Source organism: Adiantum capillus-veneris, chromosome 12, assembly GCF_014529385.1.
Source record: "Adiantum capillus-veneris isolate H3 chromosome 12, ASM1452938v2, whole genome shotgun sequence".
In the NCBI taxonomy this organism is placed as follows: domain Eukaryota; kingdom Viridiplantae; phylum Streptophyta; class Polypodiopsida; order Polypodiales; family Pteridaceae; genus Adiantum; species Adiantum capillus-veneris.
Window position 1 is genome coordinate 37,151,485 of NC_140942.1, and position 72,089 is coordinate 37,223,573.

General features: G+C 44.4%; 1 protein-coding gene across 2 annotated transcripts; it reads left to right on the plus strand.

Moving 5' to 3' along the window:
- Positions 1–3,302: 3,302 nt before the first annotated feature.
- Positions 3,303–57,408, plus strand: EMB3129 (GTP-binding family protein). 2 transcript variants are annotated; one of them, XM_086525050.1, is made up of 9 exons: positions 3,304–3,522; positions 3,843–3,992; positions 4,086–4,202; positions 52,690–52,833; positions 52,927–53,013; positions 53,924–54,039; positions 55,478–55,659; positions 56,517–56,574; positions 56,665–57,408. In XM_086525050.1, the coding sequence occupies exons 1-9, from the start codon at positions 3,346–3,348 to the stop codon at positions 56,801–56,803; spliced, it is 1,170 nt and encodes a 389-aa protein (XP_086381176.1). In that variant the 5' UTR covers positions 3,304–3,345; the 3' UTR covers positions 56,804–57,408. The 2 variants fall into 2 exon arrangements, with proteins under 2 accessions (XP_086381177.1, XP_086381176.1); XM_086525051.1 differs by lacking the exon at positions 52,690–52,833 and having other exon boundaries at positions 3,303–3,522.
- The last annotated feature ends 14,681 nt before the right edge of the window (positions 57,409–72,089 follow it).

Sequence of the window (72,089 nt, forward strand, 5' to 3'; positions counted from 1 at the left end):
AACCTGCTCAAATGATGCCAAAAATATACTCTAATCCAAGAGCACTATGTGGTAACCGATGAAACTATCATCAACAATCTCGCCTGAAGAGATTACCACATACATGTCAAATGACATAATCTGATGAGAAAACACTCTCATAATGTGATGCCAAAACACTATGGCAAAGCAACCACTGAGTGCCAAATGCAATTAAAACAGGATTGCAAACCATGCACACATAAACAAATAAACTCGCAAGACAAATTCGGGAGAGTTTCGACAGTATTTGGCTATCTTATCATAATAACCTTACATGCCATAAACATGTTCAAAACAATGAGCAAATCATGCGTAAAATCTGCACTCAAGCATACATGATCTACCCCAAATTCTCAACTCCATAAACCTGGAACACAATCCTATAATCTGAAACACAAAGTGCATCAATTGCACTCTACAAGTGCGGCATATACTAGCATGAACCTGGACGCAAACCAACCAGAATATGACACAAACTGATGCTCAAAATAGCTGAGAATCAGCCCACATATGCCATTGCAAGGTGAAGAATATCATTCTCCAAAAAGAGCACATCATGTGCATCCACATGGCAATATAAACGAGCATCAAGCATGCACTAAATGTGTATCAAATGAGCATCCGAATCAGCTGAAAATTCAGCTCAAAATCATGCTAATAATTCTTGCAAAACTCTCTACAAATCAGTGCAACACACTTTTGAAATCTGCTTAATCGCATAAGTCAATGCACATAACCTGTGATGAATACACTCTTGAATCTTGAGAGTCCACAAGAATATATATATCCACAAAGTTTTCTCAATGTATGCGCATAAATTTATTGAAAATATTAGCCCACACTCTCTTCATTGAAAGAAAAACATCAATGTGCAAAACAAGAGAATGACAAAGCTCAACCCGAGCTCTCCGAATGTAGCAAATCACCACAATAGGCATACATAATCTTCAACTTTTCGAACACCTTGTAACCGATCATCCCATATCTCTCAAACCATTCAGAATTTGCAGAAACTTCTTTCTGCAAAGTTGTAGATCTTGAAAAAATGGTCAGGATTAGAGAGAATGAAACTGAAATGGGCTATTTTTACAGGTTAAAATAGATCTATAAAGTCTGCAACTGTGTACCCTAGACGGAGTCTGCCAAACATACAACAAAATCAATGCTGAATTTGGAAAAACTTTCAACTGGAAAGTTGTAGACCACGATGTTTCTGGTAAGAATCGTGGAAATCAAGCTGAAATTGACCTGTTACTCAGTCAAAATTCTGCTGCAAAACAATGCTAAAAATTTCACAGCTTCACCGCAATCTCCGCCACAATGTCGCCGTGCTCTTGGCAATCGCCATGAGCTCTGATACCAGTTGAAGTGCACGAGCGGGAGTGTGTGTGAGTGTGTCCAACAATGGAGAAGAGAGAAGAAGAGGAGACCTTGTGTTTGCAGGGGCTAAAACTCACTCACAATATGTGAGCCTCCTTATTTTATTATGTACATAATGAATAAGTATAGTGGACGGGCGCCTGGCCTAATCGGCCACATGAGGCTTTACCCCAATAGAAATGAAGGTAGACACTTTGCATAGATTTTTGAACCACTTTCTGTTGTCCATTAAACTTATGAATGCCAAGGCGGGTGACAAGGGGGATGTCTCCTACCCAAAAGATCAAAGAGGAAGCTAGTCATTGGGAATACCTCTTTGCAGACCTACTCTTCAAGAATCTACCAAAAAGAGCATCAAGCAAGCTAGTCAATGACATCAAATTGGAGGATCCTAAAGCATGAATGTCTTTGCTAGGGGCATACAAACAATAGTTAAACAAGTAGGCACAATGGTGAAGAAGGCTAACAAGGATAACGACAAAAAAGCTAAAGAGGAGGTAGAACTGCTGAACAACCAAAAAAGGAATGGGACGGATTCCAAAATAGAGCACAGGGCGTGACTCAAAGTGAAAGCAACTCTTGCCGACTAGTAGTTGGAAGAGGTAAGGAAGACAAGATTACTATCAAGAGAGATCTACCTACAACATGAGGTAGCCACCAAGGGTCTTGTGGAAAGATACCAGGGTTCACGACAAACTGCTGGCCCCTTGATGGGCAAATCTGAAACTAAACAGCATCATAGGCGAGTTGATTTGAAAATGCACCAAAGCATTAGAGACACTCGACTGGGGTGAGGTGGCTAGATACTTCAAAAACTCTATAACACACTGGTCCTTATGGCTCTCAAAAGTGGGAAGTGACTTATGGAGTTCGTTCTGGAGAGAAGTTGCCAAAAAAGACATTCGAAAATGCACCAAAGCATCAAAGACACTCGAATGGGGTGAGGTGGCTAGATACTTCAAAAACTTTGTAACACACTTGTCCTTGTGGCTCTTGAAAGTGGGAAGTAACTTATTGAGTCCGTTCTGGAGGAGAGTTGCCAAAAAAGACATTTGAAAATGCACCAAAGGGGTGAGGTGGCTAGATACTTCAAAAACTCTGTAACACACTGATCCTTGTGGCTCTCGAAATGGGAAGTGACCTATTGAGTCTGTTATGGAGAGAAGTCATATACTTGACGCAATTATGGGAACGGAGACAGCAAGAGTCGCAAAGAAGCAAATCTGCTGGCTAATCAATATAGTTTAAATGAAATCGAACGACTGCTGATGAACAAGTAAGTCGAAGGTCTTAGTGATGTGCTTGTGCCAATTTGTGAGGCTTGCACTGCCTTGAGCACATAAACTTCACCAAACTGCAAACAAAGGCAATCCAATACAAACTTATTTTCAAAATAGGTTGGTTCGCCCCACTCAATAAGCAATGGCAGAAAAAGTAGCTAGAATCTAGATGGGCATTAGTAGCAAGCAACATATGGGACCCACATTGGCCCTCGAATATGAAAATCTTCCTATGGAAAGTGCTATGGAGGGCTATCCCCAATGGGGTTAACATTTTAACCAGAGGAGTCAGCTCTGATAGATGCACAAGGTGCAAAGCTTCTCGTGAGGATCCTCTTCACTTATTTCAAAACTATCTAACTATTATGAGAGTCCTTGCGAGTAAAATATATAAATGAATACGGAAGACCTCGAAAATCGTGTTCCTCAAGAACAACCTAATCTTGGGAGGAAAGACATGGAAAAACCAGGCCATCCTTAAGCTATTTCAAACAAGTTTTGAAGTTTAGGAACCAGCGCATTTTCGAAAACGACCACTCCACAACCAATTTCAAAGAGATTATCCAAGAAAGCACGATGATGATATTGAAAAACACACAAATTTTGAAGAGTGGGAAAAAGGAATCAAAGCCATCCGGGTTCTGGTCTTCTGGGCTGTGACCATATGTTGTGTGTCCTCAAGGCACCTAACGTGATTGAGGATCATTGTACATTGCTAAGATTGCAGTACACAAAAACAACAGAAATGGCAGCTTGGCATTGCCCACTTCCTAAGCTCACTCTTCCAGTAGCCGCCCGAACGGCTTGCGACGCAGTTCCTTCAGCTTCTTCGACATGGAAGGTGTGTGCATGTTGGTTTGTGCATGCTCTGTGTGTGTGTGTGAGAGAGAGAGAGAGAGAGAGAGAGAGAGAGAGAGAGAGAGTACGATGTTTTGAGCCACCTTTCGCCCTGTTGATGATGTTTTCCATGCTGCTGTGTCATATACAGATCGCTATCTTGCCATTGTGCAGAAGATTGTATAAACTCTAGTTAGTTATCTTTACAAGATTGTATAAATCTTCGTTTTTTTACAGCTGGAAGCCAGAAGAGCTATTTCGTTTCTGCCAGTCTCTAGGAATTTTAGTTGTTCTTTGTTTAACTTGACACTTGCTGTTGTTCAGCTGCCACAACCTTGCTTTGTGACTGCGTCAGCTGTACCAAATCACAAAGTATCTGCAGTTACGGCCGCGACTCAAAGTGTGGTGCAAGATTCTTGGGAGGAAATACAGTCGGAGGTTAATTATCTTGCTAGCAATGCAAGGATTGTGCAAGTATGAACATATCATCACCCAACATCATTTAGTATTCGATCTGTCTAAATGACAACACTTCAGTTATTTATTCTGCAAGACTTTCTGCTTTAGTGGTATCCAGGGCATATTGCAAAGGCAGAAAGGGAGTTGAAAACAAAAATAAAGCTTATGGATGTCATTATTGAAGTACGAGATGCGAGGATACCATTGGCTACAAGTCATCCAGAGGTACTGAGATATGTTTAATGTCTGTGGCAACCTTCTTTATATCAACATCGGGATGATTATTTTTTTCATAATTCTGGCTTCCCTTAACGAAGTACTATTGGCAACTTGCTTAAGGACAACATTGAGGTGGCACGAGTTTATGGGGCCTGTAAATCGATCCTTGTGGCTTGTTATTCAACGATTGCCGTTTTTGGCTTGCCTTTAGAGCTTTAGTTGAACTTGAGTTGGAAGGTTGTGATTAGCCACCTTTTGGGAGCCCATTGGATTGAATATATACAAAGCTCTCTCAAGAAAAAGTTGACCTTAAAAACTAAGAAAAATGAAATGTATGCAATGGGTGTGAAACTACGGGAATCAAACGGCAAGACCGAACCAGTGCCTGAGATGTCATGTGATGAGTCATTGTGTGAAGGATTGTCCCAAGGTGTTATGGAAAGATAGTTTGGTCAAAGGAGAGCACAGCACCACCAGACCCAGCAGAGCTCAACATATGGTCAGTGCTCTATGTAGCAGTGGGATAGAGATCAAGGAGGTCAGCGTCGGCAGCAGTCAAGTAAGACTAGTGATTAAAGGAAGAGATAGAGAATAGTTGCCAAACATGCCAACAGATGGGAGTGAGTTTGTGTAGGAGATATAGGCCTCTCTTGAGCGATTAAACTACCAGTCTTAGGTGCCGATGATAGTACAGCGAGAGACCATAGTCACATGGAATGCGAAACGGAAATGAGACTGCCAAGGCCATCTAGACAGACCTCGCACAATCCGGCAAGGGAGTTGGCAGAAAATTGAAAACGCTGGCTGGGTAGCTGGATTGTGGTAGCGCTCATATTGAGGACCAGAGATCGCCATACTGTAGGTTGCAAAAACGTCGGAAGATCTGCAAGCTCCAAAACTTCAGGCTGTGCCAAAAAGCGTTGGGGCTGATTCTTCTCTTTCTTTAGCGCGTCCTCAATTTGAAGTGAAAACGCTATGTAAACTGCTCTCTTTATAGGGCTGATTTTGACTTATTAACTTCCTTAGGCTTAGGTACAACAAATAAATCATAAAAATGATTTATTAATAAGTTAGTCCGGGGGGAGAGGCAGTTTGGGTGAAACTGTCGCACAGATGTCCACTCAGGAATCCAATCGAGGCGGGGAATGGCTCGTTGGATTCCTCTTACCTAGAACTACATGCTCGTCATGCGAGATGCCCACCATAGTGTAATAACATCTGTCAAACGCGTATACAAACCATTCATGATATCTGTCAAATGCGTTTACAAACCATTCATGCAAGATGGTTTCAAAACTGCAAAACCTAATCTAATGGACTTGTCTGGACATGCAGGTCCTATGAATAGGCTCACAAAATTGCCGAGTCTAATGTCCTAGGATTCTATACACTCCTATCTAGGAAGAAGGGGAAAACGGGCTCTGGAAGTCGATGAAGCTTGTTCACATGGCACACAGAGCCATGTGTACGTGACAATTAGAAACGGCTTCTTATAGTCATATTTTGTACGTAATGTTTAGAAATTTATTAAGAAACGCCACAGAGGAAAGGAGAAACGTGTGACAATGGAAACTGAGTCTTTGAAGTTTGGAAAGAGAGTTTTCAATTTGGTAGGCCCCGAAAGAGAGTTTCCTCATGACTATGCCAAGGACACATACGTATCGAAGGTTGCAATCGGCAGATGGAAGAGAGCCTCTGTAGCTGAAGGAAGGAAGAGAGGAGAGTATATAGAGGAGACAAACATTGAGAGAGAGGTTGTCTCCGATGTCTCGTCAAGAAGATTTGATCCTCTATTGCAACTTCTTTTGGCAATGGAAGCATCCCCTCATCTTGGGCCTCTTGGATCTCCCTAGCTCTGTTGCTCGAGCACTTAGTATACCTTTGCTAGTGATATGCCTTGTATCCCTCCCCCCTGGTGGCTCTTGTCTTTGTGCAATTTTTGGATGGAAGAACAATGATCTGTCTCTAGGTGTGTCTCCCGATCTCTGAGCCTCTCTCTATATGTAACCTGGCTCAATTTTACCAAATCTTGAGTAGATAGAGTCCAAGACATTTTTGATCCTGGTATCTCATAACTCTAGATAGAGGCCCAAAACCCTCTCTAAAGAGGCAGTGAAAGCGGCCACGTATGTCATAGTAGGCTATATAGTGGCATATATAGTGGAGCTCTGTCTTTGGCTATCTCAGACACATCTGGCACAAGCTGGCCTCAGTTGAGATGCCTTGAAATTTGGCCAGTCTCATCGCCAACTGATGTGATGATGTCCGAATCTTTCCAATAGCACATCATAAGCTGTGGAACAAGTGAGTGTCCATGTAGGCAATCTTGTGACGAGCTTGCCGACATGGCATTGGGCAAGAAATGCAATAAATAAAACCGAGAGACAAAGGAGAAAAATCTATGGGCATCAAGATAGTAATGTAGGTTCATAATAGATCTTATGTGCACAAAAATCATTTTTATTCATTTACTCCTATGGCCAGGAGTTTAGTCAAAATTGTTACATCCCTCTGGCTTCTATACAATTAGTTGTCATGAGTTGTAGGGCATCATGATAATTATGCAAGATGTCCATCTTTTAAGTTGGATTCAGTCATCTAGTGAACATCTAAAGGGGAATCCGTTCTTGAATTTCAAAGTGATTCCGATGAGTTCTTACAAACTTTAGTTGTTGCTTCGGATGATGTGTGATTTGTTTTGGAAGAATCTCTTTAGTTTCATCGATGTCAGGAGGGTCTTCGATGATTGGTTTTGCAGGTTGCTCGTCGACATAAGGTCATAGAAGACTCATGTGAAAAGCATTATGGATTTTCCAATTCTGTTGAAGTTCAGTCAAAATGTGACTTCATTAATCTAATCTATATTCTGAAATGGCCGATAGTATTGATTGGAAAGTTTTACAACTTTCCCTTTCTGGTTGGTTTGTTTCTTGAGTCTAGCTTTGTCGAACTTTAGAACAAATTGTCCCTCAACTAGTTTGAGTTCACGACGATGTGTTCTGTTGCTTTCTTATGGTTTTGTTGAGATCCAGTGGCACGTTTACGTGAGTGTAAGCGGTATTATGTTCTCGCACAAATTCATTGATTGCGACTATTTTATCCTTGGTGAGAAGGATTGGGGGCAAATGTGGTTTGCCATAAATAACCAGTAAAGGAATGTACAATGTTGTTGTTGGTAAATTCTACTGGAGGTAAATTTTGTTCCCATTCTCGTTGATTGTTCAAAACATAGCAGTGTATAAGATTGTAGAATTAGCGATTTCGCTTTGTCCATCTTTCTGAGAATGATAAGTTGAGGAAAAATTCTACTTCGTTTCTAAGTTTGTAAAAAGTGCTCTTCAAGAGTTGCTAGTCATTTGCGGATCGTGCTTACTAATAATTGTTTTTGGCATCCCATGATATTTGAAAATCTATGTCCAAATTTTTTTCTGCCTATGGTCAACTTCAATGGTCTTTTTAATTGGAATGAAACGAGCTTGTTTACTGAATCCGTCAAGTATAGTTCAAATTGCATCATCTCTAGCTTCAGTTTGAGGCGGATCCATAATAATACTTTCCCAAGGTACTTAAGGTGTTAGTATGGGCTAAAGTAAGTTAGGAGTTTTATAACAGTCATACTTAGCCTTTTGGCATGCCACACAATCTCTAACATATTGATCGTAGCGTTGGCTAGTAAGAATATATTCCTAATGCTTGAGTTGTGGACATTATACCTCTATGACTTGCATAAGGAGAAGCATGTGCTTCATCCATTACTTTTGATGATTGATCTAAGTGGACGTGCCACACTGAGAGTGTCACCAGCGTGTGACTACTATCTACCCTTTTTGTTGATTTCTTTCTTATTATCTATTTACTTTCACTTTTTGGAAACACCCCTCGGGAAATCTAACTGCCTTGCATTGCATAGCTAGTGTGGAACTGTCCAGAGGGAGTCCAGGCTTGAGGGCAAGAGAGCACTAAGGATTCCACTTTGGCTAGTCAATGACCCCACTTGGCTAACCATAGTCCTTGTCCAACTGCCCTGCATTGCATAGCTAGTGTGGAACTGTCCAGAGGGAGTCCAGGCTTGAGGGCAAGAGAGCACTAAGGTTGGACAAGGACTATGGTTAGCCAAGTGGGGTCATTGACTAGCCAAAGTGGAATCCTTTGCTACATAGGCTACATTTCAGTTCTGGATGTGGCCGCAGTGTACAAAGAGGGTCGGATGACCTAGAAAGATACAATGGCAGCATCTCCTAAAATTTAGGGAATTGCTATTTTGGGACCTGAAAATGTGTTGACGTCATTACCGCCGGAATGACAAGGGGAACATTTTCTTACTCTGCCGTGAAGTCAACTGGGCAACCGGTTGGGATATTTTTAGACGGCAACCCCGAAACGGGAAAATGCTTATAAATGTGCCAAGTGGCACCTTCTGGTGCACTTGCCTCATGCATCAAGAAGTGGCGCTGAATTTAGGAGGGGGAGAGCCTCATTTTCAGATTTGTCACAGGTTAAGAGCTATGGAGTGCTTGCTTTCCCTCTTATGCACAGTGCGGTGCCAGTAGTGATGCCCTGCACGCTACGCACTGCCCTCTCTCTCCCCTTTGGCAGCATGTTATGCCCCTCTAGTGGGCTCTTCATTTGACCAATGTACAGTTGTGTGGGTTCATGCGCGATTGCCGAGGCAAGAGCCTCTTGCACAAGTACTGGATTAGCTAGCGGCTAATCCCCCCGCAGGTACAGGTGAATTCGGAGAGGTTTCACGCCAGAAATCTCGTCCGATTCAGAGGGCAAGTAGCCCTACAGGTGCGGGAGCTCGAGGACTTGCTACGGATGCGACCGGCACACGAAACGGAGCCCGAAACAGTGAATTACAGCCTGCTGTGTATTTTTGCAGGTTTAGGGTTTTGGCCCTAAACGGACCCTAATACCCCCAGGAGGTTCGGGGACGCAAGGAGACCGCTGTACAGTTGATCTGGCGCAATTTCAGGGCTGAAAACAGAGAATTCAGCGTGCTGCAGATTCTCGCCAGGTTTTGCAAAGTGCCCGTATGCGTCGGGAAAGTCGGCCAATGCGTGGGAATACTGACCGTGAAGGGTTCTAGTACAGTTATGTTGCCGAAATCAGGCTGGAACAGTGGAAATTCAGCCGAGTTGGTGCGGGGCAGCTTGTAAGGAACCACAACGTTTATTCCCTCTTTTGAACAATAAAGAAATACCGAAAGGGGCGCTCAAGTTAGGGGCCAATCTGGTGTCTGTCTACTCATACAGGTGCAATCTAGCAGCCTGTATCCCTCTCCCCTTTGTTGTGTATTGAAAGTACAGGTAAAATAGACGACTAATAATGGGTGAAAGCTAAATCAAGGTTTAAAGTAAAGTCTACCGCCCTTTTTGGATTGAACAGGCCGGTTTCATGGTTCCATCGACGGGACTAAATCACTTTTTCCCATAGAAGTGAGCCTTGGTCAGTTTTGGGCTTGAAGACACAGGGAATTGCAATTATGGCTGACAGACCAGATGATGTGACTGAAGAGGTTTCCTCTTCACAGGGTCAACAGACACATGAAGTGGGTGAGTCCTCAAGACCACCACAGACAGATGACGATATATTCAGGACCCAGTTGGCTACTGCTGTGGCTATGTTCACACAAGTAATGCAGAACCGGAGGTTTTTAGCCTTTCTGCAACCTCCTGTTCCGTCTCAGCGATCATATTCAAAAGCCTGCTAAGGCTCGAGCACAGGTGATTCATACCGCACAGTCAATGGAAACACCTGTACACTTAACGGAGAACATGCAGTCTCCACAACCTATGCCTAAGGTGCAAGAACATGTGGCTGAGATGCCAGTCTTTCAAGCTGTACCAGTTCAGCCCGCCACCTTTCAACAGCCTATAGCTAGTTCTAATGGGCAGGGAAGCAACCTACAGGCTATGCAACAGGTCTTCCCACCACCTTCAGTACACCCTGGCTATTTTGGAGGTGGATCGGTATTCCAGAGCATGGCTGGTCATGCACCTGGAAATCAGTTTTACACGCCAGGAACAGTGTTTGGGGGTGCTCAAACGATGATGCCTAACCCCATGTACAATGTCATGGGTATGCAACGAGGGTTTCAGAGCACTCAGGGCCAATTTTTTTTTTTCCGAGAAAAAGATCCTTCTATTAGTTAATGAAAGCTGCCCATAGGGCTACATCCACCTCTGCAAGAGAGGGCTACAAAAAACACGATGGGGAGACTCTCCCAATGAAAAAACAGCATATATACAATGAGGCTAAATCAAGAGATGGGAGGAGGGAAAAGCCACACAGGTGGACAGTAGTGCCATCTGAGCACCCCCTGGACCATGGAGTAAAACGGCCCAGGGCGCCAGTGACGAAGGAAAGCCTCGCGGCGCTCCCGCATGCGGTCGGAGCTGCCCTGTAGTCCCTCAAGCTGTCCTCTGAGCGTATGGATCAGCTCTAGCCAAAAGTCACGAACAGTCTCTGCTGGTGGTACAAGGCGAGCCTCAAAGATGCGGAAACAACGGGCCCGCCAGATGAACCAGAGAGCTAGGCCGCTGATGAGCTCCCAACACTCCGCTCTCTCACTGCTCCACTCCTGTGGAGTAAGGTCTGTAGCAGGCTGGAGTGTAGGTCGACCCCCCTGTATCACTATCATCCTGCTGGTGGAAGATAGCTCAAACTGAAGTGCCGGGCCCGTGAGGGTGGACCAAGCCGCCGCCCCCCAAGTGTACTGTCGAGCCGTGGAAAGGGCAGGCATCAGCCGAAGAACTCGTAGCCACACCTGCTGGGCCGAGGGACAGTCCCAAAGACAGTGTCGCTGACTCTCCACCAACTGGTCACAGGCTGTACATGCTGCCGAGAGACCACTATGTACAAGCCAGCTCCCTACTGCTGTGGCTCTGTGTGCAACCAACCACTGGAACAAGGTGACGCGCCTCGGCTGTCTGGAGTCCCACAGCCTCTGCCAAAAAGCTGCCAAGAACTCAACTGTGAGACCCTCCTCCTGCCAATGACGTGCTGCAGCGGGGCGGGCCTCTCTCTGTGCTGCAAGTATATGACGTCCAAGCCGAACAGTGTACTGAAAGAAAGGGACTCCTGGGCGGTCTGCAGAAGAGAATGGGTCCCTCCAAAGCCACTCACCAGGATCCCACTGTACTCGTGCCAGTGGACAGCACTCCCAAGCCCATAGCCTCCAGTGTCCTATCTCAAGAGCTGCTGGGTCAGGGTCTATGACGCAAGTCCTCCCAGAGATGCCCACAACTCGGATCCTCTGGAAACAACACTCTGCTACCTGCGGGGCCTCTACTGCAACTCTCTGTAATCGTCCCCCACCCTGAAGCTCGAAGAACAGGGCTGGGACAGTCTCTGAGCAAGCCCTGACTGAAATGAGAACCTCCAGTCGTGTGAAGGCTCCCATCCACCGGGGCGCTACTGGCTCGAGAGGCGTGAGCCAATCAGCTGGAACTGACTCTGAGATGTCCTGACACATGCTCTGAACCCCTCTCATGCCCTGTAGCTGGACAACCTGCACCTCCTCTGACAAACCTGTGAACTCTAGCCAGTCACCTAGAGAGCGCGCTGGACCTGCTGCCATGGGACCCCAAGAAACATGAGGCCTACTCCCAACCAAGTGGCCTCTCTGAGTGCTAACCATGGGGTTCCAGACGAGGGGCTGCCGTAGGCGCTCCTCCGTGCACGTCGGCTGCCGCTGCTCTAGGCCACGCCGCAATAGCTCCCAAGACCGAAGCAAACTCACAGCGAATCGGTCCTCCAGTCTCCTGCTCAAACCAATTCGGCGCAACTCTGTAAAGATCCATCTGGTCGAAGGTTGCCAAGGGCCTCCTGCCTGAGGCACCCTGGCACGAAGCCTCTGCAACAAGAACTCCTTCCAGGGCTCCTCGCCTGGAAGAAGTCCTCTGACGACGAACTTCCCAAGAAGGGCTCTGCTCTGCTGTGCTGGATCAATGATCCCAAGCCCTCCCTGAGAACAAGGAAGTGTGATGACCGACCAAGCCACCTTGGCTCGGGCAATCTGAGTGTCGCGACCCGACCAAAGGAAGTTCCTGATCAGCCTCTCTACCTGGCTGATGCAAGAATTCGAGAAGATCCAGCAAGAAGTGATGTACCACATAGTCGCCAACAACACCTGGTTGGCAACTACTACTCTACCAGCCAGCGAAAGTCGTGCTGAGCTCCAATGTAACAGCTTTCTCTTGATGGACAGGAGAAGAGGAGCAATCTGCTGCTCGGGGGACAAATCCAAACCAACCTGACAACCCAAGTACCGAACTGCAGTCCCTCGAGGAATCCACCTGAAACCCTCTCCTGGCATCCAATCTGGCACAGGAGCACTACCAACTGAGAAAGCCACTGTCTTTCTCCAGTTGATCAGTGCGCCCGATGCACAGCAGAAGGTCTCCAAAGCCTGCCCACATCTGTGTAAATTGGCCTCCTGGCCCTCCAAGTACAAGGCTGAGTCGTCTGCAAACTCAGCGTCCAGAAGCTCATCTCCCCGTATAGGGAGTGCTAAGCCCCTCAAACCAACCTGCTGTGACACCAAAAATCTGCTCATCGCCTCCGCATAGAACAGAAAGAGAAAGGGGGCAAGAGGACAACCCTGTCTGACCGATCGTGTGAGCATGAAGCGCTCACCTCTACCTCCTGCCAAAAGCACCTGACTGTGGGCCTGTCTGTACAAAGCTGACACCCCTCTGATCCAAGCCTCTGAGAATCCCATCCTGCGTAGCGTGCCCTCTAGAAAGTCCCAGTCAACTCTGTCGTATGCCTTCTCAAAATCGAGAAGAAGAATCACAAGGTCCTCCCCACGGAGCCGTGCAAGGGCAGAAGCCTCCCAAAAAGTGAAGATGTTGTCAAGGATACTGCGTTCCTTGACAAAACCTGTCTGAGTCCCATGTATAAGGCTCTCCAAAAGTGGCTGAATCCTCAAACTCAGAGCCTTGGCAAGAATTTTGTAGGCTGAGTTGAGAATGGTGATGGGACGCCACTGTCGAATCTCATCCAAGGAGCCACCCTCCTTTGGAATGAGGTAAATCAGGCCCTCACTCATGCTATCCGGCATCACTCCTGTGTGCAGAATGTACTGAAAGGCACTACAAAGATCTGGGCCAAGCAGGTCCCAGTACTCCAAGAAGAAGCCGAAAGTCAGCCCATCCTCACCTGGACAGCTACCACGAGGGAGGGCCCTAAGAGCCGTGTGCAGCTCCTCAAGCTGAAGAGGTAACTCAAGCCTCTGCCGCATCTCCTCAGTCACAAGACAAGGCATCTGTGCCCAAACCTGCTCCCTGCATGCATCCCGTCTCTCTGACTCGGGCTTAGCCTAGAGTAGCTCACGGTAAAAGTCAGTAGCAACTGCACGCATATCCTCTGGCTCGCAAACAACTGACCCATCGGGTCTCCTCAACTGATTGACCTTGGCATGCGAGTGCCGAGGTCCCACTGTCTCAAAAAAAACACCTGTCACTCTGTCACCCACCTGAGTCCACTGAGATGCCTGTCGGTGGAAGGCAAACTCATGACGCCTCTCCTCTGTGCAAGCAAGCTCCTGTCGAGCCTGCTGTAGCTGCTCCTCCAACCATGGACTGTTTGGATGCTGCTCCTGCATCCTCTGTAGTGAAGCAATGCCTCGTCTGAGACGCTGCTCCTCCTCTCTCGCTGCAGCCCGTCGAGCCAAAGACTCCTGGAGAAAGAAGTGGCTGAGCTGAGCTAGGCCTGAGGCCACTCTGTCTGCAGGTGGAGCCTGGCTGTCCATGCCCTCTGTCCATAGAGCCTCGACCCTCTCTCTGAGTGCTGAGTCCAACAAGACCCGCTCTGGGATGCGAAGCATCGTGCTCCCACTCCTCTGCCTGTCTGCCACTGTGAGGATCACTGGTGCATGGTCCGAGAAGGATGTCCCTGCCAGGATGCCCACTGATCCCCCCAAGTCACTGAAGTGGTCACTAGTGTAGAAGCGATCTATGCGCGATAGATTCACTCCTCCCACTCTGCGGTCCGATCTAGAGAAGGCAAGACTCTCTGGAGGCCTCACAAAGCCAGAATGCTGCCATGTATCCGAGACCCTCAACGTCATACAAAACCTCTCCCAAGCTGCTAACTCGACTCCATGCAAAGTAGCATGGCTGCCTCCGATTCTGTCAGAAGGGTCCTCCAACATGTTGAAGTCCCCTCCTACACACCACTGGTCAACCTGTGGCAAAGACTCAACAAGCTGTGACCAAAACTCTGCACGAGCACTCGCCACATTGGGCGCATAGATGTTCAGGAAACCCACAAGGCTACCCTGAACCTGCATAGTAATCCACTGAGCCTTGCCTGGTACAATAATCCCTCTGCCCACAATGGCCTGCTGTAATGAGTCCGCAATAGTCATACATACCCCACCCTGGATGCCTCCAGGTCCAAAAGCAGCTGACCAAAAGGTATCATAGCGTCCACGCAAAATCTGACCACATCGCCGAATGCGGCTCTCAGATAAATGGTGCTCCTGAAGCATAAGGAGATCAATCTCTCCTCCCACAAGGCATCGCTGAAGCTCCTGACGCAATCGGCCCTGCTGTCGCTAAAACTGGGGCCCACCGAGTCCCTGCACGTTCCACGAGACGATCCTCATGGGGAGCGAGAGAGAACAGATGCTGCCGCAGCAGCAAGACGAGCTATCTTCGAAGCAGGCTTGGATGGGGAGTAATCCGCATCCGAGCGTCCTCTAGATAGGCGAGACTGCAGTGAGTGCCTGGTCCAAGCCCAAGTAGAGCGAGCCGTGCGTAAAGCAACCTCCTCTGTCCAGGAGTCCTCATGAATGAATACATAGCAAGGCAAACACTGCGTATCAGCAAAAAAGTACACCACAATGTGTCTACATCCTGCTGAATCTGGGGGTGTCACTGCAAACTTAGCCAGTGGCCACAAAGTCTGCAGCAAATCTGTAACGCCAAGTTCTCCCATGTGGTGAGAGAACTCGAGAACCTATGTATGCAACCATCCCACCACTGAGTCGAGGGACCACTCTGTCTCAGTCCTGCCACAGAGATGGAAGGAGAAACCAACTGCTGAGTCCAAGGCCTCTGTCCCCCTAGCGGCGAGGAACAAAGCGTGGACTCTGAAGCAGGCTGCCTCGTGGTTTGCTGCGGAATCGCCAAGAAAACGAGTAAACCCGTAATCGAAGAAATCCCAGCGACGTCGGAGGTCAAAGCTCGTCAAACCACGAGGGATAGCTGCAAGAGGAGATGTCTGAATCTGCAGTGGGGGCCGCATGAAGGGCTGACCCTCTCTCGCTAGGCGACTCGTGGCGAAGGCGCTGCCAAGAGATCTCCTGGCCGCCGGCAAGGGTCCAGTCTCCTGAGCCGACTGTGGTACTGAAGCAGGAGGAGGGGGAGAAGGGGCTGGGGGGGGCGGGGGAGAGGAGAAGCGGGGTGGGGCGGCAGAGACATGAGGGGGGCGAGGTGGGGAGTGAGCGGTAGCAGAGGGCGGGGGAGGGCATGAGGAGGAGGAGGGGAGATCAGAAGGCGGAGCGGCTGGCGAGGGTGAAGCAGAGGTGTAGGCTGGCGTAGGGGGCTCCTTTTGCTCAAGAGGACCAAAGCGGTTCCCCGTGGGAACCCACTGCTGTTGAGTAGGCACCTGGGGGCCACTCTGAGTGCCAGGTTGTCGCTGTGGCCCCTGGCGTCGACGGCCACGGGCCTGCTGCCACCCCTCCTCCGTTGGAGCCCCAGGCTCGGAGGGTGGCGCTGAATCTGTGCTCTGTGTCGCTGGCTGTGGCTGCGGCCCAGCCTTGGCAGGCTGGGGCTGAGGCTGGGGTGCGGGTCGTGGTCTCCTCCATGGACAGGCCTTCGCTAGGTGGCCCATCTGTCTACAAATGAAACACTGGTTCGGGAGACCGGAGTACTCCACACTCTGTCTAAACCAACCCCCACTCACCCGAGGGAGAAGGATGACCTTCGGGAGCGTGTGGGTATCTCTGACCAAAACTCGAACTGAAGGGATGCCAGCCGCCTTGGCAGCTACTGATGCTGCCGTACGAGGTGTCTCCAGGACAGTTCCGATGGCGGAGCCAATCCTGGAGAGAAGTGGAAGGTACTCCCTCCGTAAACCCGGAAAGCAGACTGAGATGGGGATGTCCGCCTCCTCTACTAGCACATCCGAAGACGGGTCAAAACCATGTCGCCACTGTCGAAAGTGGGCGCGTGCTGCTCGGATGGCCAATGGACTCATAGCTATGACCTTGGAGGCCATCTCGGAAGTCTCGAACTCAATCTGGTAGTACCCCCGTCCGAGAATCTGGACATCCAAGATCTTGCCCACCTCTGCGAGGAGGCGGGCCTGGAGAAGGTCTCGCAGCTCTCCTCTGCTGGGACGAGTGCCGAGAACCTTGCAGATGACAGAAGTCGCCTGCAAGCGTTCTACCTCTGTGGCAAGGCTCGCTTGCTCTGCCGGCGTAAGAGCAAGTCGAATGGTGGGCTCAGCGGGGTCGGGCGAGGGGGCTTCAGGCGAGTCCCTCTGAGGTGGAGCTGGAGCCTCCATCTGTGTCTACTGCTGAGTCGAAGAAGCGGGCGGTGAAGAAAATCTGCGAACGAGTACGCCAAGCACTTGTCCGAAGAGAAAGCGTTGCCGAGCCAGGTGCAGAAGACCTTCGGGAGTAAAGAGGACGGGGGGGCGGGATGGGGGGACGGCGAGGGCGAAGAGGGCAGCCGGGTACTGTGCGGGTGCACAAGCGGCAGCGAGCGGGGGGATGGGGTGGGGATGGCAACGCGAGAGGAGGGCAGCGGGCAGCCCGAAAACAGGGGGGGGCTGCGGGCGGGCGGCAGCGCGCAGGGGTAGCGGGTAGGGGGGTGGGGGGGAGAGGTTAGCGAGCAGGGGAAGCGTGAGGGGGGGGGGGGGGGGGGAGAGGGTAGCGATGGCGCAGCAAGGGGGGGGCGAGCAGCAGTAGCGAGCCGTCTATACTCAGGGCCAATTTGGGATGCCACAGGCAAATTTTGGTATGGCTGGAATTACAAATCAGCAGCCAAATATGGCATTTCTAGGTCAAGTTAATAGCGGCCAAGGAACACAGATGAACCCTAATTGTGTTCCCATGTTTCAGTCACTTCCATATGACAATCTAACGCCGCTGGAGAGGCCAACTCCGTACAAAGAAGGTGGCAAAGGTGTGTCATTCACGACCTTTACAGGGTTTGATGACAGGAAGAAGGCTCTCTCATTCCTCCAACAGTTTGACAAGGCCTATGCAGGGGGAAACTTTACAGAGGCTTCAAAGGTCCGCAAGGCAGCCACTTTCTTGACAGGGAATGCGGGACAATGGTGGACAACTTTATTGCTTCAAGGGCAAGCTCCGTCCAAATGGATTTACTTCAAGCAGATTTTTGCAGCAACATGGTTATCTGATGACTTTGAAGCAGATGTCATGACAGAATGGCACCAGCTTAATGCTGCTACTTGCAAGAATCTGGATGATTACAATCGGAAGTTTTGGAAAGCTCTACTTCCAGTAACTTCCTATAGGTTTGTGCCATTGACAGAACAGATTGAAAAATACTGTTGTGGCCTACCCAAAGGATTGAGAAAGTACTGCACGAAGACAAAAGTCACTACTTTGACGCAGCTCATCGAGGTAGCAAACACTGGCAATGGTTTGCTCAAGGGAGAAGATTGTGAATTTAACACTGGCGTCAAGGCAGGATCAGGCAAGAAAAATTCAGCCAAGAAGCACGTTCCCAATGAGGCTCCTAAAGGGACTCAGGAGTCAGCCAACGCAGGGAAAGACAAAGCTATGGCTGAATCAGAAAAAGGACCAGCAAAGAAATGGAAAAGACGTTTTCCTCGCAAGTCAGAAGAGCAAAAGAAGGTCCTGAGGACAGAGAACAAATGCTTTATATGTGAGCAGCCTGGTCACATTGCTTACAATTGTCCTACAAAGAAAAGGCCAGCTGATTCTGATGACAAGGAAGACAAGAAAGGAAAGAAGCCCATGGCTGGTCTAGTGCCAGATATGGTGGGCGACAAGCCAAATTCAGATGCAAGTGAGCTTTGCAGAGCATGGGGAAAGGTCAGGGATCAAACAGTGCTTATCTTCTTTGATCCGGGTGCCAAAGCCAACTTTATTTCCCCAGAATTGGCTTCAAAGTTGGGAATCAGACCTGAAGAGATGGGGTATACAGCAGAGGCAGGTTTGGCATGTCCCGGCCATATAGAGGCTGTGACACCCATCATTGGAAAGTTGCGTCTACATATCCAGTCCTATGTAGATGCTGAAGAATTTTACATCATGCCACTGGACGGATGTGATGTGTTGTTAGGTATTCCTTGGTTGTTTCGTGTTCAGGGAATCATGGATGCCTACAACAAAAAGATCACTGTACAGAGCAGGGGAAAGACTCACATTCTGGATGTAAAGCTTAAAGGGGAGTCTATTCCTACTGTATCAGCTTCTGCTATTACTTCTGTAATGAAAAAGCATCTTTCTGCGTACTTGGTTTTTGCACGTGAAGTGTCAGATTGTGATGAATCAAATTTATCTGTGCTAGATAAAGAAAGGTCAATGTTTTTACAACAGTACAGTGACTGTTTTTCCGATTCATTACCGTCTCAATTACCGCCAGAGAGACCCGAGGACCATGCGATAGATTTGGTGCCAGGCTGTAGCCCACCAAATAAGCCTCCGTACAGGGTTAGTGCGGCTCAGCAGAAAGAGATAATGGGCCAAGTACAGGAGCTGTTAGAAAAGGGGCTGATTCAGCCCAGTTCATCTCCATTCTGTTCTCTAGTGTTGTTGGTGCAGAAAAAGGATGGCTCATGGCGTATGTGCACATACTACCGTGCACTGAACAAGAATACCATCAAGAATAGGTTCCCTATACCTAGAATTGATGATATTATGGACAAATTAGAAGGAGCAGCTATGTTTAGCAGGATAGATCTAAAGAGTGGGTACCATCAGATCCGCATTAGATCAGAGGATGTGCACAAGACTGCTTTTAGAACAACGTTTGGCCTTCACGAATTTTTAGTGATGCCCTTTGGTCTCACAAATGCTCCTGCTACGTTCAATAGGATGATGGACAGAATTTTCCGTCCACACCGGCAGTTTGTTGGTACATTCTTTGATGACATGATAGTCTACTCAAAGAATGAAGAGGAGCATAGGCATCACTTGGCCATTGTGTTCAAAGAGCTACGCAGTCATAGGTTGCTCATCAATCCAAAGAAAAGTGAGTTTTTCCTGGAAGAGATTTACTTTCTGGGACACATTGTCTCAAAGGATGGTGTCAGAATGGATCCTGCAAAAGTTGAAGCGATCAAGTCATGGCCAAATTTGAAGACGATGCATGATGTCCGAAGCTTTTTGGGACTATGCTCCTATTACAGAAGGTTTATCCGAAATTTCGCTGAGATTGCTTCACCTTTACATGCTCTTCAAAAGAAGGCAGTCACCTTTAGATGGACACAAAAAGAGATTTCAGCTTTTAATCTCTTAAAGGAAAAGATGACTTCAGATCCAGTCATTGTGTTGCCAGATCTTAGGAAGTCATTTGTTGTCCAGTGTGATGCTTGCGGTAGTAGCATTGGTGCAGTGCTAATGCAAGATGGCAGGGTAGTAGCCTATGAGAGCAGAATTTTGCAAGGGCCAGAGATGACCATGTAGGTCTATGAGAAAGAGTTACTAGCTGTGATTCATGCGCTCTTAAGTTGGAAACACTACCTGCTAGGTGCAGACTTTGTTGTCCAAACGGACCATCAGACCTTGCGATACTTCTTGACACAGACAAAGTTATCTGAGAAGCATATGCGATGGGCAAATATCTTGTCCATGTTCCATTTTCAGATTGTGCATGTGGAAGCCAAGAAGAACGTTGTGGCTGATGCCTTGTCAAGGAAGCCACAAATTTCAGCTGTGTCGATTCCTTATCATCATGAACTTGATGATATGAGAGAACAGTATGTAAATGATGAAGATTTTGCAAGGGTCTTCGAGCAACTAATGGATGGACAACGTCATGAACACTATCTTCTCAAAGATGGGTTCATGATGATGCATGGCAGATTGTGTGTCACAAAGCCATTGCGATGCAAAGTCATGGAAGAGAGTCATGTCCCACCGTATGCAGGGCATCGTGGTATCGATGCTACAGTTAAAGCGGTTGAGACATTCTTCTATTGGCCTACATTGAGAAGGGATGTGGATGCCTTTGTGCGAGAATGCCTAATATGCCAAAAGGTCAAGTTTGACAGGCAAAAGGCACCCGGGGTTATTGCAACCACTACCTATTCCAGATAAACCATGGGAAAGTATTGCTATGGATTTTATCTTTGATCTTCCGAGAACGCAGACAGGAAACGATGGTATTTGGACCATTATTTGCAGATTCAGCAAACAGGCTCATTTTATTCCTGTCAGGAAGAAGATAAAGCCAGATCAGATGGCACGCTTGTTTATGAGCAATATTTTCAAGTATCATGGCATGCCACAGTCGATTGTTAGCGACCGTGATCCACGCATGACAAGTTTGTTCTGGAGAGGTTTGTTTGAGAATATGGGCACCACGCTCAAATTCTCTTCGTCATTTCATCCTCAAACAGATGGGCAGTCAGAAGAGGCAAATTCTACTGTCCTAGATCTGCTGAAGTGTTATGTGTCAGAGCATAAAGGAAAGTGGGAGCAGTATTTGCCATTGGTGGAGTATGCATACAATAATACAGTGCATTCATCAACTGGCAAGGCACCTTTTGAGATAGTTGAAGGTGGCAAGAAAGTTCCTCCCATACTGCATACAAAGGACAAGATATTTGAAGCAGATAAGTATGTTCAGGACATGGATGAAATGTACAAGAAGGTCAAAGTGGCCTTAGAAAGGACTCAGGCAAAGCAAAAGAAAGCAGCTGATCGTCACCGTCGTGAAGTGGTATATTCACTTGGTGATTGGGTGCTTTTACGCTTTGAAAAGGCACGGTTAAAGAAGATGAAGGGCAAGGAAAGACTGTTTCCAAAGCTCAGCATGCGTTACTATGGGCCTTTTCAAGTATGCGACATAATCAGTGATGTTGCATATAGGCTGAAATTGCCTGACAGTTGGAAGATTCACAATGCGTTTCATGTGAGTCTTCTCAGACCCTATGTGGGTGATGTGCCAGAAGATATGCCAGCTGAAGATCAGCCGGAAGTCGAGGAACTTGACGAGATCTTGGTCCCTGAACAGATTTTGGCACACAAAGAAAGGAAAGTGAAAGGCAAGGTTGCTAGGGGTTACTTGGTAAAGTTCAGAAACTATCCACCAATGGATGCGAAGTGGATGGAAGAAGGTGAACTTGCAGAGTCACCAACTGTGTTATCACTTTACCTGGAAGCCTTCGATTTGCAACCTACCTTGACCCCTTGAGTTTCAAAGCTACATGGATTGTCAGTGTGACAATAGCTTCTGAAACAAATGATGTACATGGTATTTAAAGTGAGCTCAAATGAAATACCTGTTACATGAATGTTAGACCTGTACAGATTGTCAGTTTGGCAATTGCTCTTATGGAATGTCCAAAAGTTTGGTTAGTGCTATAGAAGTGAGTATTTCTTGTCAGTTTGTCAAGGATACAGTGATTGCTTCTATTAAAGAGTACATGTGTAACTGCATTCTTAAACTGTCGGTTTGGGTATGCTCGAAAGTGTTACGGGATCCAACGTGTACTATAAGACAGTGGCAAAATGTGCAGCTACCATTTTGTCATTGGAAAGTTAGTGACTCAAAGCAATGGCAGAGTGCGCAGCTACCACTATGTCATTGGGACAGGGTTCACACGCGGGCAATACATGAGTCGACGAGGTGTTGAGTACACCAGGGTTGACAATGAGCATGTATGTGTCGTACATGTGTCGACAGGTGTTGAATACATCAGTGTTGACTAGGAGCATGAACGACATAGATGCAAACGAGGAAGTTTGAGATTTCAAGAGGGGGGTATGTCACCAGCGTGTGACTACTATCTACCCTTTTTGTTGATTTCTTTCTTATTATCTATTTACTTTCACTTTTTGGAAACACCCCTCGGGAAATCTAACTGCCCTGCATTGCATAGCTAGTGTGGAACTGTCCAGAGGGAGTCCAGGCTTGAGGGCAAGAGAGCACTAAGGTTGGACAAGGACTATGGTTAGCCAAGTGGGGTCATTGACTAGCCAAAGTGGAATCCTTTGCTACATAGGCTACATTTCAGTTCTGGATGTGGCCGCAGTGTACAAAGAGGGTCGGATGACCTAGAAAGATACAATGGCAGCATCTCCTAAAATTTAGGGAATTGCTATTTTGGGACCTGAAAATGTGTTGACGTCATTACCGCCGGAATGACAAGGGGAACATTTTCTTACTCTGCCGTGAAGTCAACTGGGCAACCGGTTGGGATATTTTTAGACGGCAACCCCGAAACGGGAAAATGCTTATAAATGTGCCAAGTGGCACCTTCTGGTGCACTTGCCTCATGCATCAAGAAGTGGCGCTGAATTTAGGAGGGGGAGAGCCTCATTTTCAGATTTGTCACAGGTTAAGAGCTATGGAGTGCTTGCTTTCCCTCTTATGCACAGTGCGGTGCCAGGAGTGATGCCCTGCACGCTACGCACTGCCCTCTCTCTCCCCTTTGGCAGTATGTTATGCCCCTCTAGTGGGCTCTTCATTTGACCAATGTACAGTTGTGTGGGTTCATGCGCGATTGCCGAGGCAAGAGCCTCTTGCACAAGTATTGGATTAGCTAGCGGCTAATCCCCCCACAGGTACAGGTGAATTCGGAGAGGTTTCACGCCAGAAATCTCGTCCGATTCAGAGGGCAAGTAGCCCTACATGTGCGGGAGCTCGAGGACTTGCTACGGATGCGACCGGCACGCGAAACGAAGCCCGAAACAGTGAATTACAGCCTGCTGTGTATTTTTGCAGGTTTAGGGTTTTGGCCCTAAACGGACCCTAATACCCCCAGGAGGTTCGGGGACGCAAGGGGACCGCTATACAGGTGATCTGGCGCAATTTCAGGGCTGAAAACAGAGAATTCAGCGTGCTGCAGATTCTCGCCAGGTTTTGCAAAGTGCCCGTATGCGTCGGGAAAGTCGGCCAATGCGTGGGAATACTGACCGTGAAGGGTTCTAGTACAGTTATGCTGCCGAAATCAGGCTGGAACAGTGGAAATTCAGCCGAGTTGGTGCGGGGCAGCTTGTAAGGAACCACAGCGTTTATTCCCTCTTTTGAACAATAAAGAAATACCGAAAGGGGCGCCTAAGTTAGGGGCCAATCTGGTGTCTGTCTACTCATACAGGTGCAATCTAGCAGCTTGTATCCCTCTCCCCTTTGTTGTGTATTGAAAGTACAGGTAAAATAGACGACAAATAATGGGTGAAAGCTAAATCAAGGTTTACAGTAAAGTCTACCACCCTTTTTGGATTGAACAGGCCGGTTTCAGAGAGCCTATCTAAAATATAGGTATCCATCCTTGATAGAATAAGGGATATTAATATGATTATCGGTTTGTTATTCCACGAAACTCAGAATCTTCAAGATACTTCTTAGAGAGAGATTCTAATACTTGATGATATACTCTAGTTATAGCGTTTACTTGAGGTCGTCGAGAAAGAGCGTCGCAACAATGTTTTTCCGTCGAAAAGTGTGTAAGTTTTGGAAGTGAAACATAGAGATAAAATTGGCCCATCACATCTATTTCTCAGACAACTTGTGTTGTGAGAGAAAATGTCTTAAGGCTTTGATGATTTGTCTTGATTATAAAATTGGCTCTGAGAAGATAATGCTTCTAAACAGAGAGGTCATGTATAATTGCCATGAGTTCTTTTGCATAGATTGAGGTGTGAAGCTCCGCATCACGAAGTCGTTTGCTTTCATAAGCTATTGCATGGCCTTCTTGATTAAGAACTCAACCAATACAATATTCCGAAGATCACATTGTACTCCGAAAGGTTTCTGTGGATCAGGTTCAATGAGGATTGGTCAATGATTAAAAAGGTAATTTAGCTTTCCAAAAGCTTTCTTTTGTTTAATATCCCATATGAGGATATTTTTCTCTTTGTAAAGTCATGGAGAGGTGCAACTAGATGAGCAAAATGATGAATAGAACGTCTTGAATAGGAGCAAAGCCTAAAAAAACTTAGGACATCATGAACAAAAGTGTTATGAGCGCGTATTGAGCTAGAAGAGAGCAAGAGGATGCACTCACAATGTACATGAACTTGGGACTTGATGATAATTTAATGTTGATTAGAAGACTTAATACTTTATTAAGAGAGCTAGATACAAGAACTGGATTACATGACTCAGAGTACAAGACAAAGCTTGATTGCAAGGACAAGACTTGAACATAAAACAAGAACTAGAAGAGGGCTTTCCTCATAGGAGCCTCACAACTGGTGTTGGCAAGACCGAGGGGCTTGTGGCCCAAGACCCCTATTTATACTAGTGCTTGAGGAGGTTACTTGAGGAGGTTAGGACTTTCTAGGTTCTTCTTGAGGAGGTTAGAATCTTCTAGAACCTTCTTGATCCTTCTTCAACTTTCTAGAGCTTTCCAGAAACTTCTAGATTCTTCCGGAATCTTCTCCAAGCTTCTAGAAACTTCTTGATCCCTCTAGTCCTTCTAGAACCTTCTAGATCCTTCTTTGACTTTCTAGAGCTTTCTAGCGATGATGTAGGCGATGATGCATGCAGCGATTGACTCTCACGCATCCATGACATTACCCCCTCCTCTAGCGACGAGTTCCACGAGGAGCAGTGGTGTTCCTTGAGTTGGGCTTCCATGGATGTTGTTGATGGAACTCTTGGACTTTGAGAGATGCATGCTGTAGATTGTGTGCTGGTTCCCAGGTTCGTTTACTAACATCATAGCCTTTCCAATGCACCAAGCACTGTAACCTGCCACGCGAAACTCGAGAATCTAGGACTTTCTCGACCTCATATTCGTCATGCTCTTGAATCTCAACCGGAGGAGGTGGTTGTAGGGCTCTTCTTGGGATCTTAGATGTGTGACAAGGTTCTAGGACTGAGACATGAAAGACCGGATGGATTTTCATGGATGAGGGCAATTGGAGTCAATAGGTGACTGGATTGACTTGACGGATAATTTTAAATGGGCCAAGCCTTCGATAATCAACCTTTTGACAGGGACGAGATGAACACAGATCACGTCAGAGGAGCCACACTTTATCCCCTTCTTTGTATTTTGGATGTTGCATGCGATGGAGATCTGCACTTCCCTTATACTTGGATTGAGCTTCTTTGATATGAATTGTAAGTTCTTTGTGAATTGCAGATAATTGTTGTGTAAGATGAATAGCAGCTGGATTCTTGACTTGATAGTGTCTGTGGATATCCTGTTTGGGATGTTGACCATAATTAGCAAAGAATGGAGTGTGACGGGTGGAGGCATTAAAACTGTTATTATAGGAGAATTCTGCTAGCGGTAGGAGCTCGATCCAATTATCCTGGTGATAATTGATAGTATAGCGGAGATACTGTTCCAAAACTTGATTTACTCTCTCTGTTTGTCCATCACTTTGTGGGTGATTGGCTGAGGAGAGGTCGATTTGTACTCCGAGTAGCTTGAATAAGCTTTTCCAAAAGCTAGAGATGAATTGTGGGCCTCGATCAAAAACTATGTCATCCGGTAATCCATGATAACGATAGATATGCTGTAGAAAGAGTTTGGCCGTACCTTCACTGGTGATGGTTTTAGTGGTTGGAATGAAGTGTGCCATTTTTGTAAACCGATCCACGACTACTAAAACAGAGTCAAATCCTTCTGACAAGAGTAGCTCTACATTGAAATCCATGGAGATGGATGACCATGGTTTGGTTGGAATGGGCAAGGGATGGAGTAACCCATGAGGACGATGACGAGGGGCCTTTGATCTATTGCAAGTGTCACAAGTGCCTACATACTCCTTGACAAGCTTCCACATATGAGGCCACCAAAAGCCACGGGCGAGAAGCTCAATTGTCTTATTAACCCCAAAATGCCCTGTTGATGGAAGATCATGCCGTTGCTGAAGTACCTCCAAGCGTGTTGGTCCTGGCGGAATATAGAGAAGACCCTTATAGTAAATTAGTCCATCAATTTCTTGAAAGTCCTCATTAACCTCTTGTCCTTGTAGTTGTTGTCTAATATTCTGACCAAGTGGGTCTTTGGCAATTTGCGTCTTCACCTTAGAAAGAAAAGTAGAATGTCACGTGACACATCCCAACCCTATGTGTCCGTGGACAAGCTACACCATAGCAGGGTTCCCGTTAGTCAAGTCAGTTTAGATTAGCAGTGATCTGGCACTTTTGTGAGTCTATTCGTAGACCGTGCATGCCCAGTCACTTAGCATAGATGCATATCCTCCGGTTGCACACATCATGATCATCGGAATTCCCATCAGAATCCATTAGCATCAGTTAGGGGAATTTTCCAGTGCATTTAGCCTATTTTCCTATTTATTGGTATTTTCACTTATTATTTTTAAGCGACTTTGCAACAAAAGTAGGTAGGGCAATTTTACTAAGTTAATATATAAGCAAACCCAAGTTAGCAGTAATTGGCAGAAGAGGCAGTAGGAGCTTCCCGCTCAATAGGCAATTTCTCAGCAGTACCCCCCCTCATGACCCCCATCGCCATACCTCCCATCACCTTGGCGTTTTTCATAGAGCATCCTCACCGTGAAGTTCTCCCCCTCTTTTGGCGACAGTCCCAGCAGTAGATCATCCAACCTCGATGTTTTCCCGCGACAGACCCACATCAAGCATAGCGTTTCCTTCAGCATACCTCAGCGTTTTCAGTCAAAAACGCCTGCCCAATGTAGTAGATCCTTGGCGATTCCTATCACCTCAGATCCCCCGCTTGTTGTCCCCCTTGCATGATCGCCTAGAGTGCCAATCAGCCAGCGTTTTCATTGCCAAGGAACCTCACTTTCAGCCAGCGTTTTTGATGCAAAAACGCGAGCAAGACTTCAGCATTTCTCAGCGATTTCAGCCCCAACACTAACGCTAAGAGAGCTGCAGTTTCAGCAGTGGCAAAACGCAGATTTTCAGCCTTATGAACAGTAGCAGATTCCCACAAAGTTGGTTGCAGATGTTCCCTCATTTTCAGCCATAAAAAGAGAATTTTAGCCACCAAAACAGTCCCCAAAATCAGCAGATAAAGGATCTCAGATTTCAGCCATCAAGTCGTCGTCGTCATCACCGTCGTCGTCATCGGCATAGTCCAACTTGCATCAGTCCATTGCATTCGCATTGTACACCTTTGTGCAATCAAAGTAGACCACTCTCGCTGACGAGAGTGGGGCCTTTGGAGGAGGGTTTTACAACCTCTCGGGTGTCGTATCTCTTCTCTCTCCTTCTCTCAATCTCATTCACTTGCACGCACAATATCCACTCACTTTGTTCGTGATCATAGCACTCTCCATAAAGACGGAAAGCTCTCTCTTTCCCTAAGAACTAAAAGGAACCTTGAGCAATAAGGATCACTAATCTTGAGAAAATACAACATTCATTCCGCTGCACTTAACATTGGTATCAGAGCTTTGGAAGTGTTTTGCATTACTCAAGGAAAGAACCACAAGAACCACAAGAATTTTTTTTGCTTGTTGCGGTCGCACGAACCCAAGTTTACTTGGGCGTGGCGATTCCTAATCGTGTTTTGTTGAAGAGTGACAAGAATCGCAAGAAAGAAGGGCTTGTCCAGCCTCCCCTTGTGTCTCTTTTCACTCATTGAGAGCGGACTGAGCACTCAGCGGCCGGCCAATCGACGCGAGGTGGGAAAAAGCAACCTTGGTGTGAGCGCAAGGCCGCCAAGGGGTGCACCCGCAGAAAAGGGTAGAACTCGGGTGAAGAGAAGATCCTTCTCCAACGCGATTTGCAAGCGAAAGAACCCAAGATTCTCACGAGTCGAGGACCTCAAGAACCTCAAGACCCCCCAAGAACCGAAGTTCCTCCTGAACTTAAGAAACCAAGACCTCAAGAACCCAAGTTCCTCGTGAACTTAAGAACCCAAGATCCCCAAGAACCCACAAGAACCCACGATTGCAGAATGGTCATCACTCGAAGCGGAATGGATACTTCGCTTGGAGGTGATGAGCATGAGAGAGGCGAAGAAGAATTTTCACCACCAGGAGGTTTTTCCGACCCTCCCCCTTTCCCATCTATGACAAAGATTGCACTATTTCCTATGGAGGAGTTAAAGCAGATGTTTAAGGAAAGAATGGCAGAAATGAAACACAGACACGGAGAAGAAAAAGCAGAAAGAGAAGTAGAAAGAAAGGCAAGAGAAGTAGAAAGAGAAGCAGCAAGAAAGGCAAGATAAGAACAACGCGACCGACACATGCAAGAGTTCTTGCGACTCTCGTCTCCAGTGCCGGCACCGATGCAAGAGATTCCGGGAAAGGAGACTCTCTCAGTCTCTTCTTCTCCAAAGCATGACCCACAAGATTTGCATGATTGTGTGAAGCATGATGATGATTTGATTGACAATGACTTGCATGATGATTTGAAGCACAATGATAAGCATGATGATTTGGATGCCAATGATTTGCATAATGATTTGGATGACAATGACAAGCATGATGATTTGCATGATCAAGATGTGATTTCTCACAAGCATGATGAGTTGCATGAAGAAGATGTGATTGTTCACAAGGATGATGTGTTAGTTGATGCTTTTTCTAGCGAACTTAACCTCGTTGTAGATTCGATCAATCACCAAGAATCGATCTTGGCTTTCGAGTCGAGGTCCACAGATCCCCCACAAGACGATTCGATAGATCCCGAAGAAGCGATCTTGGCTCTCGAGCCTTGGTCCAAAGAACCATCACAGGAAGTATTATGTGTTCGCATGATTGATACACACGCATTGTTCGAATGTTTCATTCGTGATCGTTTCCTGTACTCTAGTCAGCATCGTTATGTGATCCCTTGTCCTAGGCATGACATATTGTATGTTGAGCACGTTTCTCTCATGGATGAGCATGAATGTATGCGGATTGTTCATGAAAAGCTGAAAAGCATGGGCATTTCCATTGTGATTTGCCACGTTGATTGATGTCGATCAAACAAAAAAGATTCGAGCGCATTGTTTGCATGTGTTTGATGAACGGGTTGTCACTCCGTCTCTATGTTTATCTACATTGCATACACAGTCTTTAGAGGAGACAAGATTTTTTTCCTTCACTTTACATGGAATGGGTACGTTCATGGTTTTGTGTTGGAGATGGTTTCAGGAATTTTTAGCCATGGAGATTCTTGAGGACGAAAGAAGTAGATCTCTAGACGAAGTTGACGCAAGAAAGGAGATTCAGAAGACTTTGAGTCGCTTTCGGTGTGGCCCAAAGAAGCAAGCGTTGCAGACCTTTATGAAGTTCAAGTACCGCACGACCCACACATCCGAGTGGGCCGGTGAAGAGTCCCTTCCAGGATTCCGGATGCTGTTGGCGATCTCCCTCGACACCATACAGTTCGGTACCAGTACCTCACTTTGAAAAGGAGGGGATGTCACGTGACACATCCCAATCCTATGTGTCCGTGGACAAGCTACACCATAGCAGGGTTCCCGTTAGTCAAGTCAGTTTAGATTAGCAGTGATCTGACACTTTTGTGAGTCTATTCATAGACCGTGCATGCCCAGTCACTTAGCATAGATGCATATCCTCCGGTTGCACACAACATGATCATCGGAATTCCCATCAGAATCCATTAGCATCAGTTAGGGGAATTTTCCAGTGCATTTAGCCTATTTTCCTATTTATTGGTATTTTCACTTATTATTTTTAAGTGACTTTCCAACAAAAGTAGGTAGGGCAATTTTGCTAAGTTAATATATAAGCAAACCCAAGTTAGCAGTAATTGGCAGAAGAGGCAGCAGGAGCTTCCCGCTCAATAGGCAACTTCTCAGCAGTACCTCCCCTCATGACCCCCATCGCCATACCTCCCATCACCTTGGCATTTTTCATAGAGCATCCTCACCGTGAAGTTCTCCCCCTCTTCTGGCGACAGTCCCAGCAGTAGATCAGCCAACCTCGGTGTTTTTCCCGCTAAAGACCCACATCAAGCATAGCGTTTCCTTCAGCATACCTCAGCGTTTTCAGTCAAAAACGCCAGCCCAATGTAGCAGATCCTTGGCGATTCCTATCACCTCAGACCCCCCGCTTGTTGTCCCCCTTGCATGATCGCCTAGAGTGCCAATCAGCCAGCGTTTTCATTGCCAAGGAACCTCACTTTCAGCCAGCGTTTTTGATGCAAAAACGCGAGCAAGACTTCAGCATTTCTCAGCGATTTCAGCCCCAACACTAACGCTAAGAGAGCTGCAGTTTCAGCAGTGGCAAAACGCAGATTTTCAGCCTTATGAACAGTAGCAGATTCCCACAAAGTTGGTTGCAGATGTTCCCTCATTTTCAGCCATAAAAAGAGAATTTTTGCCACCAAAACAGAGAATTTTAGCCACCAAAACAGTCCCCAAAATCAGCAGATAAAGGATCTCAGATTTCAGCCATCAAGTCGTCGTCGTCATCACCGTCGTCGTCATCGGCATAGTCCAACTTGCATCAGTCCATTGCATTCGCATTGTACACCTTTGTGCAATCAAAGTAGACCACTCTCGCTGACGAGAGTGGGGCCTTTGGAGGAGGGTTTTACAACCTCTCGGGTGTCGTATCTCTTCTCTCTCCTTCTCTCAATCTCATTCACTTGCACGCACAATATCCACTCACTTTGTTCGTGATCATAGCACTCTCCATAAAGACGGAAAGCTCTCTCTTTCCCTAAGAACTAAAAGGAACCTTGAGCAATAAGGATCACTAATCTTGAGAAAATACAACATTCATTCCGCTGTACCTAACATAGAATATTCAGGAGCTTGGCTCATGGTGGCGTTTAGCTTAAGCTGCTCAGGTTTCAAAATCACTGACTCTTGTTGATCAAATGCTGCGTCGCCTTCTCTAGGTGCAAGGTAGGATCTTCTTGATAAGGCATCTGGCTTAGCTTGTTGACGGCCAGGTCTATAAGAGATAATAAAATCAAACCTTGATAGGATACCACTCCACCTGGCTTGGCGACGATTCAAGACGTGGGATGTCATGAAGTATTTCAAATTCTTGTGATCTGTATAGACAGTGATCTTATGAGGAGCTCCTTCAAGTAGGTGACGCCAAGTGTCAAAGGAGTCGATGATTGCTAAGAGCTCTTTGTCATGGATTTCATAATTGATTTCTGCAGCTGAGAACTTGCGGGAATGAAAAGCCACTGCATGTACTCGACCATCCTCTCCTACTTGGGATAGAATAGCGCCAAGGGAAAAATCTGAAGCGTCTGTTTCTAGGATGAAAGGCTTTGTAGGATCTGCGTGAATTAGAACGGGTGCGGTCGTGAAAGCTTGCTTGAGAGTCTGAAATGCTTTCGTGGCCTCTGAGTCTTAGACAAACTTATTATGGCTTGTCAACCTTGTGAGTGCTGTAACCACCTTGGAGTATCCCTGTATAAAGATATGATAAAAATTTGCAAATCCGAGGAAACATTGAACATCTCTTACCGATGTGGGTGTCTCCCAATCAAGGATGGTTTGAACCTTCTTTGGATCCATGGAGATTCCCTTTTCAGAAATTACATAACCAAGAAATTCCACCTTAGCTTGATGAAAAAAGCACTTCTCCAACTTTGCATATAACCCTGATGCACGAAGCTTTTCAAGCACTAATCGTACATGGTGCTCATGCTCTTCTTGATCCTTGGAAAATATCAAGATATCATCCAAATGTATTACCACAAAATAATCCAAATACTCTTGAAAGATATCGTTCATTAAATGTTGAAAAACAGTTGGGGCATTTGTGAGACCAAATGGCATGACGGTATATTCAAAGTGGCCATACCTTGTCCGAAAGGCTGTTTTTCATTCATCACCTTCTTTGATTCTGACTAGGTTGTAAGCACCACGAAGATCTATTTTTGTAAATATTCTTGCCTTGCCAAGGCGCTCGAGAAGCTCTGGGATCAAGGGAAGGGGATAGCGAGTCTTGACTGTGATCTTGTTTAGGCCTCTATAATCCACGCACATCCGGAGGGTTCCGTCCTTTTTTACAAAGAGTATTGGAGCTCCTGTTGGGGACTTTGAATGCCGTATGAATCCCTTAGCAAGATTCTCATCAATATTTTTCCGTAATTCTACCAATTCATCTTGAGATAGCTTGTATATTGGGCCAAAAGCGGGTTGGGTTCCCTCCTGAAGCTCTATAGCACAATCATAGGGCCGATGCTCCAGTAAGAGGTCTGTATTCTTCTTCTCAAAAACATCATTGTAATCTTGATATTGACGTGGCAATGCCTCCATGATTTTGGTTGTCGACGTGTCAGTTGGTGTTGCAAATATGGATACTTTTTGGCTGCACGCATGAAGACCTTGGCTCCAAGATATATAGGCCTATTATGCCTTCTGTTCTTCTTTTGAACTTTTCGTGGTTCAATTCTTCGAGCCCTCCAATCGATGTCAATTCAAGCCACGGTAGCCCAATAACAATTGGACTGCTTGGACTTTGTATAATATTGAACGCTATTCTTGAAACATGCTCCTGCAATGTTACTTCTATGGGGCGAGTTTCATACCTGACATCCCCTGAAGCGAGGGGACGACCATCAATGACTTCTACAGTTGCTGGATTAGACTTCTCCACCAGTGGTATGCCTTGTTCTTTTGCAAATTCTTTGTCCATGAAGCACGCCGTTGCGCCTAAATCTAGTAATGCTTCACAATCCATGTGCCTACCCGGCATATGGATCTTGACTGGTAGCATAAAACTTGAAGTGGAATCAGCGGTAAGAAAGAGACCTTTTTTTGCATGTCTTTTGTCCAACCGGTCGGTCTCTATTGGGGTTGGACGTCCATGTTTTCCGAACACGTTGAGGCCATTGCACCATGAACCTTCATCCTTCTCTTCCTTGGACACTGTTGAACCATGTGCCCCTGCTCTCCACAATACATACATAAGCCATTAATGCGTCGCCTTTGCTTCTCCTGGGCTGAGAGAGGTTGAAACCGTGCTGAATCAATTTGCATGGGCTCAATGCTTGATTCATGGCCCTGTTGAGGTGTGTAGCCATTATGTGTCACTTCTGTTTGGGGTCGCAATGGTGCCCCAAGACGCCTCTCTTGTCTCCTCTCAAATAGTCGATTATCACATTCTATTGCTTGAGAGATGAACTCGCTTAGTGTGTGAACCTTTGGCATAGTCAATAAAAGATCTTTTACGTCATCCTTTAATCCCCACCGAAATTGGCTAATGAAATATTCCTCATGCCAAGTCAGATCACAAGTGAGCTGTTGAAATTCGGATGCATAGACGGATGCAGGTCTTGATCCTTGGTGGAGATTTTGAAGTTTGGTTTCAACAACCCTTGCTCTATCAGTATCCCCAAAGGTTGCAGAGAACTCCCGCACAAAAGCTTCAAAGTCATGAAGAAGAGGAGATTCTGTTTCAAGTAAGGGAGCAAACCAAGAGAGAGCCGTACCCGAGAGGAGGGTCCCAATAAGGCCTACTTGAGAGGCATCATTTGGATAACGCTCTCGTTGCATTCGAATGAAGAGGCTCACTTGTTGGAGAAAACCTCTAAACTTTGATCTAGTCCCATCAAATTTTTCAGGCATGCTGACCTTCGGTTCCTTCTTATGTTGTTGAGAATAGCTAGATCTTGCAACTTGTGCTTGATGTGTGCTTGTCTCTTGAAGCTCTTGAATTTGACGTTGAAGATTTTGCAACGCTGGTCCCAAGATTAGGGGTTGCCCTGCTTGAAGTTGAGCGTTACTCTCGCGAAGTTCTTGTAACTAAGCTTGGATGCTTTGCAATGCGTTGATGACACCTTCCATCGTCGGCTCCATGATGGCTTGAGAAGATTAAGAGATGGTAGTCTTGCCAAACTGTTATGAGTGCGTATTGAGCTAGGAGAGAGCAAGAGGATGTGCTCACAATGTACAAGAACTTGGGACTTGATGATAAGCTTAATTGTGATTAGAAGACTTAATACTTTATTAAGAGAGATAGATACAAGACTTGGATTACATGACTCAGAGTACAAGACAAAGCTTGATTGCAAGGACAAGACTTGAACATAAAACAAGAACTAGAAGAGGGCTTTCCTCATAGGAGCCTCACAACTGGTGTTGGCAAGACCGAGGGGCTTGTGGCCCAAGACCCCTATTTATACTAGTGCTTGAGGAGGTTACTTGAGGAGGTTAGGACTTTCTAGGTTCTTTTTGAGGAGGTTAGAATCTTCTAGAACCTTCTTGATCCTTCTTCAACTTTCTAGAGCTTTCCAGAAACTTCTAGATTCTTCCGGAATCTTCTCCAAGCTTCTAGAAACTTTTGATCCTTCTAGTTCTTCTAGAACCTTCTAGATCCTTCTTCAACTTTCTAGAGCTTTCTAGCGATGATGTAGGCGATGATGCAGGTAGCTATTGACTCTCAAGCATCCATGACAAAGAAGTAGGTTGTGGGCATTTCTTTTGTTTAATATCCCATATGAGGATATCTTTCTCTTTGTAAATTCATGGAGAGGTGCAACTAGATGAGCAAAATGACGAATAAAACGTCTTGAATAGGAGCAAAGCCTAAAAAACCTTCGGACATCATGAACAAAAGCACGTTGAAAATACCCTAAATCTTTGTTGGGTCCATTCGTATTTGATTATGAGAAATTGTGTCCTGAATAGTGCATTTTGGTTAAGAAGAATTCACTTTTCTTAGCATTGACTTGAAGTTATGCTTATGTACTTCTTCAAAGACAATTTGCAAACGTTGTTTATATTCTTCCTCTATGTGAAAGAAAACCGAGATGTTGTTAAAGAACATTCCTGTGAATTGTCAATGAAGACAGAAGATTTAGGTCGATCATTCGATTGAAAGCTGTTGGAGCATTACTAAGGCCGAAAGGCATTACCAAAAACTTTGTCTTATGTATATCTTCAGAAGCAATACAAATATGATGATAGCCTCTCTTGAGATCTATGTGGCGGAAAATTTGTGCTCTTGACAGCTTATCTAAAATATCATCAATTCTAGAAATTGAAAATTTGCTCTTTATGGTAATCTTATTTGAAGATCGATAATCTATGTGCATTAGAAAAGTGCCATTTTTCTTGCAAAACAAGTAAAAGTGATGAAAACTAAGGAGAAGTACTAGGTCGAACAAGACCCTTCTTCACACTCCTTCAGAGTAGAAGGACAATTTCTTTTTTACACAATCTGGAATAGGATGGATTTTGTAATGTCAAGATATTTCTAAAATAACATCATGTTCTTGAATTGGAGCAGCTAAGAAAGCCCCTCTATGTATATGCTTGTCACAAACTGCTGACATGTCAAGTCAGTGGAGCAAAGCCAACCTTCAGATCACAGCAGAGGGGCCTAAACCCTAAGAAGAACAAGCAACAACAGAAGAAGAAGTCCTACCAACTTATGGGACCCCATCTGATGGGGCCCAAGTGACATAAAGGCAATAAAATAAAGCAGGATCCACACACACACACACACACACACACACACACACACACACACACACACACACAACGGCTTGCGCAGCAGCTGATGACGTGGTAGCCGTACGGACGCTCTAGATTTTCCGTTGACTGATGACGTGGTAGATTGTACGGTTTTTTGCGTTTTGCATTGACTGTTGATGTGGCAGATGTATGGATTTCCGTAATTTACGTTGGCAGCTTTTGGGCATTGCTTTTGAGGCCAATTGCTTTTAAGTTTGAAGGCTTTCATGTGAATTGCTTTTCATGGGCCAAGGGCCTTTAAATATTTGCAGAGGGCTCATTCTCTGTCATGCTTCCTGGAGAAGGTGCAGAGTCTGGCGTACCGTGTTGTACTGTGTTGATGCAATATAAAGAAATATCGAAAGGGGCGCCAAGGTTTGGGGCCAATACTCTTTGGGTTGGAATTCCGCCACTCTGTGTCTCGTGTCGTCTCTCTCTCAGTTCAGTTGTTATTGAAGTGCTAAAAGTCTGTTCAGTCTGTTCTTTTCTGGCACGTGGTGCCCATCTTGTGACAGTGGTATCAAAGCATCAGGCGTGTGCTTTTTTGAAAGCATACCGGTCCTACAAAAGAGCAGAGCTCTGGCACTAGAAAGTACGAGGGCTTCCAACCTGCAACCTTCCCAGCCGTCTGTGCCGATTAGGGGAGTCTATAGGAATATGGTGCAGCCATCTGACCCAGATTCAGTGCAACCGCCTTTGCCATCGCCGTTGCCCCCACCTCCCCCACCCCACCGCCACCATGCTACAATGGTTGGAGCCCATATGGATACCCTTATTATTCGTACGCAAGATACGTGCCTGACCAACCCAAAGATTTCAAGGATGGTGGCACGACAATCAAATTTTTCACTTTTTCCGGGGTGAAAGATCGAAAGCATTGCAGTTCCTACAGCAATTCGACAACATCTATCCTTTGGGGAATTATACAGAAGAATCCAAGATTTCTCGAGCAGCGGGATTTCTTAAAGATATTGCTATGCAATGGTAGAGCTCAATCGCGACACAATCGCTTGCTCCAAGGACCTGGCAAGCTTGCAAGACAGTTTTTGCACGTAGTTACATGATTTCTATGTTCGAAGTCCAGATTAGGTCAGAATGGGGCAACTTGAAAATGCTTGCCATAGAGACCATGGAGGACTATAACCAAAGGTTTCTCGACGTCTACCTTCCGATGTCCTTCTTTAAGTTCATTCCCATGGAGGACCAGTGCGAGCGCTACACCATTGGAATACCATCACCATTGCAGGAATATTGTTTGTCCAAGCAAGTTTCAACCATGCAAGAGTTTATGGACCATGCCGTGGTCGGCTACAAAATGATAAAAGGAAAGTTGGATTTTGCCACGGAAGCAACTCCGGCCACTAACCAGAACTTCCGGCAACAACAAACAAATTCTCAGGAATCTCGTGAAAACGAGTCTCAACGGCCTCGTCTAACACATCGTCAACGAGACGCCTTGTTACAAGAAGGCCGATGCTCCGAATGTTTCCAAACAGGGCATACGTTCAATACATGTCCTAAGCGAGCCTCGACATCTCAGTGCAACCTTATGCTCCCACGTCAAACAGATCCTCGGGGCCACCTCCGGCCAAGAGGGCTATACCTGCTATTTATGGTATACACCTCGAGAGTTTTAATGAATTATGCAGAGCTTATGGAAAAGTCAACGGCTTGAAAGCCCTTATTTTCTTTGACCTCGGAGCTATGGAGAACTTCATCCATCCAGAATTCTTGAAGCAGATGCACTTTGATTATGATGCAGAGGGTGGAGAAAAGAGCTAGCCACGGGGCAAACTCAAGAAGTGGTACGGCTCATTGGTGCTCTTCCAGTGACTATACAAGATTATCATGGAAAAGCCGATTTCCACATTATGAAGTTGGGCAATTGTGACGTTCTCTTGGGCATGCCCTGACACGACAAGAATGATGCGACTCTCCAGGTTTGGAACCGAACCATTACCGTGATGCAGAAGGGCAAGCCAGTTGTCCTCAAAGTTCGGTTGTCTGAACAAACCCCTGAATGACCTCTCTAGTTGTTTTCTAGTTATATACTTGTGAACATTGTTTGAGAAAGTATTGTTTGAAATGGATGCTATCTGTTTTAAACCTGTCTTGGTGCCGATTTGAATTGTTTGACTCTGGTTTTAATATTGGTTTCATTAATTGTTGATTTTCCTCCCGGGTGGAGAAGTGAGAATTATTGTTTTGGTATTGTTTGAACCTCGGAACGACGCCGGCCGATGTTTGGGGAGCGTTCGGTTGTATGCTTGAAAACCTCGGAACGACGCAAGCCGATGTCTGGGGAGCGTTCCGTTGTATGCTAGAAAACCTCCGAACGACGCAGGCCGATGTCTGGGGAGCATTGAGAGTATCAAAACTTTCTATCCATTGAGGTTTCCCCATCCTTTGAAGGGTTGTCGCTTTCCTTTCTCCTGCTGGTGTTAGCCTGTACATCAAGTATTCAGTTTGAAGCAGGAGATGGAGAGTTCTTCTTGAGATGTGGGCAATTTTGGTTTCCCATGGCCTTTCTCACCACACAAGAAGCCATATAGGCCTTGAACTGTGAGGGAGTGAGATATTTGTCTCCCTTTGGCTGCTTTTCTTGACCCTTGGCTTGTCCAAAGGTCAATTTTGAGAAGAGGTGTCTATCATAGAGAGCTTTTTGATTTGCATAAAAGTTACTAAACTCCTATTTACGAGGAGTTCCTTTCGAATGCAAAGTACTAGCAACTAATGCAGATTGTATCATTATGTGAAGAGTGTTACGAGAATACAACTTCAAACTCTTTTGCAGGTGATTGGAATCTAGCTTCGAATTTCCGCATCTTTTCTTTGTCAAACAATTTCATGAATGAGGTGACTTTGAGAAGTATCTTTCAGAAAGCCAATCCCATTCTTTTTTTACATTTGATTCAAAAGTAGGACGAGGATGAGTATAAAATTGCTTTTTGAACTCCTCCCAATTTTTATGTAAGGTGCAGCGGAAGTGAATGTTGAACTTTGCTCAAGATGAGTGCTCCGAACTGTGCTCAAGGGTTCCTTTTACTTACGGAAGGGAGAGCCTTCCGTTCCTTAGTGAGAGAGTGCAATGGACACAAACAAAGTGATGAACACTGTGAATGAAGGTGTTGAGACTGAGAGATAGAGAGAGAAGAATACGACACCAGAATGTTGTCAAAACCCTCCTCCGAAGGCCCCACTCTCTATGGCGAGAGCGGTCTACTATTGATTGCACAAATCTCTATAATGCTTGGACTTCCCAACGAGGACGACGATGAGACGCGCTGAAATCTGAGAATGCTAAGGGCTGAAATCTGCAAATCTTTATCTGCTGAATGCTGACTCTATGTCGGTGACGACGGCGATGACGACAATGCAACGACGAGGCGCTGAAAAACGTAGATGCTGAAATCTGCGTTTTCCAGGCTGAATCTGTAAACTGTGCTGGATCTGACCGTGCGGCGAGGATCTACTGCGGAAAGGTGAGATCTACGAGGTTTGGGACTTGTTCTGCGGGTTCTAACTGCTGAAAACTGAAAACGCTGGTCTAAGGGCGGATTCTGTCGCGAAGATCTGCAAAAACCTTGAGGGTGTCAGGCTCATGCAAAAATGCTAGGGCTGATTTGGGCTCTGCTGTGGAAAACTGCTAACATTGGGGCTTTTGCTGTGTCTTGCTGTGGATTTGCTGATCTGCAATGCAAAAACGCCAAGGGCTGAATTTGGGTCTCCTTGCAGAAAACGCTAGGTCAACTGCTTGGGGGGGTCTTGCTGAGAAGGTGCCTGTTGAACCGAAGCTCCTGCTGCCTCTTCTGCAAGAAAGTGCTAGCGCTAGGTTTCTATATATACAAACTTATGAAATTTGCCCGACCTAGTTCCCAACAAAAGTCACATAAAAATAATAAGTGAAAAATGTCAAAAATAGGGAAAATAGGTCTATGCATTGTAATAATGCTCCTGATGGGTTCTAATGGAAATCTGATGATCATGCTGTGTGCAACCAGAGGATATGCATCTAATCTAAGTGTCTGGACATGCACGGTCTGCGAACAGACTCACAAAAGTGCCAGATCACTTCCTATTCTAGACTGACTTGACTGAATTGAACCCTGGTCATGCTGTAGCTTTTCCACGGATACATAGGGTTGGATGTGTCACGTGACATTTTAGGTTTACGTCCTTCAAGGATTAGTTGTACCTTAAGATATATATTAACAGGTTGCAACTTGGATCCTTCCAAGAAATTCCCTTTTGCAAAGGTTGCTTCAAATTGGTGAATAAAAGCGAGAGCTTTATTTATCGCTGTTCTTCCATTGTAGTACTTGAATTTGATGTCTTTGTCTCCAGCTTTGAAGGTCTTCTTCTTGTGGTGTCAAGAATGCTTCTTGGAAATGGCTTTAGAATCTTTATCAACTGGAATTCTACGATGAATATTTCCTTGATTTCAATTACGTTAGTGTGCCTCCCTCAACTTTCAAGTCATGACCGTTTTCGTGAGGGGTTGTCTTGCACATGCGGCAATCTACTTCTCTGGTCTAGAGAGTCCTTTGCTTGCAAAAATATCCTTAACCTCCTCTTTTTAGAGATTTTGGCTTCTTTTAATAGTCTTCTTTCACCCAAATTAGCCTACAAGCTATAATTAGCCAAAAAGCTTGCAAAGTGTTTAACCTTACAAAGCGAGCACTTAACCTCCATAAAATCTCATATTCGACGATAGATTCTTGATTGTGAAGTTCTTCTCTTCAAGCCTCTATTTAATCTACTTGCATCGATGTCCAATTTTGAAACACAACCACTAATGTAGGACAGCAATCAAGTACCATTGTACAAGGTTAACAATTCCCTAATCGCATATAAGCGATCTCACGGGTTGACCATCACCCATGGACCATACACGGTGACCATCCATGCAATATTGCCAATACAAGCTATAATTCACTAAAAAGCATGCAAAGTATTTGACCTTAAAAGGCGAGCACTTAACATTCACAAATTTCACTTCCGGTAATAGATTCTTGATCGTGAAGAAGTCCTTTTCAAGTCTCCATCCGATCTCTGTGCGTCAATCTCCAATTACGATACACAGTTAGCTAACCACTAATGTAGGACAACAATCAAGTATCATCGTACGAGTCAAGGTATTCCCTAATCAGATACAAGTGATCTCATGTGTTGATCATTACCCATGGACCATAAACATTGACCATCTAGGCAATATTGCTAGAGTCATAGAGGGAGTACATACAATTTTGATAGAGAGAGAAATGAAATGCTATATTAAACTTCAAAAGGCCAAAATGACCTATGAGACCAAGCTAATACAATCCTGGTGGATCTAATACATGTCCGGATACAAAATTAAATGAAGTAAAATAAAAGCTAAAATGAGGATCAACGTCCGAGGTTGTCCGAGAGAGAGAGAGTGAGATGAAATGAAAGGAAATGTTATGTTAATGTCTTCAAAAGGGAAAAATTTGTAAGACCAAAAGTTCACATCCATGTGTGACTCTAGTACAATGGATTGGGAACATAAAAAATAAATAAATGAGGGTACCTAGATTGGGTGGGTACGTAAGTCTACCCTACATCATCAACATCGTTATCAACATTGCATACATCTCAAAATATATGGGGAGGGGTACAATCACATGAGGGCTAATGAGGTGTACAATGGAGAAAGTATATAATGGTGATCATCACATGAGCTCTCTCATTGGTCTCTGTAGTATGGCCTCAATGTCCTGTCAGCTCTCTAGGGCGGTGTGCTCGATGCTGCCAACGATGCTCCGTAGCCTCCGATGTAGGTCTCTCTCTGCAAGACATGGGGGTGCCCACAGAGCTAATCTGGGGGATCTTAGCTTTATACAGGACAGTGGTAGGACATGTATGCACTACTCAGGCATGTCCGACATGGTTCACTCCACCATTGGGGTGAAGCATGGTTGTCCTCTATCTCCGACTCTCTTTGGGATATATGTAGATGAGTTTTTAGATTATGTACAGACAGAGGGTGATAGAGGTTCTCAACTTGCAGGGACATGGATTTCGTTGCTATTATATGCTGATGATATTGTGCCGATCTCAGATTCTTCAGAGGGGATGCAACGTCATTTGGATGCATTGCATGTATTTGCACGGGATAGTGGATTGTTTGTGAACCTTGGTAAGACCAAGGTAATGGTGTTTAACACCACGGCGCAATGGGTAAGGAGGTCCGCCCCCACTTTTACATATGGTCGAGAGACTGTGGAGTATGCAGATACATACACTTATCTTGGGGCGGTTTTTGGTGGTCCAATATTTTCCCTGAGGCGTGCAACAGATACGCGATTGACCAGAGCCTATGCAGCATTGGGGAGACTTGAGAGGATATGTTCGTAGGTTCAGTTCTAGGAACCTCGGACAAAGCTTTGGCTCTTTGACACTTTGGTCACTTCGGCCATGCTGTATGGAGTGGAGATATGGGGCCCCTCAGTTGATCATCATAGCAGAGCTGGCAGTACTGATGGATGAAGATGTATGGAGAAGCCCTTGGTGTTTATGATTTCTCGGATGATTAGGGCCAAGGCCTCAGTACCACATGACATTGTTAGGGCGGAGCTCCGTGCTCCTCCATTGGTAGTGGAGACACTCACTCCATCAATTTCATCTATGCATAGCACTTGGGCTCTCCCTAGAAACAGATATGCTCAAGCACTAGAGTCTTTGCGACAGCTGGCATTGCAAGGAGATAGATCATGTTGGTATGCAAAGATGGCATCTTGGTTTCAGTTACATGGCTTTAGTATGGATCGGCTACCCCCATTTCAGTACTCTTTGGATGCACCCTCCATCTCCCTCACTAGGGTAGAGATTACCAGGCTCATCAAACAGGACTTGATTCAGTTGGATACGAAGAGGACATGGATACAACCTACACATGAGCTAGGTACGAAGATGACTTTCTATAGAGAGCATCTTCTCCAACTCACGGAGGATGGTTTTGCGATCAGACCAGGATACATGGATACTCATCTATCCCACGAGATACGATGTGCTATTGGTCAGATACGCACATCCTCACATCAGCTAGAGATCAAGACAGGCAGATTTAGAGGAGTACCCCACGGAGTCCAGGTTTTGTCAGGTGTGCCAGATAGAGCCAGAGACAGAGCTGCATTACATATGTCACTGCCGAGAATACTATGAGATACAAGGCCGCTTTCACTGTCTATTCAGAGAGGGTTTTGGGCCACTTTCTAGAGTCATGAGATACCAGGATCAGAGATGCCTCGGATTATACTTATTGGAGATTCGCAAACACAGAGAGGATCTCTTGAAGAGGGGCACAATGAGAGAGATCCAACGACACGGAAGATTACAGATTTCTTTCAGTCATAGACAGAGGAGTTCGAGCAACAGCCTTTTGGATACCGATGTTGTAAGGTGCAGCGGAATGAATGTTGTATTTTCTCAAGATTAGTGATCTTTATTTGCTCAAGGTTCCTTTCAGTTCTTAGGGAAGGAGAGAGCCTTCCTTCTTTATGGAGAGTGCTATGATCACGAACAAAGTGAGTGGATATTGTGCGTGCAAGTGAATGAGACTGAGAGAAGGAGAGAGAAGAGATACGACACCCGAGAGGTTGTAAAACCCTCCTCCGAAGGCCCCACTCTCGTCGGCAAGAGCGCTCTAATCTTTGATTGCACAAAGGTGTACAATGCGTATGCAATGGACTGATGCAACGGGGACTATGTCGATGAAGACGATGAAGACCTTAGGGCTGAATTTGATGCTTCTTTATCTGCTGTCCACAAAGGGGCAAGGCTGAGAATCGGTGCTACTTTGGGGGCTGAAATTGACTGTTTTCCCTGCTGATTTGTGGCTGAATTTTACTGTTCTTGTCGGGGCTGAATTGATGAGGAAAAAACGCTGATTTATCTGCTGTCTAGGCTACGTTTTTGGGTTGTTTCCTTGGTTGAGAAAATGCTGGACAGCAGGTTCTCTACTGTCGACAAAACGCTAGAAGACCTTAGGCAAAAACACTGCAGATGCTGATGCTTTTAGCGATCCAGAAAACGCTGGTTTTGGTATGCTTGAAGGGGGGAAAACGCTAGGCAATGGGCTGGGCTGGCGATGGCTGATTCTGGACAAACGCCAAGGGAAGGGGTCCTTATGGCGAGGATGGAAAACGCTGATGGCTGAGGGAAGGAGAGGCTCACCAAGATGGCTTGGGGAGAGTCTTGCTGAGAGAGGGAGGGACACCTGTTGCTTGGGGAAGCTTGCTGTGCCTTTGCTCATCTGCCAATTTGTGCTTACTTGGGTTTGCTTATATATTAACTTGCCCAATTTTCCCTACTGAGTACCCAACAAAAGTCACTTAATAAATAAGTGAAAAATGTGAAAAATAGGGAAAAATGGGATAAAGTCACTTGAAAAATCCCCAAACTGACTCTGGTGGAATCTGATGGAAATGCTTATGCTTATGCAGTGTGTAACCAGAGGATATGCATCTACACTGAGTGACTGGGCATGCACAGTCTACGAATAGACTCACAAGAGTGCCAGATCACTTCTAATCTAACTTGACTGGACTTGACGGAAACCCTGCTATGGTGTAGCTTGTCCACGGACACATAGGGTTGGATGTGTCACGTGACATCCCCTCCTTTTTAAAGTGAGGTACTGGTACCGAGTTGCATGGCTTCCTTGTAGTCTGCCAACAACGCTGGATAATCCTTGAAGAACTCTTCGTCTACCCACACCGCTTTGTAGGTTCCTCGATCTTTGAACTTCAAAAAATATTGTCGTACTTGTTTCTTCGAACCATGGCGAAACCGATGCAAGAAGACTTGCTCCGGCTCCATGACTTCAGCTTCATCGATGATCTCCGGTTCTTCTTCTTCCGAAACGTCCTTTGGAGGTGTTCCCTGAAACACTTTCAACCAAGAAACATGGAAAACGTTGTGCATTGACCATGAGTTAGGCAACTTCAATTTCATTGAAACCTCATTAATCTTTTTGATGACTGGAAATGGACCATACATACGAAAAGATAACTTAGGACATTTCTTTCCAACTTGCTTAAGACGCTGTTTCATGATTTGTAGATACACACAATCTCCTTTCTTGATAGAGACCTCCTGACGATGCTTGTCAGCCTGTCGAGAATAAGACTCCTGAGCCTTGCTTAGCCGAAGCTTCACACTCTCCGAAATCTCATCCAATGACTGACTCTCAGCATTGGCATGAGGCATTTGACTGACCAATCGAGTCAACAGTGACTGGAATCGGCGGCCAAAAGCTGCTTCATACGGAGTTCGACCAATAGCAGAAGAGAAGGAATCATTGAGAATAGCTTGAACCAATGGGAGATAGAGCTCCCATTGAGACTGCTGATCATGAACATAAGACTTCAACACATCAAAAGCCAACTGATTATAAATTTCCGTTTGACCATTTGACTGTGGATGAAAAGCGGATGAAAAATTCAACTTTGTGCCAAAATTTTCAAAGAGTGCACGCCAAAGTTGGACGTAAACTTAACATCCCTATCGGAAACAATGGACTTTGGCAAACCACAGAGGGGGCACCAATGCTTTATGAACAATCGTGCAACATCTTGTGCAGTAATTGTGGCCTTACAAGGAATCAACATGCAAAATTTGCTGAAACGATCAACAATAGTTAAACATTGAGTGTTCCTTGAATACAGACTTGGTGGTAAGTTAGTCACAAAATCCATAGAGATATCCTGTAAAGGTCCCTCCGGAATAGGCAGCGGAAGCAAGAGGCCTTGCTGCTTACCCCGAGGAGCTTTTACTTTTTGACATATGGTGCACTGTGTGACCTAACGAAACACGTCTTTTCGCATTTTAGGCCAATAAAAGAAACGTTCAATCTTTTCCAACGTGGTGTTCATTCCCCTATCCCCACCCGTGAGAGAATCATGTGCATCATGCAATATGGTTGGCCTGAGAGAGGGCAACACACATAGACGCTGACGAAAAAATAACAATCCATCACGAATGAGATAGTTGCTGGGCCCTTGGGAAGGAAGAGCGTGCAACCAATACTTACCAAACTCCGAATCTGCATACTGATTCTTCATGCTGTCAAAAGACTCACCCTGTATAGAAAATGTGGTTCTTGACTCAAAAGCCAAAATCTGTCCTTTGCGACTCAACGCATCTGCAACAACAGGGTTAGCTTTTTCAGGCACATACTCAATCAAATCATCAAATTGCTCAAAAAATTGTGACCACCGCGCTTGGCGATCACTCCAATGTGCACTAGGCATAGACTGGAGCCACTTGAGGGCTTGATGATATGTGTGCACTATAAACTCTCTACCATACAAAAAATGCTTCCAATGCTTAAGTGAGTAAATGACAGACAAAAGTTCTTTATCATAAATTGAATAATTCTTTTCCGCACTATTGAGCTTCCGGCTAAGGAAAGCTACTAGGTGACCATGCTGCTGGAGCACAGCGCCTATGGCGACATTGCTCACATCCGTCCATACCTCAAAGGGGTCATCCCAAGAGGCAAGGATAAGACATGGTGCTTCTGTCACCGCAACCTTGAGAGCTGCGAAAGCCTCAATGGCTGCCTCGGGCAAGTCTACGCGCTGACGGCGAGTCTTTACCCCTTTCAAAACATCAGTCATAGGTGCAACAATGCGTGCAAAATTGTCTATGTGCGAACTATATGCTTGACATAAACTAAGAAAAGAGCGCACATCATATGCAGTTTTGGGCAAATCCCAATTACGAACCTGTTCCACCTTCGCAGGGTCTAGCTTGACGCCTTCTGCAGAAATGATATAACCCAGATAAGCGACTTCAGTAAGAAAAAATTCCGACTTCTTAGCTGCACTATACAACCGACACTCATCCAAACGAGTTAGTACCCTTTTAACATCTAATTCATGTTGCTCCCACGATGCAGAAAAAATGAGAATATCATCTGAAAAGATGAACACACACACCTACCATATCGCCGAAACGACCTACCATGAGACGATTGAACGTACCCACGGCTCCTGTCAATCCAAAAGGCATAACAATATACTCCCATTGCCCTCGCTCGGTGCGAAAGGCGCTCTTGAAAATGTCGCCTTTGAATACCCGTACCTGATGGTATCCACTCTTAAGATTGACCTTGCTGAAAACCTTCGCCCCATTGAGCCTATCCAAGATATACTCAATGCGAGGCATCGGAAACTTGTTCTTGACGGTCATCTTGTTTAATGCCCTGTAATCAACACACAAACGAGACGAACCATCCTTCTTGCGAACGAACAAAATAGGAGCAACAAAAGGACTTACACTAGGACGTATGAATCCTCTTGCCACCAACTTCGTGGGTTGTCGCTCTAACTCTTCCTCTTGTGACTTGTTCAAACGGTAGGGAGCCTAACTGCTACGCTCCCTCCAGAAGCTCGATGCGATGGTCCTTCGGCCGCTCCGGTGGGAGACGAGGTGGAAGATCATCCTGCAAAAAGAGATGTTTAAATTTCGTAAACAACTCCGAATACTTACCTGGAGCCTGAATGCTCTGGGAGACTGGAGCAACATAAATGAATGCCGCTTGTGCTCCTCGTCGTAATTCACGCTTTACCTGTATATGCGAGATGAGAGGCAAAGAATGCAAGCCCTCCTCAGCACGAATGATGAGGGGGGAATCAGTATCGGAATGTAAAGTGATCGTGTTAGCACCAAATGTAACAGACTTGGACACTCCAAGTCAAGAATCAATCGCGACAGCACCAAATAACCACTTCAAAACAATTCACAGATCACAATAGATTTGCACTGGCCCGGCGGAGTTCCGTGCCTAGAGATATTGGCCCCAAAGACTGGCGCCCCTTTCGGTATTTCTTTTTGTATTAATCAATTCAAAGTACAAGAGAGTGGGTCGGGATTCACTCTCAGACTCTGCGTCCAGATGCTCTGAGAAGTGAAGCCCTCACCACTTATTTAAAGGTACAAGGGATGCCCAAAAGCAGAGCCCCAAAAGCTTTCCAGTTAAAAGCATAAGAGCTCAAAAGCTCTTCTCTTTTTTTTTATTAAAAAAGCATTCTCTTCCTTTCTCTTGCGTAGAGCAAAAAGCAAGATTCGCGTCGCTCATTTTTTTTTTTTTTTTGCCCTCTGCGATTTCCAAAAATTACGGTTTCTGGCAGAAATTAGGGTTTGCAGGAATTTGAAGGTTTCTAGCAGAAATTAGGGTTTCTGCTGTCCGCCACGTCATCACTTTGTGACATACACCCCTCTTGAAAGCATTGTAATCGACCGCGATTACGCCTGCAAAACCGACAAAAGCCATAAACCGTCTTAGCAGACACTGACTGTTAGTACCTACGTACTAGGAACACACATCTAGCACATGTACAAAATCGACAGTCACATCACACGACATCACAGGACATAAGCAGACATCACAGGACATCACATGACATTCAACATTCATTCTGATCTTAGACCATGATTTATCGGCAATGTAGCTAGCAATCACATCTAGGTCCAATCGGGACCTCATCGATGTCCGATTGACTAACCCCTATTGCAGCCATGTCTATTCGAGATCAATCAGACCAAAATGCTGCAGTCATTTCGGCTATCAGTTCCTGCACTCAAAAGAAGTCAAGAACAAATCAGTATCATTATCAGGAATTCCATTTCATAAAGTCATCCAGCAGAATACTGTCAGCTATCAGTATCCATGAAGCTCATGACTTTAGTATCAAAATCAAGGCATCTGTTGACAAAGGAGCGGAGTAACTCCCCTCTTGTGCATCCCACTGCACCAGATCTTCGGCCAAGCTGAATTTCTGGGTTCCGTTTGGAGTAGACTATGCTAAACCAAAACATTGAGGTAAAGTTTCACCATCCGAGGAGTATCTGCTAGGTCCTCCTCCTCCATCCACTTCGCATCAAATGCAGGAAAGTTCTTGAACTTAACCAAGAACCGCCTTTGGACTTTACCTTTAATCTTCGTATCCTTATGTGCCAAAATCTGTTCAGGAACAAGGATCTCCTCGTTTTCTTCCACTTCGGGTTGCTCATCAAGCTCCCCATCATCAGGCACATCACCTTTAAAAGGTTTCAAGAGACTCACATGAAATGCATTGTGAATCCTCCAAGTATCTGGCAGTTTCAATCGGAAGGAGACATCATTTATCTTTTCAGTAATCTGGAAAGGGCCGTAGTATCGCATACTAAGCTTTGGAAAAAGCCTCTCCTTTCCCTTTTTCTTTCGTAGGCGTGCCTTCTCAAAATGTAAGAGCACCCAATCATCCTCCTTCAATTTCATGTAGCGACGATGGCGATCCGCTGCCTTTTTCTGTCGTTCTTGAGACTTCTGCAAAGTCTCACGAACCTTGGCAAAAGCCGTATCCAAATCTCGCGAATATTCATCCGCTTCAAATATCTAATCTTAAATCATCGTGATCATTCTGTGTTCTCGGGAGATAAAAAATGAAATCCACTTCAATACTTTTCGAAGGGCGGGTGGGTATGGGTAAAGGCTTTAAAAATCCCTGTGCCTTATGCTTGTCAAAATTGACCTTCTGGCATACTAAGAAACTGCGCACAAACTCTTCCACATCCTTTTTGAGTCTCGGCCAAAAAAAAAGTATCTCTCTACCCCCTTCATGGTGGTAGCAATGCCGCGGTGACTCGTAAAAGGTGGACAGTGGCATTGAGTCATAACCTTTTCCCTCAACGGTTGTGTAACGCACAACATAGTCTTTTTCATCAAGTAGCCTTCCCTAAGGGAGTATCCAGCTACTGTCTCCCCATCCCGTATGTGTGTGAGAATATCTGCAAAATCTGTATCTGTGGCATACTGATCGACCATATCCTCGAAGCTCCTATGATGTATCGCGGAAATAGCCAGATCCAACGGCTTCCGAGACAAAGCATCTGCCACCACATTCTTCTGTCCTTGCTCATGGACAATCTGGAAGTGAAACTGTGACAAGATGTTCGCCCACCGCATCTGCTTTTCCGAAAGCTGCTTCTGTGACAAGAAGTAGCGCAAACTCTGATGGTCTGTAAAGACAGTAAAATCCGCTCCGAGTAGGTAGTGCCGCCACTGAGTAAGAGCATGGATAACCGCCAAAAGCTCTTTCTCATAAATCTGTGCTGTCATCTCCGGCCTAGAGAACAAACGGCTCTCGTAAGCTATGACATGGCCTTCTTGCATCAAGACCGCACCCAGACTACGACCATAAGCATCACAAAATACTTCAAAGGACTTCTGCAAGCCCGACAAAGTCAAATCTGGTCTTGAGCTTGTCTTGGAAATCAGCCCAACTAAAAGAGGGGCGTGAAATCGTCGGCTGCCTCTAGGTGCGCGGCTAGCTGTGCCTCTTGCCATGCGTGGTACCAATTGATGGCATCACCGACAAGGTATATAGCTGTCGTGAAAACTTTGCTATTGCCTGTTTTCTTAGTTGTCGCAAAATAAGCATTAAATTATGCAACCAAGAACGAATAACAGTAGCATCCATCTTACCGTCATACTTACTGAAAGTCAACTTTTCAGTGATTGGGTTGTTGGAATCTGCATCGTGGCTTGCGCCACTTGACGAACTCCCACGAGCTTTGGGTGGTTCGGTCTTCGAGGCTAGGACTTGGGCAAGCAATTCTTGAGTGCGTAGCTCTCGTCGAGCTTCAGGGTCAGCCTCCAAGGCTGCGGCTCGTGTTGCCGCTTCCTCCTTCCTTATTTCTTTTCTTTCTTTTTTGGCGTCGCGCTCGCGTTCTAAAGCAATGCGATTTTCTTCTTGTTGTGCGGCAAATCTTGTGTTTCTTTCGTCGCGCTCGCGGTCCTTGGCTTCTTGGTCTGCAGCCATTCTTGCAATTCTGTCGTCGCGTTCACGGGCTCTTTCGTCGCGCTCACGGTCCTGAGCAAGGCGACTTGCTTCTTGTCTATCCATCATGGCCATCATCTGCTTCATCATTGCCTCCATAGGGTCTGGTGCACTTGGTGGCGTAGATTGCGAAGGGGGAGGGTTGAAGAAATCATCTCCGGGTGGGGATGAGTCTTCGTCGCCTCTCTCATGCTCATCACCTGTATGCGAAGTATCCATTCCGCTTCGGGTGACGACCGTGCACTATGATCTTGGGGTCTTAAGCTGGCGAGGAACTTGGGTTCTTGAGTGTCTTGAGGTTCTTGAGGTCCTTGATTTGTGAGAATCTTGGGTTCTTGAGGGGTTCTTTTACTTGCAAGTCGCGTTGGAGAAGGATCTTCTCTTCACCCGAGTTCTACTCCTTTCTGCGGGCACACCCCTTGGCGGCCTTGCGCTCACACCAAGGTTGCTTTTTCCCACCTCACGTCGATTGGCCGGCCGCTAAGTGCACGGTCCGCTCTCAATGAGTGAAAAGAGACACAAGGGGAGGCTGGACAAGCCCTTCTTTCTTGGGATTCCTGTCACTCTTCAACAAAACACGATTAGGAATCGACACGCCCAAGAGAACTTGGGTTCGTGCGACCGCAACAAGCCAAAAAAAATTCTTGTGGTTCTTGTGGTTCTTTCCTTGAGTAATGCAGAACACTTCCAAAGCTTTGATACCAATGTAAGGTGCAGCGGAATGAATGTTGTATTTTCTCAAGATTAGTGATCTTTATTTGCTCAAGGTTCCTTTTAGTTCTTAGGGAAGGAGAGAGCCTTCCGTCTTTATGGAGAGTGCTATGATCACGAACAAAGTGAGTGGATATTGTGCGTGCAAGTGAATGAGACTGAGAGAAGGAGAGAGAAGAGATACGACACCCGAGAGGTTGTAGAAACCTCCTCCGAAGGCCCCACTCGTCGGCGAGAGTGGTCTAATCTTTGATTGCACAAAGGTGTACAATGCGTATGCAATGGACTGATGCAACGGGGACTATGTCGATGAAGACCTTAGGGCTGAATTTGATGCTTCTTTATCTGCTGTCCACAAAGGGGCAAGGCTGAGAATCGGTGCTACTTTGGGGGCTGAAATTGACTGTTTTCCCTGCTGATTTGTGGCTGAATTTTATTGTTCTTGTCGGGGCTGAATTGATGAGGAAAAAACGCTGATTTATCTGCTGTCTAGGCTGCGTTTTTGGGTTGTTTCCTTGGCTGAGAAAACGCTGGACAGCAGGTTCTCTACTGTCGACAAAACTCTAGAAGACCTGAGGAAAAAACGCTGGAGATGCTGATAGCGATCCAGAATACGCTGGTTTTGGTATGCTTGAAGGGGGGAAAACGCTAGGCAATGGGCTGGGCTGGCGATGGCTGATTCTGGACAAACGCCAAGGGAAGGGGTCCTTATGGCGAGGATGGAAAACGCTGATGGCTGAGGGAAGGGGAGGCTCACCAAGATGGCTTGGGGAGAGTCTTGCTGAGAGAGGGAGGGACACCTGTTGCTTGGGGAAGCCTGCTGTGCCTTTGCTCATCTGCCAATTTGTGTTAACTTGGGTTTGCTTATATATTAACTTACCCAATTTGCCCTATTGAGTACCCAACAGAAGTCACACACATTGAGGTAGAGTGTGAAGTACAGCTGTTTCTTGGGTAAGATATGAGGTGCTTGGATTATTTTCTACCGTCGATCTAAAGTGTTAAATGTAGCAAACCCTTAAATACGACTGAGGTAGATTGCAAATTTCCTTTTGATTGCTTTACTGCATCACTCAGATTTAAACTACCTCTCTTAGGACTCTAATTTGGCCCATCTTGTTTATTTCTAGCAATTGAATTTATAGCGAATTGACCTTTTTTTTGTGCGCACCTCTAAATCCTGGTGTGAAATGTTGAGGAAGTGTGGCACTTTTGCCTGGATTCTATTTTAGGCTTTGATGTGTTGTGTCCGTTCTTGCTGTCTTGTGGATGACTACCATGAGTCCATACCTTGCACTTTCGTTTAAAAGTCAATTTGGGCTTATCCTGGATTCATCTAGGTATGTATATCTTTTCTGCCGTTGTTGTCATTCCACAGACATGATAAGTCAGATTGTGTGTGTTGTTTTTGCTTTATTTAGATGATTACATGGATAGGAGACAAAATGAGGGTTGTAGTGATGAATCGAGTGGATATGATTTCAACAGCAGAAAAGAATAGGTGGGCTAGTTACTTTGCATCCCAAAATATTACTACCCTTTTCACTGATGGGAGGCGTGGACTAGTAAGTCAGAAAATATTTTTCTCTTCTATGAACGGCTCACGCGTTCTAGTGCATTTGTATCTTATGGTAACTTGTTATGGATTTCTTTTGCAGGGTGTGATGAAGCTTGGGAGGACGGTTAAATCTGTAGCAAGGGATATTAATGAGAAGCGAAGGTCAAAGGGTCTTCTTCCACGTGCTGTATGTAACTTGCCTTGTTTTTCCAGGTGTGGATAATTGTGTGAGGGCTGTATGGTAGAGATCCTTGCCTCCTTGCTCAAGGGCTTATCTGCTAGCTATTGTTGAGTTAGCGATTTTAACCTCATCATCAAGGTTTGAGTGACTTTTAGAAAAACTGATTGAAAAAAGATGGATCGGTGTTCTGTACCGTTTGCAGGCAGTGCTATGCACAGAAAATGACCGGGCTTTTAAATTCTATTGGCCTTTTTGTTTTGACTGAGATGCTGTTAGCAATATGACAGAGTAGATTGCGAAGACAATGTCATTAGTTCTTCACAAACTTGAGAAAGATTCTCATGTATTCAGGGACATACTACACCTACGCAGCTTATGCACGGTACTAGGCAGGCTTGGATCATGGAAGCATGGAGAGGTTGAAGAAGCCATCGAAGCAGTGGGCAATATTCATCTTGATATGGGAGACTACCAGGGACAATCAGTAGCTACCTGGCTGTAGCTAAAATGGTTGATTTTTCATCTTAACAGTATAGAAGGAGAGTAAGAGCATGATTAACCTTTGAGAGACTCAAATCAAGTACAAGATAGAGCTTGTGTGAATGTAAACTAGTGGTTCACGACCATCCATGATGACAGTATTTTCAAGTAATGTTTCTATGGACCATTGATGAAAGACTTTTTCATGAGATGGTGCTGATAGCGGTTTTTTCCTGTGCAAGTGGCATGCTAATTTTATGAAGTAGTTTGAGATTGTTGGTGATCTCAACATATCCTAGCTATTCTAGCTGAGGAATTTTCTGTAGCTTCTTTACTTTTATTTATGTGTATGTATAATTTTTGTATTACCTTTGAAAGGCTTTTGGGACTCAAAAGAATTTTTTGGTCCTGATTGTGATCGGGTGAACTTTGCAAGGTTCGCGCTGTGGCAGTTGGCTATCCCAATGTGGGGAAGTCCTCACTCATCAATCGACTACTCAAGCGCAGGAAATGTGAAGCAGCTCCAAGGCCAGGAGTAACTCGAGAATTGCAGTACTTTCTTTCCTTTATTCATCTAAGTAGTACTCCAGAATGTTGAAATGAAAGTTATTTTCCATTTTGTTATCTAATATTATGGCTTGTGATCGATCTCTGTTAGTTTTCATTGCTTTTCCAATGTTTTGATCGCTAAAAGTCTCGCATTTTGTTGCTTTGAAGGCATTTGGTGGATTGAAAACAAATGTGTACTAAACCTAATATCATGCATAACAGAGGGCTATGATGGCAGAATCTTATATCTCATGAGGCACCTCCTCCTAAAAATTGATCAAACTTCCTGAGAGGCAGACGTTATGTTATCTCTGTCCTCCGCTATTTTTGAATTCGATTGATATTGGGTCAATAGAATGACATTCTCTACTTCTGGTTTAATTTATTAGAGCAGCAGCAAGGGTCTCAAGAAAAAGAGATGACCGTCTGAAGGCTTGCCAAAGTGAAGTACAGAGTGACCAAACATGCTATCTGGCCCTTCATTACTTGAATATAAATACAAGAAACTTCAAGCATGGTTGTTTCAGTTCTCATTGCATGCCATTGGTACAAGGGTGGCTCTGTGGTCTGAATTTGAACTTCTGTGAGCGCTCTAAGATTGTTGAGGCTGTTTTTGACCGGCTTAAGTCCTTCACAACGGCTTGTTGCTTCTAATCAACCTACCTGCCAGGGATCGACTTTTGGTATTTTAGCTTGTAATTTGGCCTTAGTAATCCAAATGGCTAATAGCATTGGCCTCTAGACATTATCTTAATTGCACACCATAACATTTTGAAGTACGACATGCATTGTGCCACATCTAGTTGGGCTGTACCATACTTCTGGACCTTAACAACTTGGAATCGTTCTAGATGTATCCAATTTGAAGCAGAGTAATAGGACTGGGAAGACCTGGCTTTAAATGTTTAAGGACTTGTTATGTGACAGAGAGCAATGTTGTTTTTCTGTGGTTTGATTTAAGTGTATGTGGACATGTTTGTGATTTATTTAGGATACACACAATGTTAAGATTGTTGCAACCATAGTGGCATTATCCTCACAACTTAAAGTCCAAGTTCAAGGTTCCAGGTTAAAAAATAAGACCCCTTAAAGAATTTGGCATCGTAGATGGGTTGGCAAATATATCTTATCCATAAACCTGTATGTATAGATTCGGGGCGAGTCTTCTGAAATTTTGCCAAAAATGGCACTTTACAGTGTAATTTTGGTGAAAACGACAAAGTTTGAAAAATTTGGGCTAATCTTTTGACAGAGGAATTGTGTAAAATAGTCTAAAGATCCTGAAGACCCTTAAAAAATAGCCATTGGGCTATAAATAGGCCCTAATGATCAGGTGTTGATTGTGCTTAGATGAACTATTGGAGCACAATACATGAATTTTATTTCAATATAAGGGCAACATCTATTCTCAGCCTTTAACTTCTGCCTATGTTTCTTGAAGGTGGGCTCGTATTGGGGAGGACTTGGATCTGCTAGATGCTCCTGGAATATTACCCATGAGACTTCGTGACCAGGCTGCTGCTATTCGACTCGCTATCTGCCACGATATTGGAGAATCGTCTTATGCAGTTGCAGGAGTTGCCGCTGTTTTCGTAGAGATGTTAAAGCGTATGCCCCATGGAGGTAACGTAGTGTTTATGTCTGTAGGTTCTTGTTAGTAACTGGGGTCTTGGCTTACCCATACAAACAGATAGGTGATTTTATCATTTGTGGTGGCTGCATGGTAAGTAAAAAACATTTGTGTGTTATTTTTTTCAAATTTTACACTAATTTGCCTAAAATCTAGGCAGGATTTTTCCTTTTCCTCTTCCTCTCAGCTGACATTTTTGAATTTTAAAGCGGCACAATTGTAAGCTGAGACACCTGTCCCGAATGCTGAAGACAAAAATTTGGAACAATTTCTAGTTTTACCCACACAATTTTTGCAGATGGAATAGAGCACTGCTATTACATGCTCAAAGGAGTTCGCCATATGCATGTTTTTCTAGAGTGCACTTGAATGACTACAAAATCATGGAGATTGGAGACGTGGGATGCAACAGTATACTTTTAAATCTCTGAATGTAGAATTAAGTCTTTGTGATGTCTTATCCTTTTCGTTTAAAGTTGAGTGCTTGTTTCAAGTTCTACTCAAGTAAGCTTCTTTAACTTATTTTGCTTATGCCTTTTCTAAAAGCATTTATAAGTGAATGCTGATTTGTTTTAGAGAATCAGCAATGCACGACCACCTTCCACATATAGAGAATGCTATGAATTCATGCACATTGTAACCTAGCTGGATAATACTAGGCTAACAAACGCTCGGGCTATTGCCTATGCTCTACCCATCAAAAACTGAATCTCTTGAAAAGTTTGGTGAAAGGTGTCTCACGATGTCTCTATGAAAACCTATGCTTTATCTTCAGAGGCAGCTTTTTTATTTGAGTTAAACTCCATCAGTATCTATGAACCTTCAGTTCACCGAAGGATGTCTTTTGCAGGTGCAGAGTTGCTACAAGAGCGCTACAAGATTGATGCGAATGGCATGTCAGGGGAAGTGTGAGTTTCGAGTCGGAATCTGCTCACAAACATGTGCCGAGAGGCTGTGTCAAGTGTTGATGTTGATTCTGTGATTTTAAATTTTGCCAGATTTCTAGACGAGCTGGCACAAAAGTTATTTGCTGGGGATATAAATCATGCAGCATTGAGGCTTCTGCAAGATTATCGCAAGGGGTGCCTGGGATGGATGGGCCTTGAATGGCCTCCTTTTAAGGGCCAGGGTCCATGAAACAAGTGTAGGTGCTGACTATATATGGTATTCAAGCCAAGCCAGTGCAAACTTTTGGCTGACCTGTACATCATTACGTGTCAAGCTGGATCTGCGATCGAGGTGCTCTCCCATTTGATCCTTAGGGTGTATAGCGAGTTGGTTATACCCCGAGAAACCGTCTAAAAAGCTTATGCTTCTTTGCTGCTACCCTTTCTACATTTTTTGTGTGCATGTGTGTGTGTGCGCGCATGCAAAATATAACCTAGTGCCGTTTACAAATGCATTGGAATTTGGGTATATAGCACCTTTCTGAGCGCTTCTATAGACGAGCTTTCTCCATGCATTACTCAAAAGCCAGGGAGGATGCTACTGAGATGATTGGCCATATGCTATATCTGGGGGTTGCAGATTCATAAAAAATTGTTTCTGGATGCCTGTCTCAACCATGTTACCACATGAACATCTGGATGAGCAATAGAGTTGAAATTCTTTCTTGTCTTTCCGCCAAAGCTCTATTGAGAGGACAAAGACTCTGAAACTACATATTTGAATCCATTTGAGCAATTGGCTCTGGTCTTCAATTTTGAAGTGTTTAAATGTTGGGGAGAAGCATTTTACTTTGACATAGTTCTTGTTTTTCTACGACCTTAAAGCTTCTCTTCTAATGTGTGTGTGTGTGTGTGTGTGTGTGAGAGGAGAGAGAGAGAGAGAGAGAGAGAGAGAGAGAGAGAGGAAGAAGAGAGTTTTAACGTTGTAGGAAATTATCCCAAGAGACCTCAAAGATCTAGCGGACCAGGAGAGTTGAACTCAAGATTTGTTATTCAAGAGGGAAATGGCATAACCAATCTACCATACTTGGGTGATTGAAAGGTTATACCATTTTCCTCTTTTTATTAGCACACACCCACACCCACACAGACACCCGAGAAGAAGAGAGTTTTAACGCCATAGGATACTATCCCAAAAGACCTCAAAGATCTAGTCGACGAGGAGAGTTGAACTCAAGACTTGTTATTCAAGAGGGAAATGGCATAACCAATCTACCACACTTGGATGATAGAAAGGTTATACCATTTTCCTCTTTTTATTAGCACACCCACACCCACACCCACACCCGAGAAGAAAAGAGTTTTAACTTCGTAGGAACTATCCCAAGAGACCTCAAAGATCTAGTTGACGAGGAGAGTTGAACTCAAGACTTGTTATTCAAGAGGGAAATGGCATAACCAATCTACCACACTTGAGAGAGATGAAATGAAATGTTATATTAACGTCTTCAGAAGGCTAAAATGACCTATGAGACCAATTTGTTACAAAATGGTGAATTTAATACCATGTTTGGGTACAAAAGAACTAGAACAAAGATACTACTACTAGAATCCATCCTCATATGCACCCTGGATGTTGAGAGTATGGCTCGAATCCTCTACTGTAGTCTTCGTTGATGCTGTGTATCCCCTCTCCTCAATCGTGGCCATTTGGATCTCCGAAGCTCCAGTGCTCGATCGATGAGAGTGTCGGTAGTGGTCAAATGAGTGTGGGTTGAGCTTTGCAATGATGGTTGCTCCTATGGTTGTCCCATATCTAGTGAAAAGAAATTTGTAATCTGTCTCTGGGAGTGTCTCTCTCTATGTCTCCCCTAGTAAAGTGTCTATATCTGTGTAACTCAAGTAGATATAGCCCAAGACATCTTTGATCCTCACAACTCATGACCCTAGAGAAAGGAGCGAAACCCTCTCTGAATAAGTAGTGGAAACGGCCTCGTATCTCATAGTACACTGTGCAATGACATATGTAATGTAGCTCTGTCTTTGGCTCTAACTGGCATAAGCGGCATATCATGCTGTTTGCTGGTATCCCTCTAAATCTACCAGTCTCAATTTCCAGTTGATGTGAGGATGTGCGTATCTGACCAATGGCACACTGCAAACCGTGAGACATATGTGTGTCCATGTAGCTGGGTCGAATCACAAACCCATCTCTTGTGAGGTGGAGCAGATGCTCTCTATAGAAAGCCATCTTCGTGCCCAACTCCTATGGCGGCTCTATCCATGTCCTCCTGGTATCCAGGTGGATCAGGTCCTGACGAATTAAATGTAGTAATCTCCACCCGTGTAAGAGGCATCGAGGGTGCCTGAAGAGAGTATTGGAAAGGTGGTAGCTTGTCCATGGTGAAGCCATGTGTCTGAAACCATGATGTCATCTGTGCATACCAGCATGAAGTGTCCCTCTGAAGAGCTAACTGTCTAGAAAACTCAAGGGCCAATCTATAATATTTGTCTCTAGTAGTATTCCACAAGCTGTGCACAAAGGAGACTGATCTGGTAAGCGCCTCAATCTCCATAGAAGGGACAGCTAGCTCTGCTCGAATGATAGTGTGCGGTATTGAGGCCTTGCCTCTGATCAGTCGAGACATCATAGACACCAAGGGCCTCTCCATACGTCTCCAACCATCCTGTCCTACAGAAGGTCCCTATGTCTGCACCCCATACAACATAGCTGAGGCTACTAAAGTATTAAAGAGCCATAACTTTGTCCGAGGTTCTTGGAATTGAACCTACGAACACATCCTCTCCAAGCTTCCCAAGGCGGCAAAAGCTCTAGTCAGTCTAGTCTCTGTTGCTCTCCCCAAAGAAAACCTCGGCCCAATGAAGACAACCCCAAGGTAACTATTTGCGTATGTATACTCTACAATTTCTTGACCATATGTGAAAGTCGGTGCTGATCTCCTGATCCAGTGTGGTGTGGTGTTAAACACCATAACCTTGGTTTTACCAAGGTTTACAGACAATCCACTATCCTCTGCAAAACTGTGTAATGCATCCAACCGTCGTTGCATACCCTCTGGTGAGTCAGAGATCACCACAATATCATCAGCCTATAACAACAATGAGATCCACATCCTTGCCAGCTGGGCACCTCTATCACCCTCTCTGTCAATGTAATCAGACACCTCATCAACATGCATGCCAAAGAGTAGGAGACAATGGGCAACCCTGTTTCACCCCAATGGTGGAGTGAACTAAATCAGATATCCCCTCCGGAGTGCGTACATATCCCATCACTGATCTGTATAGAGCCATAATCGCCCAAATCAACACTATGGGCACCCCCATCTCCCGCAGTCTGCGCATCAATCGAGCTCTCGGTACCATGTCAACTGCATTGCGGAAATCCACAACGCTATTATAAAGCTGTCTCCCATGTGACCTGCCCTCCTCAACGATGGCTCTGAGTGTCAGAATATGATCAAGAGTGGAGAAACCCCTCCTGAAACCGGCCTGGCCCTGGCCCTTTGCTCGTACACCCTCACCCTCTACCTAATTACTCAACTGCTGCTCAAGTATGGATGCATACAACCGTGCCAATGTGTGCCCAAATGTTGTTCAAGAATGGATGCATACAACTATGCCAATGTGTACCCAACCATAATAGTGCGGTAATTCCCAGGCTCTGTAGGATCACCTGCTTTGAAGATAGGCACAATAGTAGACAACCTCCAAGTCTCAGGTAACCCCTCACGCATGGCACGATTGAGCAACACTGCAAGAACCTCTACCAACATATCTCTAGCATGTGTAAAGTGCTCTGCTACTAGACCATCACGATCATATGCCCTGCCTTGTACCATCTCAGTGGTAAAGAAGGTGATGGTAGGTGGGCATGGCTCTGTAGAGGGTCTTGTCCAGGAACCGTATATAACGATAGGCATACTGGCCCCACACATCAAGACAAGTAATCACCAGGGGAGGGGAGTGCTCATGAAAGAATCACCACATACAAGTCTCGCTACATTTGGGCCAAGTCAGCTCGTTTCTTCCGTCGCACAAGGCGTCGGGAAGCAATCCGAGATTGTCTGTAAGTGATGACTCCTAAAAGAAAGATCCCTCTAAAGCTGGGCTCTCATCTCTCTGCACTCCTCATCATACCAACTATTCTGGGGCATGCTACCAGAATATCGCCTCCTACCCGAGAGAGAGAGAGAGAGAGAGAGAGAGAGAGAGAGAGAGAGAGAATGAAATGAAATGTTAACGTCTTCAGTTGCCTGGTGTGCACTGCGCCAAGAGCACCACCGTACACCAGCTGATGCGATTGACTATTAAACGCACAACAGGAGCCCACAAGTCTTGGGTTCCACCAAAAGCCTTTCTATGGCCCCCACTAAGTTTTGCTCATGAAGTAGGATAAATGGGCCACTATAGAGACACCTAATTTGAAGTGCTTGGATCTCTCCTCTCCAAACTCAATTTTCATCAATGGGTAGCTCATCTGAATCATCTTATGAAGGGCATTCGGAGGAATATGTTTTTTTTTTTTTTTGGGACGAAGTCTGGGAATGGAGAGTTACAAAGTCATTTGCGCAATACTGTGTAACAAAAAAGAGGGGCCAAAAGAAAGATGAATGTAGGGTTGAAAAAAGCAATAGGTGCCACGAGGGTTTGAGCCCATGCATTGTCCAATGGAAAAGCTCTACTTCAAGTTAGCTAGCTGTTTGGCTTGCACTTTTCAGTTAAATATCCTGTCACAAAACAATTTATTATTGGGGGTCTGTCCGTCTTTCTTTTGGGGGCATGCTTCTTATTGCCCCTCTACCCTACCTCTCGTCCCATTCTTTGAAAGGTGCATTGTGTCTTGGAGCAGAAGTAGTTGTCGTGGAGGCTATCTATGGTTAAATCTCGAGCGCTAGTACCTATACCGAATGCGCCACATAGGCTCTAGCCGCCCTAAAAATATCATGACCCAGAAGTGCATATTTGAGGTGTAGGGTGAAGTTGCTTCATGAGCAAGAGGTTCAGAAGTGCGGTGCTATGGCACAACGAGCCAAAGTGGTACTCAGCTATGGCAGCTACACAAGGCATGCACTCTTGATCGTCTTCTTCCATAAAGCTCTTTTTGCTCTAACTCTCCAATGCAGGCACATGCAGTAGCATGATGGTTCTAGCCTCTTCGAAGCACGATCTAGAATTAGGATCTTGATAGTTCACTTGGGCATCCCACCTACAAATTTTGAGATTTACTTGTAAATTTTGAATTTGAAGGTGAGAAAACCTACAAAATTTAGAGAAAGTAAGTGTGAACCTTTAAATTTAGTCAATTTACCTATTATATATCTCATGTAGGTTTGCCAAGTTTTTGGAAATAAGTTTTTCTCAGCATTCTTGGGCACATTGCAGCCAAAGATCCACGCTTGAACACCAACAAGCTAAAGGGGACTCTGGAAAAGGGCTCTTTTGAGAGTCAATACTTTCCTTCATAAGTGGATGGATGTGCACCAAAACGTTTTTTTGGCCTACAAAGACCATTTTAGTAGTAAAAAGTGAGGCCTACAAGTGGTAGATGGCTATTTACCGTACACAAAACCCAAGACGTAGACACAATCTGAAATTATGTTTGACAAGGATTTCTACCCAGTAATGAAACAGAGAAGAATTGGAAGGCGTGGGACACTTGTTACATGCATAATTCTTCTCTAGCTAAATCTATCTCCAAGTACATAGAGTTCATCCAATTACTCATTTGCATACACAAACATTGGAAGACACAATTGCATAAGCTTTGGTCTATGATGCAAATGAGAACAATTTAGACTAGATACTTTTGGCATTAAATGTAGATCCTGTTAGGAGGGCCACACACTCTAGAGGTTCTATATCTACTACTGATTTTGAACAAGGTAAAAGATAAAATTCGTGTTTCGGTGGCTTATCGGGTTCACATACAAAGAGAGATTTCCTTTTGCTCAAAGCCATAGACTAGGATCAAGATAGGAGCCGAGTTCATAAATCATAGTCTTCATAGTTATATGATGCCTTCCATGTTTTGGACACTTTTTGACTCAATTACCCTGGTCGTTACCAGCCACAAATTAAGTAGATGCTATTTATTTGTGCTTTCTGTTCCAAATGTTTTTAGGCAATGTGTACGTAATTTTACAACGTGTACAATTTGGGTTAGCTTTTTCAATTATATGAAGGGTCACATTTTTATTTCTTGAATAGAAAGTATTGTACAATAGTATGGGCATTCATTCTTCAAGAGTAAAGATGTCAGCCTAGTAGGGAAGATTTGCAAATGGATTCAAAAGACATGAAAGACATGCTTCTTCTTCGAGAAGGATTTCTTCATTGGAGGGAAGGTGTTGAAAAGCCAAGCGCTGCTTATTTGTATGCAAATTGTTAGATTCTGCTACTTTAAGCACGTATGGAAGGCCATGAACTATTGGGTATTTGAGAACGCCCTAAAAACAGCTAGTTTCACAGAGATTATACAAGAAAGCAGGGAAGCGATTGCCGCCACTAGGAAATGGAAGAACTCTGAAGAGTGGAATTGCAAAATTGGGGCCGAAATGATTGGCTGTCACGTTTGAGTGGATGGGCTCTTGCTTATATCGAGGGTTGCTCCCTGTGCAACTAGCCTTCGTGTGGGTGTCCCTCTGATTATCGTGGGGTGACTCCCCTCTTAGCCGATATATCGCCAATGTATCTGTGGTATCTCGGAGATGCCATGGCTTGATATGATCATGGCTTGAATTCGTAAATTTTTGTGGTTATTCTAATATAAGATACCATTGTGAGTTCTTAAGAAAAAAGAGAGTAAAGATGTTAGTCCATTAGATTGTGGAGTTGAATTTTTTTGGGATCCCATTAAGTAGGGGCACTCTACACCATGCTCTTCTTCTTTTAAAGAGAATAACACCACTTTTGAGATTTACTCAGCATATGGAGAGTAAATGTCCTTGTGGACTTAGACATAGGCATTTAAAATTGTGTACGCCTTGTTTTTTCCAAGCATTGCTAGGCGACTCTTGCACAAAGTAGAAGTTTGAATACTCCATTTGTATAATCGTCATTTTAATGGAAAAAAGGGTTGTCAGGACTCTCAAGAGAGCTCTTCTCCAAGACTCCCCTTTAGCTTGTTGGTGTTTGAGCTTGGAGCTTTGACTATAATATACCAGAGAATGCACAAAGATTTTTTTTTCTTCAAAATCTTAGCATAAAGGCATTCAAAACTTTGCACGCCTTTCTCCCTTCTCCTCTATGGTAGGTTTTAACATGCCGAAAATCTCCACAATGCCACATGATTACTGATTCGGAACTTTCAAAGAGCTTAAGATAGCTTCCTTTAAGATGCTAGACTATGCCTATTTGTCTTGGTTGTAGTGCAAAAAAAACCCGACGTTTAGTGTAATCCCTCCTATCAAATTTGAGATTTACCTAAGTTTTAAATTGAAGGTGAGAAAACCTACATAATGTAGAGAAATTTAGTGTAAAACCTTCAAAGAGAATCAATTTACCTCTAAAATTTCTTAAACGTAGGTTTTACCACGTTTTTGGAAAAGAAATAAAGACTCAAGCACTGCTCGATGACTCTTGCCCAAAGTGGAAGTTTGAATACTCCATCTGCATAATCAACATTTTATGGAAAAAGGGGGGGTAGTTGAGACTCTCAACAGAGCACTTCACGAGAGGACTCTCAAGCTATATTTGCTCTCTACATGCAAAATTTCCACCACTGTTTTCATTCAAATGAAGAGAGGAGAGCTAGTGGAGGAGACAAGAAATTCTCAAAGCTCGAACACCAACAAACTGTTGATCACAAAATGGAGTATTCAAACTTCTACTTTGTGCAAGAGAGTCACCGAACTATGCTTGAACTTTTATTTTTTTTTCCCAAAAAATTGGAAAACCTACATTCGAGAAATTTTAAAGGCAAATTGATTATATTTTACACTAAATTTCTCTAAATTATGTAGGTTTTCTCACCTCCAAATTTAAAATTTAGAGGTAGCTCTCAAATTTTGTAGGTGGGATTGCACTAAACGTAGGTTTTTTAAAACCACTATGGCCAAAACAAATAGGCATAGTCTAGCGTCTTAAAGGAAGCTATCTGAAGCTCTTTAGAAGTTTTAATTTAGTAATTATGTAGCACTGTGGAGATTTTGGGCATGTTAAAACTTGCCATAGAGGGGAAGGAAGAAAGACATGCAAAGTTGTGAATGCCTTTATGTTAAGTTATTTTCTGATCGAGCATTATTATTACAGCCAAAGCTCTAAGCTTGAATACCAACACGCTAAAAGGGAGTCTTGGAGAACCGCTCTCTTGAGAGTCCTCACAACCCCTTTTTCCATTAAAATGTTGATTACACAAATGGAGTATTCAAACTTCTACTTCTTGCAAGAGAAATGCTTGATTTCTAATTTTTCTCCAAAAACTTGGAAAACCTACATTTGAGATATTTTAGAGGCAAATTGATTATACTAGTATGTGACCCACACGTTGCTGCAATCAAAGAAATATCACCTCTATTTTTGTAGGGCTATCTTCTCTTCCAAGTGGAACACTCTCAATACTCTCTTCTTACATGTATAATCTATTACACTTCTAACAGTGATGCATAACACAACTTCTTGATAGATTCTAACAAACATGAATATATGTAAGATGCTGCAAAGAATTCTTTGATACCAAACTTGGGAGCTTCTCATAAACATTATTTTTCATGAGGTGCTAGCACTTGTTCAACAAATTCAAAAGTGTGTGTGTGTGTGTGTGTGTGTGTGTGTGTGTGAGAGAGAGAGAGAGAGAGAGAGAGAGAGAGTCATTCTTTTGGTCTATCTTGGTCTAGCAATCTATGAAGCTAGATTATACATATTAGATAAGTTAACACGCATTAGAAAAAATATGAACCCCAAAAGGGCTTTGTAAGGATCCCTAATTTTAAGGGATCAAGGTTGAAAATGTGTGTGATTTAGAAGACAAGGCCATTGAATGAGGGTATTCTCATAGGCTTTTTTTAGGGCTTTCATGGGCTTTTTGTAGGTTGAAATAGAGGCTAAGGAGGGAGGATAGGTACATTCTCTCTCTCTACCCAAAAGAGTGGTGGTCCTTATGATAATAACTACCCTCCCCCCTTTCTTTCCCCACATCATCAAGGGCATCCATAGTCTCAGTCCAAAAAAGAACACTTTCTTCAAAAAAATTCAAAAAATCTCACTTTTACTCAAAACTTCTCCCTAACCTATATGTGTACCCAAAAAATTAATTTTCTCTCTCAAAATCTCAATGTTAGACCTGCAAAATATTAAACTTTCCACTTTTTTTATTACCCTCCAAAATCACTCCCCTCTCTCTCACTCCTCTCCCTCTCTCTTGTCTCTCCTACTTTTCAACACACACTCTTCCTTCTTCCCTCTCTCACTCCTCTCCCTCTCTCTTCTCTCTCCTACTATTCAACACACACTCTTCCTCCTTCCCTCTCCTTGTTTTGCAGGTCCACTCCATAGCTTTGTTGTAGCTCTCCCTCCCATAGCTCTCCACTCCATAGCCCTCCTCTCTACTCCGTGGCTCTCTTGCAAATCTCCATCCCATATCTCTCCACTCCATTGCTCTTCTCTCCACTCTGTAGCTCTCTTGCAACTCTCCATCCCATAGCTCACCTCTCCACTCAATGGCTCTGCTGTAGCTCTCCACTCTTGCTTGAGTCCAACTTTATTCCCCTTGCCATGGAGCTAGGCGATATTACAAACCTTATATCCATAACAAGATTGTCAAGTTTGGAAACGATTTCTCTATATGTTCGGCTGCCAAAGGAATTCACACCCTGAACGCGTCATTACTTGCAAACTGCACAACAGCGCCTGGTGCAGGTCACACCAATGTGGACCTTTGGGTGCATGGTTTCCTCTACCCTAATGATCCAGCCATCAATGTGTATCCAACATTCAATAGCCTTGCTTCATTTTTACAATATGTAGGTAGAGGGGAGCAAGGTCTTATTGGATACTGCAAGCGATTGTCGACTATTGGAACTGATACCGCACAATGGTATTTGCATCGATGTCAACTTCTTTACCATACCACTAGTGGATTGCACAAAAGGATCATTCATGTAGAGGAGGAAGTGGAAACTCTTAAGATAGAGGTGGAAGAGAAGGATGCTAAGGTTGCAAAGCTTCAAGATAAGATCCTGCATCTTAAAAAGACTTCCTTAGGTGCAAGGGAACGTAAAAGGAGCTTCAATGCCATAAAGACTTTAGCCCCTGAAAGCGGTGCTCGAAATAGAAGGGTTACAGCTACAAGGTGCATTTTGCTACGCTCCAATCTATGCTTCCGTGGTAATGTTTTTGTCCATTCTTGTAGGAATTTTGTGGTAATATTTTTGTTCATTCTTGTAGGAATTTATCCAAGAGCTGTGTGGTGGCCACATCCATTTGTTAAGTTTGTGCCTCAAGAAACTGGATGTCGTAGCCCTGTTACGAGCACCAAATGTAGAACATTTAAACAATGCTGTCACAAAGGAGGTGATGTAAAAGTTTTCAAATCTTGGAGCGATGTTGATGTACAGAAGGCTTGTGTCGAAGTTGGAATTAGTACTAAGGGCTACATTGCCTTATATGGTCTCCTTAAGGATGCTTTATGGGAAAGAGGAATTACTGAGAATGTTTTTCCTATACCAATAAGGTCAATCTTGCTAAGAAGGCCTCGAACGAGGATGTATACTTTCAAATAGGAGGCTATTTTCACATAGAGGAGATAATGCCTTCATCCATCTTTACCAACTGGTCAAAAGGAGTTAGGAAACGTGTCAATGCAAGCATAGGTGCAGACAGGGTGGACAAGGGATTTCCTTACTCAATGTCAAATAATATTTTTGTTGATTTGAGAAGCTTCAAATGGCAATGATACATTTTTATGGTGTACCATCTTATGGTGATGCTACAGTAATGCAGTTTTTTTTCTCAAATTATGATTTTCCTTATGTTATTTTGGACATTTTGCACTGCTAGGTTTGTGCTCAAGCTAGACGAGTGAAGAAACGAAGACTAGAAAGGATGAGTATTACTCCTATGAACGAGGCATTATTTCATGCAAAACGTACAGCTATGAATGAGGATTGTGCACCATCTTTCAGTGTGCATACGGAGAAAGAAATTTGGTGGCTTGGTGCTATTGAGGTTCATAAGGAGACCCATTGAGTGCTTGCTTTGATTTTTGAATGCATTCCGTGGATAATAGATGTCATTAAGGCACATCTAGCTCAGGAAAAACTCCAAGTAGATGGCATAAGGGAGTTTGAAGTTGATTGGCACTTAGGTCTCAATTTAAAAACAATCAAGTGCATTCTAGGGTGCAAACAAGGGGCTGGAGCTCTGTATCCTTGTCCATTCTGCATTAAGGGCTATAAGGGAAATGCACGCAAAATCACAGTAGTTGATGAAATAGAGGAAAAGGAAAAAATTCACAAATTATACATGTGTGGGAGAATTCGGTGCTACGATATCCTATGCTGGAGGAGCCCAATTGTGCCAAAAAAGACAGTAAATGGAACCCTTTAATTAATTTCCCTCTCAAAAATGTGCATTTTTGCACACTTCATGCTTTTATGAGCATCTTTGATTGTTTATTAAAGCTTCATACTGATTATGCCTTTACACTGAAGAGTGCGGAGAGTTCGCTTGACACTATCTCAAAAGTAAAAAGGATCTTAAATTCAATAGGTTGTCATGGGGCCAACACCTCCATTATTGCGCAAAAGAACAATACAAGCACTCATGAAGTGGCTCAACCAGTGTCCATGAGTGGACTAAAGGCAAGGCACTTTTTGAAGAGGGTTCGATCCAAGGGAAGTAGTACTACTCTTGGAACATCAACATCTGAAGGTGGATGGGCGTTGTGGAAGGATCTTTGCAAGTATACAACGGACAATGATAGCAATGCAAGTGTTGTGCTTAGCAGACAACATGTTTGGGCGGTATTCGACAAGATGATGAAGATACTACGGCTTGCAAGCACAACCAGTGAGCAACAACAATAATTTTAAAATTTGATGGTGGAGTTCATAAAGGCGGTCATCAATGCATAGGGTGAATCAAACATTACACACTATATGGTGAGTGCTTGCTATTTCGACTTGGTTTGTACTATGCTTTATTTTGATCATTGATGTGTTGTGGCTTTATGAGCAACACATTCTCTATGTCCAAGGTGCATATTTTATGAACATGTCTGGTTCATTGGATCTTTGGAGCATGCAGGGTATGGAGAAGTCACACTATCGTGCCAGGGGTGTCTACTTCAAGAATACAAGACATGGAGGGGGTTTAGTGCGCTCATGCTTTCTTCAGGAAATGTTCAACTGGTTTTATCGTACCACCTTTGGAATCAACGTGCAAGGTCATCGTGCTTGGTAAAAGAAGCCCATCGATTGGCCCATGTTTGTTCCTCAGAGCGCTGAGATCCTCACAAGGTCCAACATGACATGCAGTGTGGCGAGCACATCAAGGACTAGGGTGGGAAAATTTTGGGCCAAGAGGTAGTAGACGTATTTAAAATCTCATGATAATGGAAAATCCATTGTACTTGGATGCACATGTTATCCCCGTAATCTGAGCATTACAACATATTTTTTTGTGTCACAACCCTTTGTTTTTCCGGATCAAGTGTTTTCATTGTTTGATTGTTTACGCAATTTTACAAGTAGACGTTTTGTTCTGTGTGTTTGAATAGTTCTCTACTTTCATGTGGTTTTGTAATCCAAAAGATTATTTTCTCATGCTTTTAGCGGCCCTTTTTCACCATGTGAACCCACCCTTATATGGCCACCCTATATAAAGAGGGAAAAACCCCCCATCAAAAACACAAAACACTCCCTCCCTCACTAAATACCATAAACTCTAAGAAGCCCCCCAAATGCACTTTCTAGATGGAAAGGACAAAACAAACTGCAAAGAAGAATCCAAAGACAAATGAGGTGCGCAAAAGGCAAAAGATGCGTGCAAATTGGCAACGAGAAGAGCTAGTTGACCCAGAATGCACAGAGACGGACACGTCCGATGAGCGTCCGCCGTGGGAAGGGGAGGACATCCTAGTGAATCATAGGAGGGATGGAAAATTCGCGGCAAAATGTTGCCAAGCCGGATGGGTGCGATGCCATCTGGTTCAAGTCGCCAAATTGTGGCCGGCAAGTCATTGCCCAGGGGAATGGGTGCCATGCCTTCTTATCAACCCAACAATGATGAGCGAAGCAGTGATGATGAAGGTTATGATCCGGATGAAGATGCCTCCGAGCCACCTCCCAAGCGCCTTCGCAAGTCAAAACTCTACAGGAAACCGCAAAGAGAATGGCCACAAGGAGCTCAAAGACCCCCACAACACCGACCTCAAAGAGCATGTTGATTTTGTTGAACGTTTGCTAAAATCCGGCATTACCAAAAGACAATGAACCTGCTTCTCAGGAAAGCACCATTCACACGGACGTGTAAGAAGGTGCTACAAAGCTAAAACATAGAGCTTCAAATGTTTGCAGTTGCCCTTGAATCAATTCAGGAAGCTACAGAGGCTTATTTGGCCAGTCTTTTATAGGACACGTTCTTATGTGCTATCCATGCCAAGTGTGTAACAATCATGGCCAAGGACATGCAACTAGCACGTCGCCTAAGGCATGAGTGATACTTTGTGGCATCAAAACCTCTTTCTGTAACTAAATGTTGTATTGGAATCAAGTTTGCTTTGGAACCCTTGTATTGGATTCAAGTTTTCTTGGGAACTCAATGTATTTGCATTTTGTGAAAAATACAATCACGTCTCTTTTTGTCGCTCTATGTAAACTTAATGTCTATATTTGTCTACATTTATTTTGTTAAATGGTTGAAGATGAGATGATAATCAACTGTACCTAAGGTTCTCTAGATGGCCTGCATATCTTAGATGATGGCAACTAAGGCTAAAAAAGTTTCTTGATTGGCCTGAAATTGTCCATTGGGTAAAAACTTTGCCCTACATCCTAGGATCAAATTGTAGATTTGTTGAATCTACCATTTTTCTATAGATTCACTTGAAAGTGACATTAAATTGTGTAAGGAGATGACTCCCTAGCCACAACCTCAGAGACTAGAAAAGTAAACCTGACCACTTTCTTTTATAGAGCTCCTAGCCTTTACCTTTAGGAAACCCCCTATAAATAGTATGCCCTCTTGGAATAGCAACCCTTAGCAACAATTCCCATAAGACTCGTAGTTGTAGCTCTTAGCTTAGGACCTTGTCTTTCTAATAAATGAACATTTGACCCAACTATTTGCTCCTAACAAACACTGTAAAATTGTGTTGGATTGTAATCAATCTATGAAGGAAAAACTCTAAAGAGACTATCCCTTCGGCCAAAAGGGATATTAGATTAAATCTCAGACTAATAGAAGATCCTACCTCCCATCGAAGTGCACTAATTGAGCAAAACTTGTCTCTTACTCTTGAAGCAACTCCTTCTAAAAACATGGAATGACTACATACTAATGTAGATCATTTAAGTGAATGATCAATAGTTGGATTTGTCTGGGAATTTTTTTTTGGCACATTGTGTTTGAGTCCACGACTATATTTGCTCTCTACATGCAAAATTACCACCACTGTTTTCATTCAAATGAAGAGAGGAGAGCTAGTGGAGGAGACAAGAAATTCTTGAAGCTCGAACACCAACAAGTTGAGATTACAAGATGGAGTATTCAAACTTCTACTTTGTGCAGAGAGTCACCGAGCTATGCTTGAACTTTTATTTTTTTTACCAAAAGCTTGGAAAACCTACATTTGAGAAATTTTAGAGGCAAATTGATTATATTTTACAGTAAATTTTTCTAAATTATGAAGGTTTTCTCACCTCCAAATTTAATATTTAGAGGTAGCTCTCAAGTTTTGTAGGTGGGATTACACTAAACGTAGGTTTTTTAAAACCACTGTGGCCAAAACAAATAGGCATATTCTACCGTCTTAAAGGAAGCTATCTGAAGCTCTTTAGAAGTTTTAATTTAATAATTATGTAGCAATGTGGAGATTTTGGACATGTTAAAACTTGCCATAGAGGGGAAGGAAGAAAGGCATGCAAAGTTTTGAATGCCTTGTGGACAAATCCAATTTGGTGTAAATTTCCACATTCAGGGCACCTCTAGTACAAAATTGTAATTTATATGTCACTCTTTGGACAAATTTTTTTCAATGTACAAAATTAACATTCAAATAGTTAATACAAATCACAAATGATAAAGTTTTCACAAATGGCCTGGTCACTGAACATGATCAAATCACTAAATTGAACTTTGCAAAAGATCATGGACAAGAGAGATAGTTTTCATTTAAAAATCTTGTACATCCGGCTTAATTATGTTTTGATAGGAGGCGCTTTGCGATCTCTCTACGACGTTCAGCAGCATTGGGTAGGACGGATGTAAGCACATAAGCAGCTATAGCTTGGGCACTGTCAACCTCCAGGGCTTGACTAAGTGCTATGTGTGTCATGACCTTGCTGTGAAAACCA

Coding starts and splice junctions, on each gene's coding strand:
- EMB3129 (XM_086525050.1), top strand. CDS start 3,346: ATGTTGTGTGTCCTCAAGGCACCTAACGTGATTGAGGATCATTGTACA. Junction 3,993..4,085: donor GCAATGCAAGGATTGTGCAA/GTATGAACATAT, acceptor TTTCTGCTTTAG/TGGTATCCAGGGCATATTGC. Junction 53,014..53,923: donor AGGGTCTTCTTCCACGTGCT/GTATGTAACTTG, acceptor GAACTTTGCAAG/GTTCGCGCTGTGGCAGTTGG.